At 33.7% G+C, this 63,678-nt stretch overlaps 1 protein-coding gene and 1 pseudogene across 1 annotated transcript; both read left to right on the forward strand.

The window, feature by feature from the left end:
- Positions 1 to 22,018: 22,018 nt before the first annotated feature.
- On the forward strand, positions 22,019 to 31,415 carry LOC130048794 (ryncolin-1-like). Its single transcript, XM_056145851.1, has 6 exons — positions 22,019 to 22,112; positions 22,536 to 22,667; positions 26,209 to 26,354; positions 28,836 to 29,073; positions 30,431 to 30,601; positions 31,142 to 31,415. Exons 1-6 carry the CDS (start codon positions 22,025 to 22,027, stop codon positions 31,393 to 31,395), a joined length of 1,029 nt encoding a protein of 342 aa, XP_056001826.1. The 5' UTR covers positions 22,019 to 22,024; the 3' UTR covers positions 31,396 to 31,415.
- Positions 31,416 to 56,831: 25,416 nt separating this feature from the next.
- Positions 56,832 to 60,367, forward strand: LOC130048795 (uncharacterized; annotated as a pseudogene).
- Positions 60,368 to 63,678: the final 3,311 nt, after the last annotated feature.

A 63,678-nucleotide genomic window follows, 5' to 3' on the forward strand; every position in this document is an offset into this window, starting at 1 on the left:
CGCATCGCTAAGTACAGTCTTTGTACAATATGGGGTTCCTTTACATGCATCAAACGCAGTAGAAGGAAATACGAAATGCATGATTCTTACACAAATTGCACACTCTAGAGAAGAACAAAATCCCTGGCTACGAATTGATCTGAAGCGGGATGCCAATGTGAGGAAAGTTTTATTGTACAACAGACAGGACTTAGTTGGTAAGATAATAAATATACGAGTATTACCCCAAAAAGTCGTAGACTATGTTTCAAGTTTCATAATAATATGTTTTTTTATGATAACATAGAAGGCAAACAAAAAACATATGTCCATAGCTGTCGGCGTGCAAACTTCACCTTCGTCCATTTCATGACGTTCTCTATCTTTGGGATTTCGGGGTCGTTATTTTCTTTTTAGGGATGCCTTCCCATCTTCGGTTCTGATGTCATTACCTTCACAAATCTCGGTAGCCATTTAAACACTAGTGCCCAACGAACATTCTGGTGGTATGATGTGCTTTCACATTCGTGTTTTGTTTGAGTGGGGGTTCAAACTACGATCAACACAATATTTTATGATTTCTAGTGCGCCAAGAATGCTTTTGACGTCGCCATATTGCGCAAATTTCATTACAGACACGTTTAAAAATGGTATCACTTCTCTGCTGTTGATGACGTCCTGTGTTTGTAAAACCAGTTCATTACGCGGAAAAAATCACTGACTCCATTGATTTAAATTTGAGTGCGATATATTTAATATGAAACTAATTGCTTTCATCTAACAGAGTGGTGCAAAAATATCAACTTATTTTTGTATGTACGCCAATAATGGAGATGGATACCTTTTCATTCAGTAACATCTCATTTATCTCTTGTATTACTTATTTCAAATTTGACATTATTGTTTAGAATACGGTATGTTTTTTCATGTAAAAAATCTCGTGGATTTAATGCGTATATTGAAAATCATTAACATTGTCTATGAGTTTTTGGGACAACCCTCCTAGAAACAATTACTACCTCTATCCCCATCCCTCCTCTGCCTTTTACAACATACTTTTATGATGATCAAAATTTTACATATTGTATTATAACAATCTAGTTTGCCAATACATCAAATTAGTCCCCGAGGGTATCCACAGCCCAGTAGCTAAGTACTTCGTTACTAGCTTGAAAATACGGATGTATATTTAATTGCTGTTATAAAACTTATAAATTCATTTCAAAATTAAGGATTATCTCCCTCATGCATAGCTCTTATCCTTGGACGAATTTGTCTCCACCTTTTGGCACGCTGTTTTTGGCTATATTTAGCTCTAAAACTTCATAGTTATTTCGGATTTCAAACATTTCGATTGAGCATCACTGAAGAGACATTATTTGTCGAAATGCGCATCTGGTGCATCAAAATGGGTACCGTATAAGTTTTACATCCTATATCTATTGTTTGCTTTTAAAGACAATTATATCATATGTTGAGTGAGATACCTGTATTGTCTTTAATGATAAATCAGTGGAAAGCGATTTAATGAGAATGCTGTAGGCGTAGGTATCATTGAGGAGGGTAAAACACTTTGACTTCAACTCACGTGCCAAAAGTATGTCAATCCCCTCAACATGGCCGCTTATATTTTTTGTTTACATTTTGAATGAAAAATAAACACTTAATTTATTCCATCCTATATTACCTTAATATTGTGTGATAAAAGCTTTCAATGGAATTACTTTCTGACATCCTTTTGGTAGACTGGAATAGGGGGATCTGAGGGAAGTGTTTGTCATATTATTCCAGGTACACGGTATTTCCCGGTTTCAGTAATTGGTGGTACGGATATATTCAACGTTTTATATGTGGGTTTTTTTAAAAGACAGGGCAAACATTTTCAATTTGTTTTAAGTCGGGAGATTGTGGGAAGAAATCTGATGGGACTGTGTTTCATTGTTTCAAGTCCTTCGTCAATCAGGAACGTTGATCGGGACAATTGGGTAAATTTCCAAAATATTTCACCTCAAAATCAGCCTGACTCCAATTTTGCCGCTAATCTTGCTCAAACCTAAATTTTAGTCTGGCATAAAAAGTTGGCCGGGCCTCAAAATTAGCCTTTAAAACTGTTTTGGCCTCAACCAAATCTTTTTATTCAAACTTTTGATTGATTTTATTAGCCTTTTAATGTTATGGCAGATGAAGAATATGTTCCTGTAGTTTTATAAATGAAACATCATTTGTGTTCAACAATTTTAAAAATTAAAAACCAAAAACAAATCAATAAAGTTAACTAGAATTCAGGAAAAAAAATGAAAAAGCCAATCACTTCATTAGTAGCGTATACTTTTTTTATTTGTGTACAAATACATACGGAAGGAAGGGATACGAAAATGATGTTATCAATAAACTGATTAATATATTTTCAATAGAATCAATAAAATTGGCGGTATTCTATGCTTATTTTTAGATGCTCATTTAATAAACAACCAAAACATTTTTGTATGCATTATCATTTTAAAAAACTAAAACCAATAATAAATCAATGATACCAATAAAGTTTTTAACTAGAAAATTAGTTTTTGTTGAGGTCAAAACATGTGTTGGTTTAGGTCAGATTTCAGTTCTGGCCAACTGTAGAGACAAGGGGAAAATTGGGATCAGAGCCAAATATGATGCCGAAATTGGGCTCAAGCTATGGGACCAGACTAGGTTTAATAGCATGCCCGATAAAATAAAGGCACCGTTTCGTGTATGTTGCAGGATAATTGTCAGTGTAGCAACATGGCTGCTTTGTGTGTAACACTTTTTGAACGAAGACGATTGGTTTTTTTTTGTTGAATATCAATATCCTTCAGTCATTTATAATTTTAAATAATGATTAATCTTTATGATGAAATAAGTTTTAGGTTTCATTGTTTTGTTAACAAAACACAAAGCGTAAAACCAATAAGGGAGAATTAGGCAACACTCATGATATGTTGAAAACGGGAAACCAATATGAACTTAATGAGTATTTATTTTTAAAGTTTAATATATATTACTTTTCTGATAATCTATTGACGTGCTCTGTGTATTGTAGAATAACGGCTACAATTTTCTTATTGATATTTGCAAGAAATGCAGAGGAATTTTCAATAATTGGCTCGAAACTAATCAAAATGTTGATATCTCATTGATGCCACCAATTTACAATGTGCAAAACGGTTGTCATTCATCTTCTATTAACGTGGAATAATTCAATTTTATCGACAGGCGATCGACTACATAATGTACGTGTAACGGTTACAGGACATGGAGTGGACTATTCCTGTGGAATTTTCCAGGGACCAGCTGCAACTGGAGATCTCGTCCTGTTCATGTGTGAGAACGGCGTCACTGGTGTTCATGTCACAATCCAGATCCTATCTGAAAATGGGCCCTTGAATTACCTTTCCGTCTGCGAAGTAGAGGTTTTTGATTAACTGTGATTGATATTTTCCTACAACTGGAGATATACGATAAGCTGATTATATGTATTGTTTGGTTTGGTTTCTTTGTTTGTTTTACGTTCTGTCGGGAATGTTTCACTCCTATTGAGTCGGCTATTGTATTTTGGTCTGTAGTCATTGTCAATGTCATGACGATATTCTGTGTATTACTTTCTTTAATCATATACATTCTAAAGATACCCATAATTATATTGACACCAATACGCGTACAGAATGTAAGGTGAAGATAACGAACAGTGATCAATCTCATAACTCCTACAAACAATACAAAATAAATTGTTGGACAAACACGGACCCCTGGACACACCAGAGGTCTTTTTCTAAACATTGATACGTATCTTGGTATCTTTCACGATAAATGATCATCAACGCCAATGCTTACACGTGCCCAATACCATTACCTGAAATCGAAATATACATTCATCCGATATTCCTTAAACTTAACACAATATTACATTTCCGCAATAGAGCAATCAATAATATCTTTAAAACCCCCACAAATTATGAAACTTTTATATAACATAGACGTCGCATGAATTCACAATAGCTAGATATACTTGTATATTATCCCATCATATGCTAGAAATAGAAAATCCCGTGCTGTATTTTCGCTTCTGGTGTCTTCATTTTAACCTTCATCATTCCTTGCGCATCATATGATAATGACTGCATTATCGGTGCACTAAAATGTCAAAGTCACACTAATCTAGTTGGGAAAATATACGACCGTTAATGAAGTTCATTATCATGGTCAAATTGATGCACAAAGTAGTTATTCCATTACTAATCAACTGGAAGATATTTGGAGCAACCCACAAAAAAAAAGACGAAACAGCAAAACATTTTCATTTTCAAAACATTTTCATTTGTGACTCATAAGCTGGAGGATTGACGAAATTCATAGCATTCCAACTGATAAGTTAGATTGCCTTAAAACCAGAAAAAAATACATTCCCTCTACTATAACACGTTCGCAGAAAATAGACGCAGACTTTCAGGGCGTAAATGAAGACGACCAGATAAAGGTTTAGTGGCATTCCTGAGACCTGGCATTCCACCTAGGGATAAACTAGATTTAGAAGAATATTTATTTTACTATATCACAATCAAAATATATTTAGGTAAACAGAAAATGTATTCTACACACAAATGACCTCGTGTCATGTGCTCTCTGTCGTGTTTCCTACTAATAATTTGTAGTTGTGTCGTTCTTTACAGGCTGGTTTTAAATACGGATTACTCCCTTATTTCACCTTTTCGTGTATATGGGAACTAGCACATAGGATTTGATGGCATTACCATCTTGTTATTGAATTTATATTTATGAGGATTTTATTTATTCTACTGTGTATGGTGGAATAGTTCTGGTAACACGTGTCAAATAATGAAGTGAACCTTTCAAATGAATTCGCCCACTAGTCAAATATTAAGATGAAAAACGTACAAATGCTTTTCCGCTTGACATGTTCCATCCGTTTAACAACATAATGATCTAGCAAGTCGACGTAAAGATCTGGCGGGTCTACAAAGTGTTCCGACAACTCGGCATCATGATATTCTTTTCAGCCTGTCATATAATGATGTGTTCCGACAACTCGACATAATGATATTCTTTTCAACTTGTCATATAATGATGTGTTCCGACAACTCGACATCATGACATTCTTTTCAGCCTGTCATATAATGATGTGTTCTGAGAACTCGACATCATGATATTCTTTTCTACCTGTCTTATAATGTTGTGTACCGACAATGTGACATCATGATATTCTTTTCTACCTGTCATATAATGATGTGTTCCGACAACTCGACATCATGATATTCTTTTCAACCTGTCATATAATGATGTGTTCCGACAACTCGACATCATGATATTCTTTTCAGCCTGTCATATAATGATGTGTTCTGAGAACTCGACATCATGATATTCGTTTCTACCTGTCATATAACGATGTGTTCCGACAACTCGACATTATGATATTCTTTTCAGCCTGTCATATAATGATGTGGACTTGTCGGATATAAAGAGAGAGTAGATGTCAGTACATGAAATTAGCATAATTATTAGAATTAAAAGGTTATGAGAAAATGAAAACGAGTTGGGTTTTTTTGTTGACAAATTGATATATAATCATCTGACAAATCAACAAAATCAACTGACATGTCGAGGTCATGGGATACATTGTTCACAATGAAAAGTGAACATAACAAAGAGTGGGTAATGCTTTACGAGTTATTTCCCCATGGATGCAGATAGCATGCAGTACGCAGCAGATTTCGGTCCTCAATTGAGGGTGTCATACGGAATAGATAGATGTACTAATTCTGATTGTAATTAATGCCAGGTAAGGAATTTTACTAATGACTTAAGACAGTATAACTGAACAATGATATATTAGTGACTTGCAACATTTTTAAGTGTCCCTTTTGTGATTTACTCGGCGAAAGAACAACAATGCAGTCATCGAGTTCTTAAGATCAGAATCAGATGATCCTAGCATGTCTGCAGTCTTCATGTTTCTTATTGATGTTGTCGACAACCAAAATATAAAACACAATTAGATATGCTTGAAATTACATGTGCAACTAACGCATAAATATGCATTTTTAGCCTATCATTTCTAGTTATGTTCCAATCATCGATTCTAATCGAAAATCAGTCGATTGTTGGCAAATCCAAGCGCTCAATTATGAAAATTTTATTCCAATTAATCGGTTTATAGATTTTGTTTTCTCAACAGCTGAACTTTTTCACAAATAATCCTGTCGTGACCTATTTGTTAACCTAATTTACTCGAATGGCGGCACACATGAAAGCGAAAGCATCCATGCCCGGGGACTAACGCATGGTTGCTTATCAGATAGGCGTACTTTGATTTAGGCATATAAACGAAGTGACCATCCATCAAAGAGATTCTTGATGCGAGCAAAGACATGTGTGGATTACGTAGATTAAACAGCTTTCGAAGGTTACTGTTACTCAATCCGCACGTGCGTAACGTGTTTTCGATCTGATTTTTTTTTTGGGGGGTTGTTGTTGTTTTGTTTTATAAAATATTCTTTCCCTTTTTTCTTTGCTGAATTTTAATTACTTGTATGCCGGATTACCGTAAAATAATGACATGAAACTTTGATATACAGGGATATTCATAATTTATAACCGAAGCAAACGATATGTTTGGCACGTAAACCCTTCTAAAAATCCTATTGACTTTTACATACATGTATGTAATTCAAGGATACTAAGATAGTAGAAGAATAACAAATACACAGAGAAAATATCCATTTACACTCTCTCAGCAATAGAAACAACAAATACAAATATGTAACAAATATATATTTACACTTTCTCAGTAAATACATTACTTCATGATAGATTTTCTTTCTGTCCGATTATAATCGATAATTAGTTACAGTAAACCAATCATCAATTATGAAATTCTCGCAGATTCTCATCACTAAATTAATTTCATACTGGATAAAACTATGTGTTGCTCAATGTCCATTAAACAGAACATCTTATTTGTCTCGAATTGTTATCTTTAGTGAAATATGTCTGTTGAAATATATTCAATGTTTTGAAAATCAAATATTGTATGTAGCACAATTCAGCTCTACTTACTGCAATGAGCACAGAAATAATTATCAGGGACGTAGAAACAATGGGTCTGTCCCCATTCATTATTATATGCAAAGTTTGTTTTCATGTGTGTACGTACAGCGGTCTATCTATAGAAAGGATTACTTTATTGTATTTCCAGCGGGATTATTTCAGGTTCCCCATCACCAATTTCCCATATTTATGTAGCAATATTCCATAATTACCTGCATATGGTGTTTATATCTCACTACTGATTCAATACGCAAGAGCTTGACAAATAAGTTGATGGTGTAGGGGTTTCAACAGTCTTTTATTAAGTCAGCATATCGAAAGTTCTGTAGTCGTTATAACAATCAGGTTTGACGATGCAACCTGTCGTTGGGTCGGGTGCTGTCTGGCTTGTTTCCAACCGATTGTTGGGTCGTTCTTGGCACACTGATTTCAACTTCGGATGTTTCCGTTTACCATATCACGATGTGAGCCTTACGGTGGGTGTGGTCGATCGACAGGGGATTCTTGTCCCTCGTGGGCACCTGATCCTACCTCTGGTATATCCAGAAATCCGTGTTTGTTCAACTCTCTATTTTGTGTTGCTTATAGCAGTTATGAGATTGATCACTGTTCGTTAACTTCGAATTCTATACACTGGTCACCCCTTTCGATTTCACCCATCATTAAATATTTAGAGCTTTCTATTTTTTCTAAAATTTAAGAGCCATTCTCTGTAACCACTTAAAAAAATTCGGCATGCATAGTCACCGATTTTCACGAAACTCACCTGAATGAAACATCTATATAACATATTCAAGAAAATATATTTAAAAATTAGATAGTGATCATGGTTGCTATGGAAACAGGTACAATTTTATCAAGTTTAGCCATTTTCTAGAATTTGGTAGTTGTGGCACAAACGTTGAATATAAAAGATTATGAATAGTCTTAAAATTCTAATTTTCAAATTAAATTATAAAACAGATCCCATATTTGTCATTTAAGGAAAAAATGAATAATGAACAATCCTGAGTGATTTTTATAATTGAACAAATCTGTAAAATTGTGTTTAAATTCAATGGTTTTTATGTCTTAATAACTTTTATTCGCATCCACCTCAAATAAAGTGACACAAGTTTTTAAAACAACTAATCTATGTTCTTCATAAATCTAAACTAAAACTTTTGGGAATCTGCCTATTTCACACAATTTGAAGTGAATGATTTATGGGGGGGAAATGCATTCTGTAACCAAGAGTTATTCCCCTTTGAAACTCTTCAACGTGATAAGGAAGTAAAATTACATAGAAACACATATAATATGGCGGGATAATGTCTTACTGCATGCTGACAGAAGTTTAGACGAAGACATGTGGCATTCAAAATATTCTCTCCACTCACCCACACGAAAGAAGAAGGTGTGAGAGACATATCTCCGAGTACCAGCGTTCTAGTAATACAGGTAATTATTCTATTTACTTTGAAATCCATTCACAAGCCTAGAATTAATCAACTTGATCACAATCATTTGATGTCAAATGTTTTCATAGACATTGTGTATAATTATGGATTTCTCTAGATCTGCCAATAGCATGGCACATATGATGTGCGTGCGTGCTAAATATTCACCCTTCAACTCGCCACTGCTTCAGTTGTATTGATATGACGTCAAAATGTAGACTGTGACGTCACACATTACAGTACTTAGATCTACTTAGGCCTAATGCAGCACACTTTATTATGTAGGGGATCGTATGACTAGGATGAAATTGAGATAATAAATGCAAAATCGTTATCATTATTTGTTTTATAATAGAATGAAGTAATAGAATCATTAAAAAAAATCATAGATATTTATTCATTTGAAAAATGCATGACCTTTCGTTATTATACATATTGCATAAAAGAAAAGAGACGCCCTGTTGTGATTAAGCCATTGCATACCCCCCCCCCCCCTTCATACATGCCAAAACATTGAATAAACTCTCCTTCGTGAAATGAAGTAATGGGTCATAACATTGAATTTTATCTCTAATGTTTTGTACTTGTATCAGTTCAAGGGAGGGGGGTGTTATACATGTACAGATACTCAACTAAGAAGTGAATTAAGGTGGGGACACTATCCAGTATTATTGACATCCACATATTAATTATTCTTTACTTTTGACGATACTTTATAAAATTATCAATTCTATGAATAAATTCAATTAATTAAACAGAATTGAAATATTGTAGAAATATCAATACTGATACACGTTAGACTATACATGTTATGCATGGGAATTTACTCTATTTTTTTCTGTTTTGTTCAGCTTGATTTTGTTTTCATTTTACACATGCCACTAACAAAACAAAAGTATTTATTAAGGACATAGAAGCAACATTTCTGACATTGATTTTTTCCCCATCTTCTTGATATAAAAAGCTATCATATGATTTCGGAAATAAATTCAAATTTTACCGGCCTGGGAAGCTTTGCGATTAGTTAACCTATCTTGTAATGCAGGGGTCCTGGATTTGATCCATTCTTTGCTAAAATATATTTGTACTGTCCTTATATATATACAACCTGATGTAATACATAACTTTTGATTGCAACAATATTAGAAACTATCAAAATACTGAGTACCAGTATGCTATCTTTAAAACAGACATGGTAATACGACGTACCCCCAAGATTTTTTTAGTAGAAATGAGACAGAGTGCACATTCATGAAAAATGATATATATTATTAAGAAACGTCGCAGAAGTCCTCAAGTGATAAAATACCGCAAAAGAATTCTCACTGTTTTGAATATTATAATTAACCCATGTGTTGATTAATTGAGGTCATATAATCACCTTAGAGTTTAGATGAAACTAAATCTAGATAAGAATACATGTATTTAAGTAAGTTATTACCTACCGTAAGAAAAGGGTTTGAATAAGATTTCATTCAAACATATAATTTAAGGAATACATATTACAGCTACATATTCATCTTGGTATTTCTCTTAAAATTAATATTATTTATTGATTTTGTAGGAAGTGTCATATTGTCAGTTTGGTGGGGGCCAAGTCAGAAGCATCAGTGTATGTTCGATGCTTATGTTGCCTCAAAGGATACGATAGGGTGTGGTTCATTTAACCGGAAAGAATTTCTATCAGGACAGCAGATCACATGCTATTTTAGTTGCCTCTATGCCATTGAGAAGACGATTAAACCCATGATGACTATATATGCGCAAAATTAGAAAATGAAAAAGATCGGGTGTGCTTATCTTGTCTATTCTGTAATATATGATTCTAAAATAAAGGTATACCATTTATAATAGGATACGATTATGAAATATTCATCATCGGAACCCACTGCTCAAAGGCCGTAATTAAGCACCGAGCATAGGCCTAAATTTTGTAACCCTCACTGACAATGGTGATGTCTCCATATGAGTGAAAAATTCTTCGGCGGTACGTTAAATGATAATCAATGAATCAACCCGTGGGTTCCAACGATGTCAGATATTAAAGATATTGACTTTCCCAGCATACTAAATGACTTCAATATGAACATCATTGGTATGTTACAGTTACAAGCAAGGTCTTCTTATGATCTTGAAATATAATTCACATACCTATGTTTAAAAAGATACGTTAAACGAGTGACCATGATGAACGTCCAGACTCTAGAAAACAGAGGCCCTAAATTGTTTTTAATCAAATGCCAAGGTCACGAGTCAAGGTCAAAATACTTCCCAATAAGTAACTGTAAATTGTCAAGTCATGTATTAAAAAATGTTAGTTTAATAGATTTCATACATGGTACTGGCATAGCATTTCTTGCACATACATAGTAAGCAGAGCTAATATTGAACTGCAGAGAGAGAGAGGGGGGGGGGGGAGTAATTCCTCATGAATCAATGATAAATTACAATCTTTATGTATCTTATTTAGTTTATTTAACTTGAACATATTTAAGATCAATGATTCAATTTCAATGTCACACGTAATTCGATTGGCAAGGTGAAAAAATGTACATGATAGTTTGAAATAACTGAAATATTCAAATATGCATTTTCTAGATATGGTAGTTATTTTGATGAATTTTGATGATATACATTTGCAATTTGTGATACATGTACAATACACAAATAGAAATAGACACAATACACAAATAGAAATCATGCACATTTGAAGAAAAAAAACGAAAAAAAAAACAATTATGCATTGATTTAATTATCTGTAACAAATTAAGAGTGTTTATGATTGAAGAACATGCATGATGCATAACAAAATGAGATTTACTTAAAAAGAATGTGAACATCAAGTTTGCTGTTTTATGATATTTTGTTACCATAGCAACAATGTAATATTAATTATCTATCAGTATTAATATTTTATCAACTATAACATTGACTTCAGTTGAATCTGTGTATAAAAGCATTTTTTTTTTCGGTCTAAAAATTTATTTATTTTGCATGGATTTCGAATTCGAAAAGAAATAGCAATTTTCGTTTCCATGGCAACCAACATGAATTCTCAAATTACACTTGTTAAAATTTGAAATCTAACATCAGTAGCAATCGGTTATTAAGATTATATACTTTGAATACATAGAAAATTGTATTTTGAATTACATTGAAAAATGCATCTCTATTGTCATATCATGACGAAATGCATCATTTTGTTTCCATGGCAACACAGCTTAGATGGTAGATTCCCAAACAGTTCTCATTGTTATATGATAGTACTATATCTAATGTATGTTGTACAATCATTTATAGATTTCAAGCTGAATGCGGGAATTTTTATCCATCATTCAAATTTGCCTCTAAATTAGCTTTTTCAGAATGTATAAAACAACCCTCTTTTCCAGACAGAATGAAAATTTAACAGAATTATTCAAACTTTTTACTAAATATCAAACTAAATAATAAAAATGCTATATAGCATCATTTGATAATGATGAAATAAAAACTCAAACAGGTTAATTCAGTATAGTTGAATGAAAAATGTCATTTTTCATGCGAAAATTGACTCTTTTGTGACCTGAATAGCATGCACGTGTTACCATGGCAATAGAGTTGCATAGCAACCAAATTATGATGGTTTTACATTACTTATGCCAGATTAAGTCGATGTGCCAAATTTGAAAAAAATCGGTGACAGTGCGTGCCGGACCCCTTATATAAATGTTTAAGTGGTATCAGAGAATGGCTCTTAATTGTCAAGAATTCCCAAACAATGTTGTGGTCAGCTTCTTCTATGCCCTCTTTATTAAATAATACTACATGCCTTTTTATAGCATGAAAGGTGAATACAATGAACAGTGGTTAATCTCATAACTCCTATAAGGTGTTTTTCAGCCTGTTAAACCTAAGCATAAAAACCTAAACATGATAATGAATTTACTAGCGTATGCTTTGCTAAGCACAGTTTGTTAATACCATTTATGTAAAGCGTAGGACCACAATGATAAGAACGCCCCCAATTTCCGGTGTAAGGGGGGTAACTGCAGAGAGGCAGGTCATTATCTGACAAATCTTCATGAATATCTGATAAGTGCTGCTAGAAATATACCACCAAAATTGTGCCATCTTTATTACATTGCAAAGTTTTCTTGGCTTTGTTTTAATTAAATATCCTTATTTCAATAGTAGAGGTTATGTAAGGCGCATATTTAGAGGGGTAGGGGAGTTCAGAAACCCACCTCCACCCCGAATTTGGTAGAAAATAAATATACCATGCTATTCTTATGCACCTCCACTACTATAATAAGTGTTATTCCCGAGGATAAATTGGGGGGAAAGTTTTCGCGTTGACCCAACCCCCTCGGCAAAAGAATCTGGGTTATCTTAAGTATACAAACGAACTGTTGCAACATCAACATATTCAGATTCTGTCTTATCAATTAAACTACGTCGACAGTTATTTAAAGTTTTATAACGCAAACAGAAGGAAAAGCCCTCATCCTAATCATGTACTACTATAAACGCACTATTTATGTAGTGTATATAAGAATATTTATATTGCAAATCACATTTTCCTCTATGAACCAACCAATTTCAGCACGCGACACAATCCGTTCACATTGACTATAAACGGATTATAAACTATCTTAAAGCACGCGACTGAGAGAGCGTAATGGTTTGAAAAAATAGAACATCTGTTACAAAGATCTCGCAGGTCACACCTTTGGATTAAGATTGTAAACTTAGGTGGATTATCATCCCAATCGTGCGGTCTCCTACCTCCTAAATACAGTGCACCTTGCAATGTTAATAAAAGACAGGGTGAGACGAAATGTGACGTCATGTCTGTATTGACGTACGCCACAATAACTACTGTGACAGAGGCTAGGAGTTCGTTTTACGCAACAAAAAAGAAGCAATGTAAACAAACGGTGTTTTAGTAAATATATATAAATATAAGAAATGAACATCACTTAGCGCGATTCACAGAATTTGCCTCAAATCCAAATCCGTTCATACTGACCACGAACAGCTCAAAAGTGATGTCTATTTCTTAAATATACCATAATACATTTCATTGCAAAATAGCTCACTTAAATCGTTTCATCATTTATGAATGTTACAATAACTAAAGTTAGCCATACTCCATGTGTATAAATAATATCTACTATTGTGATAAAAATGTTTGCATATAAATAATCAGTAATAGATACCATTCATGTAATACAACCCAAATAATGCTAACATCAAGAAGGTGTTTTTAGATTGCGTAGACGTATCGTCCTTGAACGTATAAACAATGTAAATAAAAACCGTTTTATCTCCTGCATCTAAAGAGTTATGAACGGAGGTAATCTGACCTTAAAACTGGCAGCATATCGTGGATATAAATCTGGTTTATAAACAATTGACTCTCGTCTGTTGTTTTTTCCCCGATAATTCTAGAGCAAATACCATTGTATAAGCAAACTGCGTTAGTAAATCTTGATATGGTTGTAGATTTTTTATACAGTCCACTGCATTTACTGCTTTTTAGACGGTGACTATTCATAGCCACTGTATTGTGCTATCGGCAACCCTAGCGGCAGAATTTTGGAGGCAAAAAATCAAGAAAGTGGAGTTATTTTTATTATCAAAATTATATGTGTATGATTGTAGACAGTTTTGAAAAGCTTTTTCAATATTGTTTGCTTCATACGCAAAGATAATCCCCAAATACTAGTATGTTATATTACTCGATTGAACCTCCCGCAAAAGAGAAACAACCGTTAAAATGGTAATTCTAAGTAATTTGCGTAGATAGTTAAAATCGAATTGGAATCAATTGGTCAACGTTTATAACGGCAATTGTAATTGAAGTGAAATTAACGGTAACTCTTCCAAACTTCCACTTGTAAATTGAATTCAGTAACTACCAAAAAAAAAATTATATCATTTAGTGTATTATAACCAAGACATTATATGCTGTGTGTGTGCGTGTGTGTATTTCACTATTATTATTATTTTAATATGCCCTGAAACTGATTCTTATCTAGCATACTAATGGTATATTGTGTTTTCATATTTTATGTGTACAATCAGAACAGGTAGAGTTACAGATTATATATATATGATGACGCCTTTTATATCATGGTCTTTTTAATGTTTTATCTATTTTCTATTTTTTATGTGTATAACATTCTGTTGTAAGATATATATGCATTGTAAAGCACCTTTGAGTGTACATAGTGTATGCAAATGCTACTATATGAATATGGTATTATTATTATTATCAACGACAATAGATAATTTTTGTGTGTGTTTTTAAGAAAATTTGTAATAAAGAAGTTCAACATAATCAGACCCATGACCAACTTCTCAAGCAGCAATCGTCAGCTGATTGTCAGATAGAGAACGTGGATCTCGTGTGTAAAAGAAATTAGGAAAACGTTAGTTGTCTTTGTTGAATAGGTAGATTTAGATTTTACGGCACCTATTGTGTAGAAGTAATCCCGCTTATTTTCTATAATCACTAATTTTCCCCATTATTTGTGCACAAACTCGAACACCTTAAATTTTAGTCAAAATTGCTCAACACAAAAATAAAGATATAGAATTCTGGAAAACGGAGAATAGGTTTTGTTCACCAAGATAAATGATATGAAAAAGCGTTGTAAATTCGTACATCGATTGTTTACCGACAGTTTGGTTTTACTATGAAATACATCTTAACATAGAATTCTCTATACGAGTTAAATAGATAAAAGTATACAATTAGAATTCGCAATGATTGTTCGTTTTTTGAGGACTCGATCTTCATTTTTTTCCACAAGTACACAGAGAACTATCGATGATGTTACAATGGAATAAATGTTTGTTTAAATTGTACCAAAATCGTGTATGATCATTTACAACAGTTGGTACAAAAGAATTTTTTTATAGATCTACGTTTAGGTAAATGCAATTTAGAGTGTGTATTATTGTGTATTTTTCAGCAGGAAATATATCTTAATGATAGGTTGGAGTAAAATTCTGGTCCACTTTATGCATTGTTTCTAGTCATGCTATTTTTGCGTCATTTGAAACTGACCCAATTCTGTTTCCAAATAAAAAGATTATATCGATGCTTTTAAAGTTTCCCCTCTAACTAACATGCTGCAATAACTTAAAATGCTTCTAGTTAGTTTTGCATATTCATTTTGAATTTTACATCCTCCTAATACTTTGTTGGTTAAATATTGTTTAATGTCCCACTCGAGACTGTTTCACTCATATGGAGACGTCACCATTGCCAGTGAAGGTCTAATGCAAGGCGCTTACGGCTTTTAAGCAGGGAAGGATCTTTGTCGTGCCACACCTGCTGTGACACGGGACCTCGGTGTTCGAAATGTCATCCGAAGTACCGCCCTATTTAGTCGCCTCTTACAACAAGCAAGCGGTATTGAACACCTATTATAACGCGGATCTCAACGGGACCCTATAATCTGATCGAGTCTACCTTATATAGCTTTTTGATAACTCCTACATTCTATTAGTTTGAGAATTAGTGACTCAGGAATTATTGAATAATGTGTCATATGAAAATACTTTAAACACATGAAAAATTGTTTAAAGATGAATATAAGTAATAATTTAGAATTTAAGATTATACATGAGAGAAAATAGGATAAAATTTTACAGAAAGTAAGAAACAAACACCACTGAAATACGATGTGCTTTGACTGAGTCAAAATGTTTTGAGAACATAAACATTCCATTGCCGTTGATTATTTACTTTTTAGTAGCTTTGAGTTTTCCATGATTGAGACTATACTTTAGAAAATAAAATATATTTTATTAACATATTAAGAATTATTGAACACTTTGAGAACTATTTGAACATGTGAGAACTACTCGTACATGTATTTGCGAATCTATGAACCTGAGAAATATTGTAATGATTGAAATAGAAGGAAATTATTTGAACATATGGGGATTTTTGTGAGGTTGATAAATCGTTATTGAGTTTACATGATTGAAATGACATATGATTGAGAAGTTGACATTTCATGTATACATGAGATAATTTGATAAATCATACACAGGAACGAATCACGACCAACACACTCTGTCTGAGTCAAGATATATTTATGAAAACTCGAGAAATGCACATGAAAAATGACTCATTTTAAATTTTAAATTTCTTTTGAAAAACAGGTAGTTAGGTCATTAAACATAAAAAATTGTTTTCTTGACCTGCGATCAGAAAAATAACTTTGTTCTGAGTTTAACATTTAAGTTTTGAGTGTCACAGTATGCAAAAATGATATGGATATTTCAAAATGGAAAGGCCATAGATTATAATGTCATTTTCCATTTTACAAGGTGATCATTTCTGAAATATTTCTTACAAGCTCGAAAGGAAAACAGTGTATGGATATGAGTTTCATGTTCCTCTATTCTCTTGAGAGAAAAAAGTGCTCATTTACAAGGCATAATTAATTACTTCAATTTTGAAAACCGCAATTTTAAACTATATGTACACTGAGTAGCCAAAAGTATTGCAACAAACATGGCTGACGTCATCACCATGTAAATAACAGCTGCATGAAAAAAAAAAACAACTTTCAATGAAATAAACATTATTTATTTACCTTTTTTTTCTAGTATTGTGTTGCAAAGTCTTTCTGAATAATAACTTGTCGTAGTCTTGAAGATATTGAAGCATGGAAGCTACGGATATATGTTTGAGGGAAGTCATTCCAAATTTTTGTCACTGCAGCCATTAGGTCATCCCGGTTTTTAATATCATCAAACTCACGGGACAGTTTGATTTTGATACAACGCCAGACATTTTCTATGACATTAAGGTCCTGGGACTGAGCAGGCCAGTTGAATTTTGGAATACCGTTTTCTTATTTCCAAGTATTGGTCTGTCTAGAGGAGTGGGGGTGGAATTATCGTCTTGGAAAATAAATTGCCGATTTCCAAAAAATTTGCTAACAACGGGCCATAAGTGATTATCCAGCAATTCAATATACCTTGCTGAGTTTAGATTTCTATCAACAGGTACATGAACACCAATACCATAATAGGTAATACACCCCTAAAACATACAACTTACTCTCACGGGCGTTTTGCGTTGGTTCAGACGGTAAGGTTTCCTCTTCTCAGACGATTTTCTCCACAAACTTACAGAGTTATTTTGTCCAATGACTACCTGTGTTTCGTCTGGGAAAATAACTTTCTACCACTGTTCAGATTTCCAATGTCTTTTCCTCGGCACCACAAAATTCGGCGTTGTTTGTTGACTTTAGCGATTGTAAGCGTTTTCTGAATTTTGCCCCTCCTGTATCCTTCCTGGTGTAACTTACGACGAACAGTTCTCATGGACAAATTTGTACCTTCATTCCTATTAAAAGTTGATGTAATGTCTTGAAGAAATTGTCTTCTGTTAGTTTTCAGAAAGCGATAAAGTTTCCGATCACCCCTCTCATATATCACTCGGGGCCTTCCTCTCCGGGGATCATTTTTAACACTTTCTTTTTGACGGAATGTTTTCAAAACTCGTCCAACAGTGCTTCGATGGATTCCCAATGATTCACTAATTTTTTTGTCATTAAATCCCTTTGAATTTAGAATTACAATCATTTCCTTTAGGTCCTTTGACAATTCTCTCTCATTCTTAGACATTGTTTTCATTCGATACCTTACCGGAAATCGTCTGCTACTTTGAATTACAAACTGTTCCCCATATAATTCGTACCCTAGTTAATTCGCATACCTGACATCACGACCCAAACTTACTTTGTTACGCGTCAGCAATAAAAATAAAATTTGAAGCGAGTAAAATTGTGATGACGTCAGCCTTTTTTGTTGCAATACTTTTGGCCACTCAGTGTACATGTTTCTGTTTTTGGATTGAATACATTATCTATGAATTCGTTTAACATGCTTTAACATTATTGAATTATTTTTACAAAATGAATAACCATTAATGATTCCTTATTCAGGCAGTTTTTTGTACTGTTTTAAGACACCACAGTTAAGCTTTTCGTACAGTACGGCCATCGCGGATGCCGTATTAGACCGCGCTCCCCACGTGGTATATTAATCCTTCCCGTGCTATCACTCTGCGGGATTTCATCGCGGGGCAGATTTACACCGCCGTGGTGTGAAGTACCGTTATTTACCTGTTAGGACAAACTAAATGTACGATAGCTATTTCATTCGTCGGCAGAAAATGAGTACGGCTTGCTTATGGACAGCTATCTCGCATTACACAGTTACATACCGGTGTATTAACTAAATCATTTTAGAAAAAATGAAAAATAAAATCAGGGACCTACTAAAACCAGATATACTTAGGATTTAGCATATTTAATACACCTCCGATTATTTTATTCTTAAAAAAAGGGAAAAAAACCCAAAAGAAACAACCAGCATTTAATTTTGTTTTTTATTAGTATTTTTATGCTATATTTAATTATACGGATTAAGAGTTGTGTTTTTTATAGTGACAAAATGTTACAAATAGATCTACAAATGACCGTATACGAGTGCAAGATTAATATGTGCTGTCTGTTTTAATGGTGTTTGTGTAGATTTCGAGAATTGGTTAAAAATTTATTAGTAACAAAATATTATTTTGTATGTTTTAAGAATAAAAAAAATGTAAATTTTATATTATGCTAAAAGAAAGATTTTTTGTTTTCTCACTTCAATCGAACATCGTTTATATGTACACCTGTTGGGTCCCTGCTGCACGTGTTCTTAAAACAACACACGGGGAGAAGACCCTGTGTGTATATGTTCAATGTGTCGAATACAGGATGTCAAAATGGTAATGTCGGTACTCCAGGACATGCGATCTGCTTATCAGCTTACAACTACCTATACCCACCAAATTTTACCAGTAATTAAACTAGGGTGTTTGTTTTTAACTCCTTCGTCAAGTGCTAGTTTCCTCGCTTACAACTTACTAATTCCTTTTATAACGGTACATATGAATGTCAGTATCATCAAAATTACTCTCTAATTGCATGTTAAATCAAAATTTAATATACGGTGTAGAGGAAGGTCACACATATACGAGAGGGGTGGCGTATACCCCAAAACTCAATCTAATTAAAATTAGAGGTTAGATCCGCTCACATACTCGCTACACAAACATCTAACAACATCCCATAGAGGGTCACGTCAGAGGTCAAATTTGAAACAGCCAATCAAATTTCCTCCTTCATATCGATAGGGTATTATCCCACAATTCCATGTATTGTTTACGCAAAGAAGAGAAAAAATGGCGGCAACCACGATCGTGACTTATTTATCGCGTGTTTTGTTTAAATTTTAAACTATGGCGACATCGAGGGATCTTTTCATGTATACTTCAGCAAAGATGACATTTAAGTAACTGTTCTTGTTCATTTTCAAAGCCTCGAGATCAAATATATTCAAAGCGGTTTTAATCGCTTCCATTTCTTCATCGGTCGCGATCTTTGATAAGTAACCAAATACAGTATATAATGAGGATTTTCATTGGATGCCGATGACATTCCACCTTTGTAGCGATTGGTTAATTTTTCATGCAAATTTGACCTCTGACGTGACCCTCTACGGGATGTTGTTAGATATTTGTGTAGCGAATATATGAGCGGATCTAACATTTAATTTTAATTAGATTGCCCAAAACTGTGTTTTACTTGTTATCTACTTTTTGGTATTATATTACCTCCTTTAAAATATGCATTGCGTTTTTTCCCCTCTCTCTCAGATGTTCAAAGCCCCCAAAATGTAATTAAAATTTGAGAATTTGGATCTAATTAATATTTTATTTTAATTAGATTGATGCTTTATTTGTATTGATTACCAAGCGGTGTTTGTGTGGCTAGTCTAATGTTGTCTTAGCAGTTTCACGGGTAGAGCGTGCGCTGATCGAGGTATGGGGCGTTGAAGCAGACAGGAAGTGTTATGTAACAGATATACACATACCCGAGACGTTCTCTACACAATGAAACCTGTTACGTTGGGACGTCTTCACAATGTCTAGAAGAGAAAATGTACTGTGTTAGGTATAGCTATAGGGACACCTATATAATACTATCTTTCGAATTGGGGAAAATGGTTTGGAGAGAATATTAATCTCTCTCTCTCTCTCTCTCTCTCTCTCTCTCTCTCTCTCTCTCTCTCTCTCTCTCTTTCTCTCTCTCTCATATTTTCTAAAGATTAAAATTTGCTGATGCAAGGTTTTCCTTTCCCAACTTTGATATAGATTTATATTATCCATGTTTTGTTTTTAAATATTTGTACAAATACATTGTATAGCATTAAATTCCTGCAAAAGAATGAATATGTGATAGATACTGACAGGGATAATCAGTTTTCGTGAAGTTACCTTTGCCGTTTTACGGATAAAGCGTATATATATATGCAATTGTATATGGTCATCTTCCGACATTGGTATATGGTAATCTACCCTTATATTGAATGTGTGGTTCAATAAGGGTAACATGAGAAGTTTTTATAAAATGTGTTTTACAAGCGATGCATGCACATGTATATGGCAATTTAATGATTTATTTATAGTATTGCTGAACAAACAATCTGTTTTTAGTTTATGATCAGTATGTATATATGTGTATTTTTTTTTTACGTTAACGAGAGATAACTCGCGTTTGTTGATGGCATTAATCATCCACAGGTGAGACCGCGGCGAGAACAGCGGGACCGCAGGGGAGCGCAGGATATGCAGGGTTACCTGATATATACCGCGGTAGCTCTATCCCGCGGGGGGAGCGAGGAAAATACGGGATCCGCGCTGACCGTACTGTAACCCACGCCACTATCTTTCGGTACTATCATTACTTTGATTAAAAGTAATATTATCCCCGGAAAACCAATATGATGAGCGAAAAACAATAATAAAACAGTTCTTTTTTTTAAAAGTTTAAGATATTTCCTACGAAACAGATTTTTCATAGCTGAACAATACATACGTAATAAAACATACATATTGTATTGTCAGAAATCAATTTACATATTAAACTATCTATATCATTATAAAATATCATCCACGCACTCAGTAGGTGCTAGGTGTTCTGTGCTAGATGTAAGTTTGTAGTATTTGTGCGATATATTTTAAATAATTCATTTTACACATTAGACAAGCTCTTAAAAAGCATTAAGGATTACCCTTATCAGCATATAGCAACAAAGGACTTACTGACTATTGATATTATGTACATGTATTATCAGCAAAATGTACCTTATTTTCATTGGTTTTATTTTATCAAAAGTACAAACTTTCTTTTACAATACTTTACATATAATTGCACATGCTGTTATTTTGAGATGGTGTTATGTCAGTGTTTAGTTTAATATGTGGTGAATGAAAATAATAATTCGAATTTTAAAACAAGAATGACATCACACGGTGGTGGGGGCTGTGTAGAGATTATATTTCATATTAATTGAATGTTTGAATGTCAGATCAATGTTGTATGATGATATCAGATATCGTGACACACACAGGAGTCATGTAGGCATACCAGACGGTGTACGTCCTCCGAGGAAGAATGTTGTGTTTGGTGTTGTGCGTTGTATTCCTGTTTCATCCATTACTAACGGATTCTTCAGGAATCAAACCCCATGCCTTTGTCAAAAGTAAGAATATAAGAATCCTATTTATAGCATTCTACATGTACATACATTACATTCACCAGGGTGCGTATTGATAACTTTTAAAGATAATATATAAGTGTATTTACATCAAACCATTTTAAATGAGTTCCATATACCACGATGTGTATGTATAACAAATTGAAATAATCGATAATATTCAGTGTGATGAAATAATTAATTTCAAATTAGTCAAACTCGTAAAACCCATATTAGATCTACCTGGAATGTATCTCGGTATGTTTTTATTCGTATACATGTGCACAATCATATTTAAAAAATCTAAATTCTTCAATGTTAAGAAACAATTCAGACGGAATAAGATTTGAAATGTTGCATTATGTGCTCTTTTCCTGAAATATTTTTTCATTACACATCTTTTCTTTCACACGTTTTCTCACTCAACAGGTGAGGTTGGCTCTTTTCTGAAGCATGCGCCATGGAAACACACCGATATGTCCGCTTCTATCAGCGGTCCCATGATTTTGACTCTACAGTCCAAGTATAAGTTAGGCGGTGGTCTCGTTTTCAGAAAGAAATGTAAGTATATAGTTGACGACATTGTCAAGAATTAGACTTGCTGTTTAAGAAGCGATGTTTTATTGTACGTACATATGTGTACTATTTTTAATAAGAATGTAATCAATGAATCAATAATTACTATTCTTTAACGATAAAATATGTATCCACGAGATTAAAAAAAAATGGATGAAACAAGTAACTGTCGCAACATACTTCTGTGATTATATATATTCAGTCAAACACTACTGTTAATGAATACCGGTGGGTTTTATTTTTGGAGTACAAATATGGTGACAGTGCCAGTTTTCATTTTTCTAAAGTCAGATTTTACTTAGAGTTTGGCACAAATCCCAACCACTCGAAATAAAGTATGCACTAAACGTGCTTATTTCTAAGAAGAATGTAATGTAAGAATTATATCTTCTCTGTGTGTATTTGTGTTGTCTTTAATCCATGGAACACGCAAACCCCTTTAAACAGTCTACATCATGTCGATTCCCAACATTGCACTGTTCAAAATGAAGACTTCAAAGGATTAGCAATTCATTTCAAGATGAAGAATTGAAAATATTAATCACACTGAAAATTGTTCTAGAACAAACATATAATACGAGAGGATTTATAACTTTCATCTGATATGGTCAATACACATTATACTGGTATTAATGAGTTCATTTCTCATTTATAATATGGACATAAAATCAAACTCAGGGCACTGTTATGAACAATAAGAAGAGAACACATATTTGTTTGGAGATGAAAAACAATGCATTGTTTGCTTATATAACTGGAATTATTGTATTGTCCCATCACATAATGCAGCATGATAATGTATCGCTAAAATATTCAAACACTTGCTAGATCCTTTAAGTAGTTATGATCAAATACGATTTTCCCAAGACAAAATACAGTAGAATATGCTTTTGATAACTTTTTACTCCAAGGAATTAATATTGATAGATGAAAAATTGAAGCATTTTGATTGAAGATCTTTATGTTCCTCTCTGTCAAATCCCTTGAAAATGGCATATACTTTCCTCTGTATCACAATTAACATCCTGCACGATTCATTTAAGCTTAATCGAGGGTGGTAGACAAGAATATCCATTATGATCTTTCATTTTACTGTTCTGTTCAGAAATATTTTCAATGAAAAAAACACCCCAAAAACATAAAACAACGAATGTTCAAGAAATTGAAATTGATAATAATTCGCACAATAAAGGGGCATGAGCACAATTTGAGCTACATACTTTAATTTTTTTCTTTTTCTAGTTTTATTGTTTAAAATGCTTGTTAATGGTCAACCAAACTTTGAATATCAGGTGTTGAGTTTCAAGTAAGATGCAGCATCCGCAATTCTTTGTTATGTAAACAAGGCTCGTGTCATGTTTTTGTTTACTTATAGATGTTTTAATAAACAAAAGCATGTTTAAAGCACAATGAGATGTACCAATTACTAGAAACTGTTCAATATGCTTTAAATGAAACTTTTACTATTATGTTTAACCTGCGTAAACAAAAGCATGGTACGAGCCTTGTTAACATTACATGGAATTGTGAGCTGAATTAAAATTACTTTACGCATACCATAGTTAGTTTCTCATTTTTTAGGCATTTGAAGTGATTGGGTAGTTTTTTTATTTGGTTAAGACCCCTTTCTATATTTATGGTATCACAGAGTTCAACGACAAATGGGCTTAGCCCTGTGGTTAAAATAGGTAGTGCCAGTTCCATCGCCAAACGCTCAGCACCAGGTGTGAACGTTAAGAGTTTTCAGAGATGACCTTAAAACGGATGTCCCGTGTCACAGTCGATGTGACACGCTAAACAACCCTCATTGCTCAATGGCCGTAAGTGTCGAGCAAAGGCCTAAATGAAGTCCTCCCCCGGTCTTGGTAACGTCTCCATATGAGTGAAAAATTCTCGAGAGAAACGTTAAAAAAGATACAGTCAATCAATATGCCTAAAGGTATCACGGTCGACAGGGGATGCTTACTCCTCCTAGGCACCTGATCCCACCTCTGGTGTGTCCAGGGGTCCGTGTTTGCCCAAGTATCTATTTTGTATTGCTTGTAGGAATTATGAGATTGATCACTATTCGTTATCTTCACCTTGCATTGAAATTATTTAACGAATCAATTTGTTAATGCTTCGTTCAAGCAAATGGCACTCTTACAGATGCGTCCCAGCTTTAGATCGTATCCCATACCTGAATGTATACCAACTGATTAGAAGCGGCATAGAAATATCATTATAGATAGACAATTTCATTAGAAACATTGTTTAACTTCGATGATTAAACCAATAATTGATTACAGCAATTTATTTAGATCTTCAGTTCTGCAAGCAATAGTAAGTTCAAACTAGCACTATGAGATACTGAAAACAATTGGTGCCTTTTGATTATGCACAATACCTTGTAAAGGGTATGGAGTATATGAAAGGTGAAGGTAACGAACGGTGATTAATCTTACACCTCCCATAAAAATTACAAATTATACTTCGTCGGGTTTGTAGCTAATTGAAGTGAAGAAAACAAACAATGATCAATATCATAACTCCTATAAGCAATACAAAATTAAAATTTGGGCAAACACGAACTTTTATGTAGCAATATTTAATTAGTGCTTGTGTATCGTACTATATCTCTCAAATGGTTTAATGTGCGAACTAATATTCTGTGTAAGTTGAAGATAACGGAGATGACCATAAAACGGATACCCCGTGTCATATTAGGTGTGACACGCTAACGAACCCTCAATGCTCAATGGTTGTTGTAACTGCCGAGCATAGGCCTATATTTAAAGCCCTTCACCGGTATTGGTGACGTCTCCATACGAGTGAAAATCATCGAGAGGGATGTTAAACAGGATAAAATCAATCAATCAATCAACAGAAAACTTTGCATGAAGAAGCAATACCACGTTCTTACTCGGTCATCCTCACTACAAATTTTGAGATGGTACACATTGTTTATTAATGTTGACGGTGGTATAACTCTTGTGAAATTTCTACTGACATAACGCATTGCTTATGAATTCCTCTATTCTTCTATGTGCAGCTACACAAGTCATTTAGGGAACACTGCTATTTTAAATGACCCTCATTGACTGCAGAAAAAATCTCGAAAAAAGGTCGAATAGTTTTTTGTGTATTTTTGCTCACCGCGAATTAACGACAGAATATATCACGTAACGTATCTAACACTACGTCCCATTACGTTCTTTGCGCCATAAGCGTCCGTGTTGTCAACAACTCCATTCATCGGACAAATCCATAATGATATATTTTCAATTTTCTATGAGCTGTTTGTGTTTCAGACTTCTTAATGCTATCGTATTTTAATTTCTGTAAATTTTATTTGTGCCTGATTCATATATTCGACGTAAAACGCCATAGGGTACGTTTGATATGCATGCTAATATAAACCCTTGCATTGCATTTTAAGGAAATAATTTAACGTTGAGCTGTCATCAACTTTGTCCATTTTAAAATGAAACACAAGAAAATGATATGCATGCATTGATTTGTGAATATTTCTATTCTTCACCAAAAGTTCCCGAAAAGTACAAAGACTGCTCAGAAATTTTGAAAATGAAGCCACACAGGAAAAACAGAGACGGTGTATATACCATTTATCCCACTGAAAGAATGAAGAAAAGGGCGTTTTGTGACATGACAACAGAAGGAGGGGGATGGACGGTAAGTCAAATATTTATAGCTTTTGATGATAACATTAATTCTTCAAAATGACACAATGAATTAGATCGCTTGAAGATAATTAACTAGCACAAGCCGGTAACGTATAATCGCTCGACATAAGTATTCGTTGCTGACCTCAAAATGGTGGTTGTTTGTATACATAAACTACTCAATAAGAACTACTCTCCTGATGTTGTCTCACCTTAATATTTAGTAAGATGACCTTTCATTTTAATAACTTCTTGTAGCCGTATCAAAATTATAGATCGTAACCGACAGATATAAACCGGTAGGTTTTCCCAAAATAGTTTGACTTCCGTAATCACCTGATCTCGTGAATTGATGTAGTTAAGTTAGGTTTAAAAAATCATCGTAACCTTACGGCAGCCTATTTTAAGTTAAGATTTTTTTTTCACAAGTTACTGTCTGTCAACTATTAAAATAAAAATAATTGCCTTCATGCTGTTTGTTGTTCCAGATTTTTTTGAAAAAACATGAAAACAAACCTCCGCGTCCTCATTACAGTTTTCAAGACGAAAGCGAAGTTGAACACTAGACGTTTTCGAAAACATGTAATCTTCAGTTGACAGACAAAACAAAGAAAGTTCATTGGGAATATTCCAAATGTCTACATCCAAGAATACCTTTTAGGATACCACAAACACATTTTGACATGGGGAAATTTTAAGTTCAATCTCCACACACAAAAATGTTGAAATATGTGACGTCATGGTCTTTCGCTTTGACATCATAATGCAAATGATAAAGTGGCGGATATAATATTAAAGAAATTGTTACAGAAAATACAAACCGCATCTAAAATTCGAGTAGCAACCGCTCTCTTGTGGTTTTCAATTTCAACCCCTCGTGCATTGAATGGTAAGAATTTATGATGAAATGAACCTGAGCAGTAACAAACGATCATCCCCCTTCTTCATTCATTATTTGAAGCCTATGGAATATTTCATTTTTGGACAGTAATTTTATACCATTGTGATGTAAATTTGTTTTTCGGCTTCCCCTCCACCACTTTAAAAAACGATCTTATATATCTAGACCTTAAATTTGAGCCATGTTGCCAAAAGCTTGAGACCAAATGCTTATGATCAACTAGATCAATTATAGGCTTTTGAATGAGTCTCAGTGTATCCTTACAAAAACCAGGGGATATATCCTAACACGCTTTAATATTTAACCTTTGCATTAGATGTCCGGATGTTGTACTATAATAATATGGTATTGTTCTAATTTATTCTTTGAAAAATACACCAACGTAACACTATGATTATTAAACATTTATAGAATTTCAGGATTATCTCAGCCTTGTTATTGACCTTTTTTCTATATGCATTCAACAGGGGATAGGCGAGGGTCAGAATGACAATCCCTGTGCTTGAAAGAAAATAAATAGTTATTTGAATCTATGCATAGATGTAGGGGTACATAAGATTTACCCCCTCCACCTGGTACAGCATATATATATTTGTCTATTCCCAATGTACTTCTACTTTTAGAATGCTAGGGCGCGCTTGCTGTCTCTTCACCGACCATAAAGAGTACACCTTTCCGTGGTGTACACTTTTTGTTGTTCACTCACTGCACCCTGTACAGCACAATTGCAATGGCAAATGCACCGAAAAGTTTAATTTGGCTGAAAAATGGCGGAACTGAAAATTTGCAGATGTCTCTCTCGAATATATGTACATATTAAGAGGGCAATTCCAATATATTATAGTTATGTCAATTCGCCTATAGATTGATGTGCATTTTCAAATTTATAATAGTTTAAAATGTATTAAAAGAATATATGAAAACTATTCATATTTCAAAGGCAATTATGAAAAACGCAAGTTCGGCGACTAAAATCAACAAATATTTTTGAAGATGACCTATTTTTCAGATGTATGTAGGCATAAATAGATGTACATTAAAACACATTTCCCTACAAAAATATTCTTAGATTCTGGTAAGGATTTATTTGGCAATTTATTTGCATTATAATCATTCATTCTCCATTACGCATCTTCTCAGCTGTTGAACGCCAATATTGAATAAACACGAATTTTTGCATCATAATGCTCCTTTGTGAACCCACATTGGTTAAATAAATATTCTAATTATGATACCGACTAAGAAATATTGAAAGCGAACGTAACAAATGTGCTTGCGCATCGTCAGATAGTATGTTAAGAATATTTCGTAAGTTTGTACTTAAGGCCAGATGATATAAACAAATTGTTCTACCTTTAGCACTGAAGAGTTCCCATGGTAAAAAAATACTTTGGTTGGTTTTGGTTTTCTCATTTATAGTTGTTTGGAACTCTTCTGTGTTTTAAGAGCAGGAAAGGGGGTCAGTAAACAATGTAAACAATTGTGATGCCAGAATCATTCAGGAAAAAATCAGGAAAAATTATTAGTAAAAAACGTCATCAAAGGTTACAGAATGCTAAAAAAGGTTATGCATTATCCCTTGGACATAAGATAGTGAATGTTGATGCCAATAACAACGTGGTGATCGAGGAGAAGTTGGATGAATCAAGAAAAAATTGTTCGTCTGGTGATAATTCACAAGAATGCCTAGGAAATGAAGAAATGTATCCATCTGATGCATCAGAGAGTGAGGAATCGGAAGAAGAGCATGAGAAGATGATTTGTTGGAGACGAGTTATGGAACTTGGAATTCTAGTGGACAATTTGGAAAAAGGTTGTACTGCGTGTGGTAGACCACTAGATTTAACAACGCATAAGACATTGTGAGGACGAAAAACGGTATGGTCTTGGATCATTGCTATATATAAGATGTCAGCAGGAAGCATGCAGTTATCTTTCTCCTGTTTCTACTGGGAAACTTGACATAATGCAGAAATTAATGTAAACTGGCACATCAAAGAGATCCTGTATTAGGCATTTCTTTATTTTTTTCAGAGATGGATAGCAAAGGAAAACCAAGAGTGACAAAAAAAAAACACCAAAAAACAAACAGTAAAATCATAAATGCCATTGTAAATTATTTTCAGAAGTTGTAAAATTTTACTCTTATATTATGGGAGATAACTCTTCTTTGTCTTGAGAAAATCAGCCAATGTGATATTTACAAATTTGTTTCTACTCAGAAAATTCACCCCGAATGGTATATGATTTTTAAGTTTATATTACACTTTAAACATTAAGTCAACATATTATGAAGTTTATTTTAATTTGTAAACCTTTACTGAGGGTGCAATGTCCATATATGTAATTTTATTGAAGCAGCAATTGATATTTTCCAAGTGTAAAATTTGTAATGCATTAATATTTTACATGTTATGTTGTAAATCTAATATCAGTACACTCTGTTCTCCCTGACAACCATTTTTTGAGGTATAAAAAAGGTAAACAGATGAAAAATAAACTAATTTACCATGATAACTATTGTTTTGTACTTTTTTTTGGAAATATGGAAAATATTTCACTCTCCAAGTCAAAGGGGAAAAGAATTCAATGAATTATCCACTTTTATAAAAGAATGACATCATATAAAGTCTCTTCGAAAGAAAAAAATTGTTTGTATCATCTGCCCTTAAGTATATAAATTACAAGTGAAAACCAATAACCGACCTTGCAATCGAATGTATGTTTTGAACGCATTTCAAACTCCGGGAAGCCTTAACATAGCTGCGTTGGAAAATACTCTCAAATCTTTGGAAATTTTATAACACATATTGAAAGAAAATATACAGTTTCAATTCGTAGCTGAAAAAGAAGAAGTGTACCACAGCATGCTTTACAAATAAAATTAGAAAATTAAAATGTTTTGTTCACAAACATGAAATAGTAAGAATCTGCAATTCATTAAGTTACTGATTTATTTCTTTATTTATATACTTTTGCAAAACATGTTAGGTAAAATGTATGTCTATATCTTCATACAGGGGATGCTTACTCCTCCTGGGCACCTGATCCCACCTCTGGTGTCTCCAGGGGTCCGTGTTTGCCCAACTGTTTATTTTGTATTGCTTGTAGGAGCTATTAGATTGATCACTGTTCGTTATCTTCCCCTTACATTAAATCTGGCATGTTTTGAAAAAAAAATTCAGGTAACAATGCCATACATGATTTAACAAAAAGCGGGAAAATGAAACTAAGAATAGATATGAAAAAGTTTAACAGGGAACAAGGATTTGTACAATACTCCACGTTTGTTGTCGGAAGTAGATCGGATAAGTACAGGCTGAAAGTAACAGGATTCCGGGGATCATTCGGAATGAGTAAGTATTTCTTGTTATTAATACGTATCACCATTTCCATAAATTAATTAATATGCTGATAGTTTATGAGATGGCGCAATAGAACAATATAACAAAATGATGTGTCTCTACAAGACACTGTCATATTTCTGAAGAGATATATAATATAAAGTATTCTGTTCATAGAGTATACAATTTGGGGGTAGATCACATTACAGAAATAAGATTAAATCATTTCAAACAAATTTATGTAATTCTGCCATGTTCTTTACATAGTGTATACAACCTGGGATTGAACACATCATAGGACTTACACAGTTAGTTTTGAAACATGCTATATAACTATACCATATTCTGTACATGTAGCAAATTATCCCAACATAAACGAATTGGTTCCCAAAATGAACTGCATCCCCGACATCATGTTTCCAAAGTCATCTACACAGAAATATTCATATCTGCCTTTCTTTTTATACCCATGATCGATATGTACTGACATAACAAAAACATATTTTGATATCACTTTGTTGATATAATATCTTTACAACATTTCTTACACAGAGGATTCCTTTGCTTATCATAATGGGATGAAATTTTCCACAAAAGACAGTGACAATGACCGTTCGAGCAGTAACTGTGCCGTATCGTATGGAAATGGATGGTGGTTTAACACTTGTCATCATAGTAATCTGAATGGTGTATACTATAGAAAACCAACGGTTAGTAATAACGGAATGACCTGGGAACGCTGGGATAACAAACGCAACTGGGATTATTTGAAATCTTCAAAGATGATGATCAAACCAAAGACATAAATGTAATTGGATATGTTCCATGCTGACTAATAAATTCTTAGAAACTCAACCACTCCATTATTGTAATTGTAACCTTTCCATTTTTTCTCACAGTTCTGCCTATTTACTCTTCGCCAATAGGAACCACGATATACCTTTCCCCAAAGAAAATATATCTTGTGTTATTTCGTGGAAATGGCCAATTAAGTAGTTCCTATTAGTTTACACCTTAACATAGAGAGCGCACCAACAGGACTGGTGTTACACGACCAGACTACGTTATCACTATATCTTTCATATTTTTGATTTACCGGTATTGGTAACAGGGAACTTCCGGGTTTCATTCACGATCCTGACACTTTGTTTAACTTGCGACATTTAACGTAGGTAGTGACATTTCCAAAACCAAGTGTTCCGCTTAACAGATAACAGAGACAGTTTTGTTAACAAAGATATTCCTGTTACATTTGGCGTCAGCACAATCAAGAACTCTCACTACTACCGTCCTGAGATTCATACAAAAGTCGACATTTTACTCTAACGCTGGCGACCTCTTTACACAATTGCAACAATTTCCAAAAGAAACAACATACAAACAAAAAGAGAAGCAAGAAGTAACTAAACATGTTAACACTTGTAAAAAATATTTGAGCATATTGAACTTAAAGAAAAAATTAGTAAAAGCAAAGTTATATGACAATGCGAAAACTACTGCAAAACTTTAAAAATGGCGATAGATCGCATTGTAGTTAAGAGTAACTTGCGCGCAAATCGATATACATTCGCAAAGCAACCCATACGCACAAAGTAATTGGCCAGTACATTAAAAGTTCATTGACATATCACTGTAGTAAATTTCGTTAAGGAGGTTTGCTCTCCTGAGTTTTGTAGAATTGACATTGTGTAGGAGTATTTTATTGGTGTGTACATGGAAGGGAAATGATCAAATGAAAAAAGAAACACAATTGGGTCATAACGCTTGTTGTAGAACTATTTTTGCACTTAGGATTAACTATCGATTGATTCACATCAACTCGATCAGTCTAAATATATTGGTATCACAACATAAGCAACAAAAACTAGTAATAACATCAAATAAATATGCACTTATCTCTCGAAGCTGAGTTAAAGCTTTCCTCATAAATACCAGTGCTGTAAAAATAGACTTTACCACACTGGCACATTACATTACGTCACAATGAAAAATACGTCATGATGAAGGTCATGACGTACATATCTACATTCCTTTTGTGTATGGAAATGTCAAACTATTTTTTTTTCGTTATTTACCAACGCTGTCAAACAATAAACAGCAATCGTGTAAAAGTTTCTGTCAAATGGATTATATTAATTCTCTTTGATATTGAAATATTTTCAATTTCTTCCTTATATAACATACATGCTAAAGTAATATCCATATTATATTGTGATCTTGATATCACCCCTAATCTGCCCGTATATAGTGACTTTCACGATGAACTCATTTCCATAAACAGAGTCTCCGTACATACAAATTTCATCATTGGCACGGGACCCCGAGGTTTTTGAATGAAAGATGTTTGATTTATCTGAAATGTGAACTTCATTGCAAAAGGAAAGTTAGGGGAGCAAGTTGTGGCTTCAATAGAAAACATGTTTGCATGCTATATTCAATTTCGTGTATGCAAAAATCGCTGCACCTTGAATATTCAATGCAAAAATTAAACATGTTACAAGTCACGATAAACTTGATCGAATCACTTTTCAAATTAAAAAATTAATATGCTTTGAAGTTATATTAACTTCAACTTGCATTGATATCTGGATATCGTGCCAATTCAACGATTTATACATACACGTTACGGTTTTATCTTGATATTTGATCACGTGATATACAGCTGATGTTGAGACTGTCGGTCTGGTGGAAAACGTATGGGAGGTCAATATTCACTTAATTATATATACACATATTTCTTTTTTGTATATAAGGGTTGTGTGTACAGATTTGTCAAAAATTGATCTGTTTATAATGCTTTTTTCCCCTGACATATTTCTATGGCCCTACTTAACACAACTGCACTTCTAACAATGACTGTTATGCTTGTAGAATGGAAATAAACAAATACTTTTTTGCACTTGATATACTGACAAAAGTCACCATATGACATTATAGAGGTCAAGAGATAGTAGGAATATTATAATTTGTTTTAATTGCGCATACAGACCTTGGACAAAAAGTATTCACACAATAATGACATAACTTGAACTGACATCGCCCGATGTATTAATGTCCCATATATTAAATGTAGCTCCTAGAGCTAGCATTTCTAGTGACATTATAGATTCTTTGGACATTTTAAAAGTAGATGACAGAGCTACTCAACTAAGATTGAACCATCTTTCTACTATATTGCATGGTAAAGCCCCACATTATCTCTATGATCAATTTGTTCTAAACCATAATAATACTAGAAGTGATACAAACAAAAAATTCATCATACCTAAGATAAAAGGCAAATAGTCTTCTTGTTTTTTGTTTACAATGCTATCAAAGATTGGAATAATTTACCTTTAAATACAAAAGAGTTTGCAACTAAGCGATGTTTTAAAAAAACTATAAAGTCCATATTAGCCAACAAGGCAAGGGACATAACCAGATAACATGTCCATATTCGTTTAATACTTACTAGTGATTTTATCACTAGTATATTTTATCTCTTTAGTATTCTAGTATAAAATGTCTGATGTTTGTCATTTTCCAATGCATTATGCAACCATTAATCAAAACCTGCCAAAATTCCTATTATTAGTCATGTAATATTTCTTCTCTTTGTCTGTTGATCATATATATTGTATAAATTTAAGGACCCCATTGGAAATAAGCTAATCTAAGCTTTTATTGGTTATCCTTAGATTAGGATATCATAATTTGTCATGTTATTCATACAGTCACTAATTCTTTAAATGTGCTATAAATTATGCCAGGGTTCAATTTGTTACTTTAACTTTACAATCATGATATTCTGCAATATTTTATACCTGAATAAAATGAAATGAAATGAAATATGATTTCTTTTTGTCAGACACTGAAAACTGTTGACTCTGATATACCCAACATTCTACCAATTTCTGCATAACTAATGCCCCTTTTGAACCAATGTGATGATGTTTTCTTTAGAACCAGTGCTCAGTCGAGACAATTTGCAACCCATCGGTAACCATCTACGAATATCTTGAAAGTTTGTTTAAAATTCATTAGGAGACGGGAAAAATATCACTATGCCTTACCTGTATTCCAACGGTACATACAGAAAACAAAGTTTAACACAACAAAAGACTGTCCGGGGAAAATATTAATTTTCGGACTGGCGTCTGCTTCCGCTGTTTGATCTACCGTGCGAATGATTTGTCCAAGGTCTGTAAATAACAAAATACTGCCTTAGAATATATAATGGATATAATTAGAATGGTGTTAAAAAAAGTGAAGGTGGTCACAAAGTAACAACATATTTGGAACTATGAGGTCAGAAACACCCATTTATTTTATTGCGAGGAATAGTGGTGTAAAGTGTAAAACTTTTAATGCTGTTGATTTTGGAAAAAAATCAAGTTCAGATTTGCAAAATGTTCTTTACAATTTTTAAGACTAATACGTTTTGCAAAATTTCATTTTGAATTACTCTTTCACGGCAGTTAATATTTTGTTAGGATTAAAAGTAGTGGCTTGGTAGAACATTACAAAAAATGAAGCCATGATCTTCTGAAATACAGTTACGTTAGGCCATTCTTTACATACTGTTTTTTGAGTACGTATAACGTCCGTTTTTAACATCTGTTGTCTTCAGAAATCTATATATACCCAATCCTTAATTTTGTTTTTTTTTATAGGACTTATGAGATTGACAAAAATTCGTTATCTTCATTTTTGGTGACGATTAATCCCACAAACAAGACAATGATTGTTAAAAGTTTCGTCAGCTAAAACCAGTGGATATTTTTCATGTAACCTATCTGATTCTTTTATGTATTATTAAACACAGAAGGATATATAAATGGAACTTTTTTTCATCAACAATTAATTTGGCGAATGCATGTCCTCTAATTTTCTCTAGCAAAACCTTCAGAGATTGTTACGCGACTAACTTCAAAATACCTTAATTCTTAGAAATACTGTGTAATATGAATGTTAGAAATAATTGCCTTGGTGTGGATATAAGAGAGTAGCAATTATCTAGACCTGGGTCTCACAGAGAATCTGATCAATTGATAGAAAAAAAGAGCATTGCATTTGTCAATCATATCAATTGTGTATATATTTGCAACATAGAGCACATGCGTAACACATATGACGCAGTTGTACATCGGGCTAAACCCGTTGATTATCGGTAACATTTTGGATTATGTTTTGAAGCATATGTTGGGTTTATCACCTAACATTTTTACACGAAATTTTGTGCGAACCATCGTCGTTCAGAGCTGACCAGTATCGCACGTGAGCGTTACATCATGGTTGGACTTCATGGTTGGATTCTACACTAATAACGATTGAAGATAATTTGTAGATGACGATGACTGTCAGTTTCCTTCAATTTGTACTACTCAATCACAATACAATGCAATTAACTGTGGGTGTGAACTCCTGAAAGCAATACAAAATAGGGAGTTGGGCAAACCCAGACCCCTGTATATATCAGAGGTGGGATCATCTGTCTAGAAGGAGTAAGTATCTTCTGTTGACCGGTTTCACCCGTCTTGAGCCCTATATCTTGATCAGGTAAACAGAGTTATCTCTAGCCAAAACCAATGCTGCAAGAACCACCTAACAATCGGCATGAAACACATCGGACAGCATTTGATTCATTGGAAAATATAAACTTTTTAGTTTCAATAGTTTACCTTTTCATCCAGTGAACAAATTCCTTTGAAATACATTTCTATCATGCGTAAAATTCAAATAAACAAAATACAAATGCAGATGGCGTGATACGAGGGTAGACATACATGTACCTTATATACGTGTCTCTATCTGTTATATTGTCCAATTGCAAGTAATTTAACCACCATGTTAGTTACTTGAGAAATGATCGAATATTTAACACCCTTCACCTTGATATGTATATCAACTGCCTTAGAAAGGCGATGTAAAATGAAAGTTTTAGTGATCTAAAGAACTTGAATTAATGTTGACATAATTGCACGTACATGAATATACTATTTTAAATTTTGGACTATGGGTGATTTCATTTAGAGCTACTACTGTAGGATTGATCTATTTATGAAAATTTGCCATTATATGATGACCATATGCTATTACACATGTAAACTGGTTTAGTAAATTTGATTCTTGTCTTATCCGTGTTTTAGAATAGTTTCCTTGCTTTACTTTATTGTAGATAGGGGTGTTAAACATATTATTACCATATTTCCGTAACACATATACGAAGGGAAAATGTAATTTCTTCACAGATACTGGAACGGGCGTAACGATTGAAAATCTAGACATTAAATCATCATATTCAAAGTCTCATGAATGTGCGATGCTGTAAAATGAATCTGAGAAATTCTTGGTGATTTAGAAATATGACATTCAAGATTGGAATAGTTTAGATTACTAACAGTAATGAATCTGAAATAAATTCTGGAAGTTTAGTCGGTCACAACTGTCCCTCTGTCCAGATAATTAAAATGTAACTGACGCCGCTTCATTAACGATGACATCATAGCCGACAAATCTGCTGTAAGTCTCATTATAGGCTATGACTAAATACTTGTTTGTGGCCTTGTAATATAAAAATTGCAATCACTTAATAGAATACAAAATCATAATACATGTAATACTAATATATTCACGTTTGTGCCCCATTCAGCAGATGTAGCAATGACCTCGTTGTGTTGCGTGTTTGAAATGCACGAAGACCAAATGAGTGCATCCAATTTCTTACATTGTTTGTAGCCGACTATGAACATAACATTTCAACATTTCAATTTCAGTTATTGTTGCAAAACTAAACATTTTGTGATTTATTGTGATACTTCCCTTTGCTTTGCGATATATTTTTGGTCATATTTGGTTCTTCAATCTATTCAAGTTCTGCACAGGTATAAAGCACATATTCAACAGATTTGCGAGTCAGTAAACCAAGGTGCATATAATTAAACACATTGTGTGATATTTATTCAGGAATATTTTAGGACAGCTTATCAAAATCAACGAAACCGCTAATATATCCCGGAAATAATCAATGCTATCTACAGTTCTTAATCTTTAAAATCTAATTATCCCGTTTGAAACCGGAGGAGAAAACACACGAGATTTATTGTGAAAACAGTAAACATGTTAAATTACAAAAGTGTCTATATTTTATACCCTGATCATCCTTAGGTGCCTATTGCAACATGTGTTATTGTTCTAAGCATACCACCATGTTTAACGTAGTATTATCATCCTGATTATTACAATCCTACGACCACGATAGCGACAAAAATGAATGTGCAATGCGTCAATCCTATCAAGATAGTTTTATGAAAGCGATGCATGGATTTAAAGTGTTTTCGTCAATATACCTCCAAAGAACAAACCACTATCACAAAAACAACGTCTATAAAACCATTGATGTGTGACAATAGATTATGTAAATGCAGAAGAAAGTCAAGATGTAAAGAGCAAGCCTACAGCAAAACAAGATATCAATAGAAACTATCATTCATAAAAACATAATCCTTCTATATAAACTCAAACACAATATATTTTCAATCTGAATACTAAATGAGGATACGTGCAACGAACTATGATCAATCTCATAACTCCTATAAGCAATGCAGAAATGAGAGTTGTGTAAACACGGATCTCTGGATATACAGAGGTGGGACTGGGTGTCTAAGAGAAGTAAATACCCCCTGTTGACCGGTCACACCCGCTGTGAGCCCTGTATCTTCATCAGGTAAACGGAGTTATCCGTAGTTGAAATCTATGTCAATAAGGTCCTAACAATCGAATAAATAAGTAGGGTAGTTTTAACACATGAAAAAGTAAAATGATCAGTGATCAATCAGTAATCAATCTCATAAATCTAATGGATGACAAAAGCGTTGCTTTCATTTGAAACACAAACACGTATGTACAACCACAGCTTCTCGGTCAAACAAAACAGAGCAACGGATGCCTAGTTATACATTCAACGGGGTTTATCTAATTAATCACGTTTCTTTTTTGTTTTCACTATATCATCAAGCTAATCCAATTTAAAGTTATTCAGATCCAGCTTTAAGATTTACAGATGTGGTGAAGTAACCATATGTAGGGTAAACTTAAGTTCGGACGCGATGAAGTCCGCATTTGTTTGCTTCCCTCAATAATAGTGATTTTTGCGATAAAAATAGTTGTCATCAAAAATGTGATCAATGTTAAAGTTACCCAAATTATATAATGTTAGTAAAAATGACATTTCACAAATATGTTATCATGTCGCCAGAATTCATGTCGCTAAGTAGACGTCCATTGTTAAGCCAGAATTAGTTTTTTATATACCAGAAATAATCTCATCTGTATTTTCGTCTGAGTATACATATGTCAGTTACGGCACCCAACATTTATTCATTTCCAAATTCCTGCAATATATATCAAACAAAATATGTCATATAATTGAAATATCAAGAAATTACAAAGGTTAAGCCTGTACAGATTACTCTACAAACACCAGGGGATGTAAAATGACTAGCATTGTTAACGATTCAACAAAACAGTCGAACATCGTTAGATTTGAGGTTTGTTCTCACACATAATGATTAATGATAACAGTATCAACATCAATTGATTCCCCCTTCCTGTAAAATTCGCAGAATCCTACTTAAGATAGGTTGTATAATTATTGAATTAAACAGAGTTCCTGCTATTTGGATACATAAAACGCAGGGAATAAGTGGATAAATGTACATATAGAAATATGCATTTACCCCTACCTTTCAATCACCACTGTCCACAAAATGAAAAAAAGGAAAGATGAAGATCAGTGAACAATCTCACAATTCCTATAAAGAATACAAATTGATAGTAGGGCAAATGTGGACCTCTGGACGTACCAGAAATGAGTCAGGTGCCTAGGAGGATCAAACATCCACTTCAGATCGGTCACATCTACTATTGGCCGTATACTTTGATCAGGTAAACGGAGTGATTCTTATACAGAAACATTATACAAAGAACGTCATAAATATTGGTATGATAGAAGTCATATATCATTGGATTTAATGATAAGATGTATTTGTAACTAGGAACGTTATAACAGCCGTGGGAATTGCAATATGTTGATTTTGTACAAGAGTGTTTAAACCCCTATATCATCCCCTTATTTTAGCCTGAATACACATAGAACATAATGCTGGCATCAAAGCAGATGAGGTTTTATAAACAATGTATGCAGGTGATAATGGAACATTCCTATGAACATGTGGGAAATTTACGTTGAAGAAACTGAAGTAATGTTGTTTGTCGTAATGATGTTTTGTTTATTTGCCATTGTCATTTATGTTCAGGAAATACCGAAATATGAAGAAAATATTTAGGTGTACTAATCAACATATCTGTCATTGAAAACGAACGTTATCCAATGTACATCACATATTGTATTACAGGATGATTATCTTGGTTATTTTTGTTTGACTACGCCGGACTTGAAAGAATGTTTTTGCCTCAATTGATATTGAATATAAATGTTTAAACAATCCATGCCTTTTTAAGAAAGTTAAGGTTTTTAACCTTCGTATTCATTGTCTTGTTATAGACAAAAATGCGTCATGGCTGTAAGGAGTGATATAAGAGCTGCAGATCAGTTGAAGTAGTTCTATTAGATAACACAAAGAAATGTGTAAGTTAGCTCTTTCTCTAACTCTTATCTACCTTATAACTACTGTCCCAGTAGTGTACCAACAGTGTCGACGTCATCTGGAGTTTCGTTTCAAATTCTTTGGAAGGTTTTCAAGCAAAGGTCATGATACGATCTTTTCAGCAGAGGGGTCAACCTATGGTGATGCATTGAAGAAATATTCTACGTTTTATAATGGTGATCAGCGGTGTATTGGTCTAGACCTCTGTAAAATCAGGGACGATATTTTTCAGTGTCGTGTTTGCTGTGAATGGAAGATAATTGGAAGTAAGCATGTTGGTGAACAAGCTGGTTGCAAGTATGTAGAGATGGTAGTGAATTTTAATGTTGACGACTGCATTGGTGCAAAAACAAAAACAAACTACACTATTAAATGTCTGGGAAAAGTCAAGAGAGAGAAAAATGCTCCAAAATCAAATTTAGCAGAAATCAAAGTTACACTTGTAATGACATACATATACGACGGTTTTTGAGAAACCCAATGAAGAAAAAGAAGATAGTTATCATTAAATGAATCTAACATTGCTCTGCAGCGAGACGCGTGCATACCAAATCCCTATTAGACACAGAAGACATTTTTATTTTTATTTTTAACAGGAATAACAAAAAAAAACACGGAGAAAACCATATGTAGCAATCTCTGAAACATGTTCACAGTAAAAAATAAGTAGAACGAGAATTCGAAAGATTGTATGAGGGCTATATTTCAAGGGGAGATGGTATGCACGATTTCCAATTCGATGTTTAAAATTCTTTCTTTCTTTATCCCCAGAAAAATCACATCCGACTCGATCAAGAAATTCTTTTTTGTTTCCATTAACATTACTCTCTCATAGAAATGATTTCAACTGTTTTCGATTTTGAACAGCATACATACTTAAAATATTGCGCTGTCTGATTGTGTTACTACTCGGAATTTGTCATGTTCACACTAAATGTTAGAATGTAACTATAAATGACTCACGTAGTTTTATGTATTATTTTAATGGGTGGAAATACTCTGACTAAAATTAAAGTAAAATATGAAAAAAAACATTTTTGTAAATGTCTGAGGGCATGAACACCAATGCTTTATGTCAGGGTACTTCATGAAGTGTGTTAATACTTCTATTTATTTCAAAGTTGGATATTCTAAGATTTAATTTGAATAATAATTTGCAAAAAGTTCCGTATTATTCAATTTACCTTTGCTAAGATTATTGCGATTAACTACTATTTTACAATTGACAAAAGACCAGAGACGAAATATCATATTTACAATTGAAAACGAAATTCGAAACATTTTATATTATATTTAAGTCACGTTTCATATATGACAACAATAATCAAAAGTGCATTTGAAAGCATATATACTGATATTAATTTAAGGAATCTTGAAATATACAATTTATTTGACTATATGCGCAACATTTAACAATTGCAGCTCTCGCATCGTTGAACACAGTATATACATCATCATCTGGAGTTCCTTTCCCTGCTTCCAGAGCAGTAGGTGGAAATACGAAATGCATAAAGATGTTCCAACATGCACATATTCTTGCAGAACAAAATCCATGGTAACGAATTGGTCTGAAACGGAATACCAATGTAAGAAAAGTTTTAGTGTACAACAGACAGGACATGGCTGGTAAGATATAAGACCTTCCATCTAACAGATTTAAAAGAATTGTTCTCTCTGTCACCGTCCTTGTTCTCCCTCTAAAACTTATACCAGTATCATAATATGACATAGTTAATGAATGCTTTAGAATACATGGGAACAAGTTGAAATAAACTGTGTGAAATAGCTCTGTTGCCTTTCATGACAAGTCAGGGGAAGGTGTTAAGTGAAACTATTGTAACCTGAAAGGTGAAGACAACGAACAGTGAACTATCTTATAACTCCTATATGCAAGGAGTGCATATTCCCTGTTGACCAGTTGCACATGCCGTGGGCCCTATATTTTGACCAAGTAAACGGTGTTATCCGTAGTTACAATCAATGTGTGTCATTGAGGATGATAAAACAGTATAACCTTGTTTATCACATTGGATTGCCCAAACAGAGATATGTTACCACCAGAATTCGAAGTATAATATAAAGTGATGAGTATTGATTTCCCATGCACATTCCAAGAACACTTAATTGGGATAGGATCAGCTTGTTATAGATCGCCATGCTTGTTAATATGTGTATCGATTGGTGAATGCAGATACATTTTTTATTGTCCAATAGCCTTCAGTCATCTATAAATCGGGAATTTTTAAAATATTGATTAATCTTTATGAGTATAGAATAAATCATTGATCTGATTGCTTTATTAACATAATACGATGAATAATTGCAAACTAGCATGATAAAGTCATGATAACAAGTACATCACGATAATTTTTGTGCTTATATCTCGAAGATGTCATATTACAATGACGACAAAAAGGTTTCATATGAAGTTTTTGTGATGTGCAGTATAGAAAGATTAATTTTCTTATGCCGAGGTATTTTGAAGGGTTGCGTAGTTTTGTTGTTTATGTGTGATGAAAGGTGAAGATAACGAACAGTGATCAATCTCATAACTTCCATAAGCAATACAAAATAGATAGTTGGGCAAACACGGACCCATGGATACACCAGAGGTGGGATCAGGTGCCTAGGAGGAGCAAACATCCCCTGTCGATCGGTCACACTAGCCGTGAGCCCTATATCCTTATCAGGTAAACGGAGTTATTCGTAGTCAAAATCAGTGCGCCAAGAACGGCCTAACAATCGGTATGAAACATGTCAGACAGCCTTTGACCCAATGCTAGGTTGTATTGACGAACTAGATCGTTATAACGACCATATAATTTGCGAAATGCTGACTTCAATCGAAATTGTTGAAACCCCTGTACCATCAACTTGTTTGTCAGTAACTTGCCTTGATTTAAAAACTTAATATACGCAGAACAAGCTCTTGTGTATCGAATCAGTTGAAAAATATAAACACCATCTGCAGGTGATTTTGGAATATTGCTACACAAATATGGGAAGTTGATGTCAATACGAAATCCTGTATAGATTAGGGATGCCGCCTTACTGGAACATTAACTACACTGCGATTTTAATCCCATTCCTCTTGTTGAACTGTGACAAGTATTTTTGTTCCGATAATCTTTTGATAACATATTCGATACATTATTGGATAACTACTACAGTTATTTTATCTCTACAATAACTGCAATAGAATCATCCGTATTTGGTTCGAAACAGATGAATCATCAACAATATGCTGATATCTTAATTGCGTCACCGGTTTAGCAAATGCAAAATAGCTTTCATTCATCATGTTATATTTACGTAGAACACTTCATTTTTCTTGATAGGTGATCGACTGCATAATGTAGGTGTAAATGTGATAGGGCTTGGAATGAATTATTATTGTGTTTTTTCCCGGGACCAGCTGGCATTGGATATATCATCCTGTTCATGTGTGAGAACGGTGTTGCTGGTCTTAACGTCACAATCCAGATCCTATCTGAAAATCAGTCCTTGAATTATTTTCATGTCTGCGAAGTAGAAGTTTTTAATTAACTTTGACAAATGTTCCCATTTAACTGGATATATACAATATGCTAGATATATATTGTATGGTGGTATGTATTCATGGCCATTTTATGACAATGCACATTGTTTTACTTTCTTTAGTCATATTGCAAGAGTATCTACAATTTTATTAAAGCAGCAATATCTACGCTAAAAAGTCTTGTATGTGTCTTTTTTAAGATTAATAAGTGTGTGGTGAAGAAAACAAACAGTGTTAAATCTCACAACTCCGAAAAAAAAATACAAAATAGAGATTTGGGCAAACATGGATATCTGAATATATCAGAGGTGAGATCAGGTACCTAAGAGGAGTACATATCCCCTGTCGACATATCGGTCGTATCCACCGTGAACCCTATAATTTAATCACGGAAACGGCGTAATCAATAAACAATCGGTATGGAATTCTTCTGACAGCAATTGAACGAATGATAGATTCTATTGGCAAACTATATCATTATAATGTCCAAAGAATTTGCAAAATGCTTACTTAAAACGAAACTGTTAAAACCCCTATAACATCGAGATATTTTTAAACACTGATCACACGCAAAACAAAGTCTTGCATATTGAATCAGTTTGAGAGATATAAACACTATGTTGATGAGACAACAAAAAGTTAAAGTTGGAGACGCTGAAATCATTCCGCCTGTCAAAACGCCTAGTTAGTTTGGCGTTAATATTCATTTTCAGTATAATATCAAAGTAAGAAGCATATGTGGACTACTCTGTGGTGTTTTATTTCGAGTTTATAGGGATATATGGAATCGACATATGAATAAAAATGATTAGTGTAAATGAATAAAACGTATGGTGAGTTGAAGGCTGCAACAAGATGTTTTCTTTCTCAAGTAGAAGGCCAACTATCAAATGAGCTCAATTAGTGTCCATGGGATTTCCAACAGAGTGTTGGAAGACCTAAGAACCAGTGACTTCGTGATATTGTCAATGAGAAGCTCCAGCATTTTCATTTGAACTTCGGAGTGCGTCGAATCAGAGTGGTATTTAGCAATGCAATTTTTAGACAACTGATCACTACATATGAATATTTTTTTCCATTTTTGTTAATAAAGCAACTGTCTATGATATCAAAACGTCTAGTCTTTACTTAATCATGCGGAATAGTCGTATAAAATTTTGAAATGCCATACGTTTTGATGTTTGTGATTTAAAATCAAAAGCTGTGTGTGTGTGGTACGGAATTTAATAGTCTTGTACTTTTCATCCATTTTGATTATTATCAAGTTCTTCCTTTTTTTCATCTTAAGTCGATTTTCTGGTGTAATATTCGAGAAAATCCATTGTAGAAGTGAAGTTCTGTCGCCAATTGAAAGACCAAGATTCTATTAATTCAAGACCTTTTAGAATTAGTGACATCAGATCCTCATTTTCAACTATATATTAACGTCATTAGTAATATCATGCCCATTATAGTTGAAAAAATAAGAGCATGTAGGTGGATGAAGTTTACGATGGTCTTTATGTAGACACTGCAAATTTTGTTAGTACAACGTTTTGGTCCAGTACCCGCAACGTTATTCTTGACATGATAAACGATAGAACACGATACATGCACGATAGGATAGGACACAAGCAATAGGATACACGCATGACACGATGGTCTACAGATATGATACGATAGGACACACGCTCAATAATATATATTACACGCACGATACAATAGGATATACGCACGATACGATAGATTACACGCACAATACGATAGCATACACACACGATACGATAGGATAAACGGTAAAACCTGATGCATGGACAACACGATAAACACAAAATCTGAAAAACGAACTTCACGTTAGACCTGATCAACGCAAACACGATAAAAGATATTCACTGTCAACGGAAAAACTTATCGAAATGTTCTAAATTTAGAACCAATTTAGACAAACGAAACTTTGATTGCAACAACAAGATTTATACATTCCATTATGAATATGTTGATAATAATATCAAGGATTTCAATATTCGTTGTATACAAGACACATATATCTGAAAGGTAATGTATGAAATGTGAAGATAACGAACAGTGTTCATTCTCATACATGTGACTCTTATAAGCAATACAAAATAGAGAGCTGGGTAAACATGGAGCCCTGGATATACCAGTGGTAAGATAAGGTGCCCGGGGGGGGGGGGGGGGGGGGTAAGCATCCACTTTCGACCGGTCACACCCACCGTGAACCCTATATCTTGATCAGGTAAACGGAGTTATCCATAGTGAAAATCAGTGTACCGAGAACGCCCTAACATGTGTGTGCATAAATAATGATCCTTTGGGTTTTTTTCTGTAATTGCTGTAATAAATAGTATATTTTTCAAAGATCATATTTTTGTCGCAACGGAGCAATTTAATTAAATATGAACGTGTCTGACTTCAACATGAAACGTTTGCCATCAGTAAAATAACAAGTTCAAACCTGAAATTTCCCATCGTGCACGTAAGCAAATGCAAGGTGAAGATAACGAACAGTGATCAATCTCATAACTCCTATAAGCTATACAAAATATATAGTTGGACAAACAGGGACATCTGGACACACCAGAGGTGGGATCAGGTGCCTAGGAGAAGTAAGCATCCCCTGTTTACCGGTCACACCCGCCGTGAGCCCTATAACATTAGAAAATAAAATTATTACCAGTGGAAATACTCTAAGTTGGAAGCGTATTCATGAATTACAAAGCAAACCGATATTTCATTTTTACGCATTTACTAGAAGAAGACCCGCGTTAGCGACGGAAATTGAATTAGGGCTAGTGAGTTTTATATATGAAGTTTTCAACGTTAAACAGAACATAAGATAATAATCATTAGTATTATAACGTGAACACTGGAACATCCATCCGTTTTAATTAAAAACAAACCCACCTTCTTTCTGAATATTGAATTATGTTGGCTGTGTAATGTAGGTGTTGGAACCGTAGTGTGTATAATTAAATTCCTACTCATTTTGTAAAATGCACATTAATCAACGACTTATATGTCCACCTTCCCCACTTTATTTACACACACCCTTTTTTATTTCATATCGTACATTAATTAGCGAAATAAGTTGGCTTCCTCCTTCTCATTGTCTTCCAATACCCGTACACATAATTGATGCATGGGTGGGGAATTACAACCCCATTCATTTGATGAGAGAGAGAGAGAGAGAGAGAGAGAGAGAGAGAGAGAGAGAGAATAATAAACTCTTTAGCATGCCAATAAGATCCAATTTACATGTTACGATAAAAGCACATTTCAACCTTGATCGCACCTATTTTTGTAGAATTTGTCTATACTTGCAATAAAGTTTAGGATCTATATGCGCAAGTGTTATTTTAAAGAACGGAAATTTAAAAATGGGATTCCATGTTTATGTTAGGGATTTCTTTTAAATGATAAAAAACGAATATCGTTAATAAGGCTATGGTGCATGTAATACAATGTGGTATTCCAAATCTCCTCACTGAAATTAAGAAACAAACACAAAACAAACAAAATTGTAGATAATTATTTTGATTTACCCCTGTAATGAGTTCCTATATTCTAGTTTTTACCAAGATATATTTAGCTAATTGTTACCGTTTAGGCAGAAAAGGGTATATGTTATTCTTTTAGTAGTGTAGGTTTATTTTGTGTTATTGATTTTGTTAAATTAATATTTTGTCATTGGTGTTTGTATTATAATATCTATTTTAAATAACTTAAATATATATTTATATAACTAACATTTTATTCCTTTTTGTCCTTACATTCCCTTTCATGAAAGTGTAGTGCTTGGTCCAATTTACATTAATAGTTGTAACGTAAAATTAATATAATATAGTGATACCGTGCTTCAGTAGCTCTCTTATTCGAATGTCTATCATCTGGTTACGTAAATTAAATGTAGTTATGAATGAAATTTAGCCAGATCTCATTATCAATTTAAACAATCAGTCTTTCTTGGAATGTGATATAAAACCAAGTAATATTTTGTGTGGCGAGAATGGGGGATATTTTATATAAATTCACCTCTCATCCAACATTTACAATTTAGATGCAATGACCACTTTTAAAAAATCCGCTGGACGACAAAATATCTTCATACTTTTTTTTATTACTACACTATGAGCGATATTGTAATTGGAATATATTTCTTTAACTTTGATATCTTAATAACAAAAAATATATATCTGAATGGATGGATATAAACAGAAATCTTCTTTCTGATTTCACACTCTTGAAACGATACAAAATGTTTGTGTATACTGTGTAAAGTATACGCATTCATCAAAATTGGCATATGACCTATCTACCTATACGACTGTCGGTACATCGTAAATGTGGAAGTAAGAAACAATGGTGATAGTACAGAGTCGAATCCAAGTGAGCAGATACAACACTCTGCACCTTTTCAAATCTTAATCCTCTAAATATGTAAAATTCAATGTCGCTAACTATAATAGCTTCTTCAACAAAACGAATAAAACTTTTGGAAAGTATATTACTTTCTCATTTGATTTAAATTACGATCCCGATAGTTTCCAAAGTTACACGATAAACGATTTTCACTATAAATAAAAAACCTGATAAACTCAAAACACGATAGAAAACGGAACACGCGTCAAACGCAAAAATGGATACGATACGACAACATACACGCAAAATACTATAGGGTACACGTACGATAGAGCACGATAGAAATATCAAAAATAACGTTGCGGGTACTGTATATCTGTAGGAAATACAGAGTGTAGATATGAACCTGAAATATGCTGGATTGCAAGACTGAACTTTTCTATGACGTAGAACGTTATTTCTATTGGCGCCATGTATTGCTTTGCTAGTAAATTTGAGTTTAAGACATGATTCGGAAAGACTATCATCCATAATCCGCAGTGGTTTAAAGGGCCAGCAATGGACAACATTCATAATCATAGAATTCAGTCTATATTCTGGTATTAAAAATATGGGCAAGATTTGGCTTCGTTAAATATTGTGTCCTAAACTCGCCTGTCTCTGTAGGAAAAGTTCCCATCACATTTACGTAATTTTCTTATGTACTGGTCAAAATTTTATCATTGCATCCTTATGGAAATACAGCACTTAGTGTCTTTATCCAGTGATATTCTCGTTGTCTCCGGAAAGGGTTACTTAAAGTTGGATTATTTGTATGTGTAGAATTCTAACACTCATGCACACGATGGTATACTGGCTGATTAATCAACCTTCTAGAATACAAGCAGTATTTCATAATAGCTTAATGAACATTCTATATTCATGTCAGTTATGTAGGTATTGGCGCAAATCGAGGGGAAAACAGACAGGGAATGAATCGATGCACTGAATCCATAAATATATTTCATTGCCATTTTAGTTTGAAATACGATTTTTAGAATCTCAATCTTGCCAATCCAAAAATAATGATGATATCCCAACGCTTGCGCCGGAGGTGTAGGTATTGACGCATATCAGTGCGAGATACAGACACGACCTCTTACAGATATGTATATGTCATTTACATTTTGTAATTTTGAAGTACATTTTTCTAGAATTCCAAGCTTATGTAAAATTATTCATCACATCCCAACATAAAGAGGCATTAAGAAATATGCCAAATGCATACTTGATGGGAGTGTCAATGATTTTCTCGCACATCCACTTAAAATGGCAAAACTTTTTTGTGTCAACATTTTCTCCCTGGTTAGCGTCTATTTCAATATCAAATTTACATTAAGGAATAAAGACGGATGTACCAATTTAAATGAAAGATAAACATAACAAATATTGATCAATCTCATAACTCGTGTAAGCAATACAAAATATAGAGTTGGCAGAGTTGGGCATAGACAGACCCCTGGATATACCAGAGGTGGGATTACGTGCCTAGCAGAAGTAAATATCCCATGTCGACCGGTAACACACGCCATGAGCCCTGTGACTTGTAAAGGTAAACGTAGTAGTCATAATAGTCCTAATCATTTCTCATATCGTATCTCGTACCGGTCGACAGGGGATGATTAATCCTCTAGACACCTAACCCCACCTCTGATGTGCCCAGGAGTCCGTGTTTACCCACCTGTCTATTTTGTATTGCTTATGGGATGTATTAGATTGATCACTGTTCGTTATCTACACCTTTCATTGACGTCATTTTCAGTAGGTCCATGTTTATCTGGGATCAGATTGTTGATGTTAAATTCAAATGGTCATTTAAACCTATAAAAGTTCCTCAATCGATGTGGTAAAACTATGAGAAAACACCTCTGCTATCGAGGAAAACTGTGTTTCATACCGATTGTTAAGCCCTTCTTGGCACACTGATTTTGACTGCAGATAACTCCGTTTACCTGATCAGGATATGGGGCTCACGGTGGGTGTGACCGGTCAACAGGGGATTCTTACTCCTCCTAGGCACCTGATCCCACCTCTGGTGTGTCCAGGGGTATGTGTTTGCCCAACTATCTATTTTGTATTGCTTGTAGGAGTTATGAGATTGATCACTGTTCGTTATCTTCACCTTGCATCCAAAACTTGTATCAATGAAGATTTTTTCAATCTTTCTTTCACAAGAAGAAAGAAACAACTGTCTTCAAAACCAATCAATTGAAGACATAAATAAAATATAGAAGAAAAAACGAGTGGCATGCATACAGAAGCATTTGTTATAAAAATTAAAAACTCCAAATGTCGCTAAACCATGCAAAGCTAGGCAGATCGACGCTACATAGTATGTAGTAAAATACAAAAATACAAAAAAAACATGATACCAGTAGATGAAGTTTAGCTACACGCTGCATAATGCAGCGTTGGGACTATAGTGCCTGTGAGCAAGACTGAATCACACTAACATATAGATAGAGGCAATACAAAACAGACCGTTACAACATTAACATGTAACATAGACATAAACGTCAATACTTAACCTTGTTAGGAAGACTGTACATTTACTACCATCTACACCATGGATAAACACGGGGAAACACGGACCCCTGGACACACCAGAGGTGGGTACACGTGCCTAGGAGTAAGCATCAATGTTGACCGGTCACACCCGCCGTGAGTCCTATATCTTGACCAGGTAAACGGAGTTATCCGTAGTAAAAATTAACTCCACCATCCAGCATAGGACTGATTCGTTCAGTTTAGTCATGACGCTCGAAGGGAACAAACTTTTCTATTGCCACATATTACACTCGATACTTTTAATATGTAGACTTATTTGTTTGTTATGAACTTTTGTAGTTTAATTGTAGTTTTAGTTTTCTCACTTTTCTTTGTAAATATTCTATCGTCCTGTAGAAGAGACACATCGTCCTGGAAATTTGACAATTCACTGTTGTTTGTGTCGTTGGTCATTTTAGTCCTTTTTATATCCTTTTTATTTGACCTCTTCTCTACTATTAAATCCGACACTTTAGATGTTGAGTGTTGTTAAAGTTTAGTATATATATATAATTAACACCGGTACTTATACTTAATGCTTAATGAAACTTAAAGGAAGGATTTGTAGTTAAATTGAAAACGGTTTTACTCATGGGTTTCTGCAAATCTAGGTGAAATTATTAAAGTTGTACATCGTGCAAAGATAGACAAATATATTCACTAACAGTTTTTTTTTTATTTGCAGGTGAACAACTGATAATGTGTGTGTAAACGTCACAGGACATAGTTTGGATCCAGTCTCAAAATAAAACTATCGATACTTTTTGGTCTGTGATGTTAAGGTCTACGGTCACCCGTAGTGTCTTAATTGAAAAAAACATATCAACTGTTCCACGCAATTATTGTATATATAATGTGCCAACACTAGAACGTATTACGATATAACGTCACCTACTTCTGAAAATTGACCTAATTTCACTCTTAATCCAATAATTTTTGGTGAATTTATCTGTTATTCATGCACCATTAGAAAGGATATTTTAAATGAGATTGTACTTGATTTCGTCGATCTTAAGTAGGTAGGCACTTCTTTTATTTTTTCTAAACGACTATGAATAAAGTATTTCAATATTATGAATTTATAAATTGCTGTAAAAAGTTAAAATGAATTGTTGCTTCTTGTTAAATTTTTACTGCTGATTTCTTATATAAAATATTTGGTTATATTTGTTTCTTTAATCTATGAAAGTTCTGCAGCGGTACATAACTCACAGTCAACAGATTTGCGAGTCAGTAAACCGAAGTTTATTTATTACACAACTGATTCAATTCTTCTTCGGGAAGATGTTTTAGTAACTCACAAAAATATATGATACTTAATACATCCCGGGGATTATCCCAAATATCCCCGATAGTGACAAACATGACAGATGTTTCTATCTTAACAGGATATGTTTTCATAAAAGCAATGCATGAGGTGGAATGAAATTGCGCCTGAATAGATATAACTGTGTATAAAAAAAAAGCAAATATTGTAAAACAGAATGTTTATAAACTACTGATCCAAGACAATAAATTACGTAATTGCAAAACAACGTTAAGATGTAAAGAGCAGGCCAATAGCAAAACAAATCACCATTATCCATTATTATTCATTAATCCTTTGATATAAAGCCAAATAAAATATGGGTTCAATTAGAATACTAAATATGAATTAATAGATAAGTACAGGGAGTTTAACACATGGAAAAACGAAGACAGCGAGCAGTGATAACTATCACCAATCTTACTCGATGATAAAATGCGTTGCTTTTAACGGAAACATAAAGAATTTTGAAAACCAAGTATTTTTGTCTCTCTCTGTTATGCATGAAGGAAAATGAAATTTGACGTACTTTAAATGTCATTAAGTTTTCGAGTGATCTTTTGTCCAATCCTTACTGCCTTTGTGTTTTTTTACTTGCAATCTACTGTATGTTTATGTTGAATTTCTTCCAATGTAAAACAATTCAGATTTAGAAGATGTAACACTTCGAACGTGGTAAAGTAAGTATGAAAAGAGTCATTTTCTATTATTCACAATTTCATATAAAAATATCAGCAAATGATCCTCATACTTCACTTGTGTCAAGTCCATGTTCACACATCAATGATAATTTTAAAGTCGACATCTCTGTTAACCTAGGTTAATTTATTTTTGCAATTTAAAATCTAACTTACTGTAGCGCATGTTATATAACAAACATAGAAAACATAAGAAACAATCATATGACAATAAAATTTGCACATATATTACCAACGTGAGAGACGTGGTGGACAAAAGAAAGAAAATATAACAGTTACCGTTACGAATTTAAATTTGTAAGAACCATTTTTCTCTCATATCTACGTAAGTAAGATACATATATTCTATGAAAGAAAGGTATGTAAGATATTTCTATCTTTCATATCACGTGACGTTTATCGTACATATCCCGTGACGTCATAATCAATACACAACTAGCTTGCAACTTACCTCGACTCGATAGACGAACACTAGCGTCTGCAAAGCTCTTGTACAAAGAATGACAGATTGTAATGTCCCTGATAATCTCCAGGTGTATGTGACCGGACACAAAAATACACATTCCTTGAACAATTACTGCACACTCAACAACAGTCACAAATTCCTCATACACCTATGTCATCCGGTGCATTATACCAGTTCACAGAAACCCAGCCCATGCGGTTTATATTAGTTCTAGGCCTACCTCCACATTCACTCTGTCAACGTCTACTGTCCGTGTCTCAGGTGAAATAAGTGACTTCAATTTCTATGAGACTCAAGTCTTTGCACGCGTGGAAAACGAAAGTCTAGCCATGCCCTTATTCACCAACAAAAACCACTTGAAATCTTTCTTCACACACTCCTCATTAAATAACTGCTCAATTAATATCAATACCAATGCTCCTCTAAGAAAAAAAACCCGTGCAGTTGTGGATTCATATTCTGATTAGGTCTGTTAAAATGTTTCGCGCTGATGGACTGTCAAGTTACGTCACGCATCACCCTGATTATTGATTTATTCAAAGAGGAATAACTCTAATACAATTCACTTATACACTCGACCGCCGATTTTTTGTCGGCAACATAGTTGCCAAAATGAAGGTCGTAGAATACGATTCTGGTGTTATTTTTAATGTACAGCGAAAAATTAATTAATTGGAAAATTTTCAGAATGGCGTCGCTAGGCACCAGGAAAAAGGAAAACTCTAGAAATATGAGAGAGAAATACGAGTTGCCATGAAATCTTAAGGTGATTCCACCCTCGGGGTTGCAAAAAAGCAAAAATCTTCAAAATGAAAGCTTTTTTGCAACCCTCAGGTGGAATCACCTTATATTTAATGGCTACTCATAAGAGAGTCTTATAATCCTGCTGGTGCTATTTTGTGAAGCATTATGATGTTTTTGGAAAGTTTTAACTAATTTCAAGACAGAATTTATCTTAAAGATAGCTAAATAATAATTACCACCATCCTAATAATAATCCTATGGTGAAAAATGTTGATAGGATGAATATTCCCATTATTTTCATTAATTTATGATACGTAAAATATTGTGTATGATTATTAGACTTAACACAGTTATTGCCATTGATATATATATATATGAAAATATACAATATTGCATACATTTACTTGTTTACCAGTTTATATGTTTGGTTTAATCTATCTACGTTCAGTTGTAAATTGCTAACACGATACATTGTTTTGTTTGAAAGAAGAAAACATTGAAGCTAAACGTTACATCACAATATATTGTTTACGTCGGCTAGAATTATATTCCCTGTGCTGAATGAGTAGACGAGTCATGTAGTTCGTCTTATATATTCGGTAGCAAGCATGTTGATCTCGTCCGTGTTTACATGAAACAACACATGAAAGTGTTAGTGTCACCGCTTCATGCGGTGTCCTTCTGTAGTCTATAGTCAAACGCTTAGAGTTCGCGGGTTTTTCTTTCAACTAGAATTTTTTAGATGAAATTTCCAAAAGTTTTGAACATATAGTGTGAATTGGCGCAAACAGTCTTCAAGATTTCAAACCACATGATGTTGTAAATAGGTGGTAGATCTCTGGACAGTGAGTTCGCTGCACAAGTGTACCCTATGACCCTCACCATGCACCGATGATACTTGTATGTTGTCTGATATTCATTAAATTTTAAATGAAAGAATTCTCAATATTATTTTTATTATTGCACTTTACAGAAGATTTTAAAAGATTTTCCCTATATTTTGATATAGATACATGCTTGTTTTCTTAAATTCCTGTAAAACAGCAATCGATTGAAAAATGCTAGTAAAAGCTCAATTTTGCTAGTTGGAAAATAATCCACTAGCTAAAATTTGCTAGTAGTGAAAAAAGTTAATTTCGATCCCTGCCTGAACAAAGCATGACCATTACAAAATATGTGCATGCATGAAGCTGCGCTCGCTCAGACAGTACTAGCACCATCAACATATTAAAATAAGACAAACAATTTTTGATTTAACAAATATATAACCTAATTAAAACTATTACCTGAAACGAAGTGATCTGAACAGACTTTAAAATGACGTTTCCCGGGTTGAAATCTGATCTGTTGATCCGTGCCAGCCAAAGTGTTCTCCTCTCAGCTGACAACTCTTCCGTCTGCTTTCCTTGATGTTTTACAATTTTAGGAATGTCATAAAAGCGTCTGTTTTCATCTCCACTCACTGACCGGTTGTTACAACCCCACACAACACAAGTATTAACCATATCCTTGCAGTAACTTAAATAACCCTCTCTTGTTTACGCTTCCACGCTTCAATCTGTTGCCCTACAATATGGCCGCCGAGTGCATTATGGGTATAATCGTGACGTCAAAGATCAACAGATCGGATTACTCCATCTCAAGGCGCGGCTAGTTTCTTTGTTTTACACAGAGTTTAAAATGGACTTGGACCCAAGGCTTTTTAACATTTGCCGATGGATTGGGATTCAGAGGCGACAGATTTAGAGGTTGAGGGCGAATCAGAGCCAGAATCTGTGTTATCAGCAACACCCAAGACAAAGGTTTGATCATGTTTACCTAGATTTCTTTTCTTAGATAGGCCTATGAATTTTTTTTTTGTAATTTTAGATCTAGGCCTATAGTTGTTTTATCTTTTACTTTAACAACATAACCCCCCCCACCTATACACTGTATCAGTCACTTTGATTAAACATTGTATTTGTGCACACATGCGCGGATCTAGAGGGGGAGGGGGGTCCAGACCCCCCCCCCCCCCTGGAATTTGCAAAGATAAATAAAATTACAATATAACGATTTATAAGAAAAAGGAGTTGACTGTTATTATATTATAAATATGTTTTTGTGAAAAGGTTCGACCCCCCCCCCCCTGGAAAAAAATTATGGATCCGCGCCTGCATATATATATATATGCTATATCTACTTCCTCGATCTCACTTTTTCTGAATTATTATAGTTACATGTATATGTTGGGAGGGGGGTCTGGCATCTTCTGATTGCAAACTTGAGTCGTAAAAGATGCTGACTTTTACCATGTTTACAGTCAGTTTAATTTGTAATATATTAGTGTGATTAGAGCAGATTATTTTTTATGATTTGGCTTCCAATTTTTACTTTCAGAATTTTTAGATTAAATTTTATGGTTTGTAAATAGATATTTGGTTTTTAAAATGGATGTATTATATTTATCAAGATCCATATGTGCAATGTGTACAACTGCAACACATTCATGAGGAAATGGCATTCATTAATACAATTTTTGATATCAGATATATTAGGCAAAAACAATGAAATTGTAATTGATATATATTGCAAGTAGTGTGTCTGACTGACTGATTGGACGTGCATGTATTTCTGAAGTTTGATATATTATCCATATAAAAATTGTGTAGGTTATTGTACTAAGACATTATCTTTAAGTAGTTTATTATAGGCATTAACTTTTAGTAGTTTTAGACAGAAATTTGGCTATTTTTCTGCATTTGTTTAATTTCCACATGTAATTTCCTTTTTGTACAGAGTAAGGAATCGGTTATGTTTTACACTATTGTTTTCTTCTCGTTTAGAAAAGAACAGCCACATCATTGCAATCTACAGGTTTAAGGAAATCTCCTAGAAAACCTGCCAAAGACAGGCTCTATGAAACCCTGCAGCTTTCTTGATGTGAGTCTGGAGATGAAGATGAACCCCAACATGATCCTCCAGCACAAAAGGTATATGTTAAGAGTCAATTTTCAATGCAGTTCCAATGTTTTAATAAATATTATAAATTGTATGCCTTTTTGACTATAGTCTATATAATTTAAATTGTGTCTGTCCTTCCATGTGTGAAATTGTTGAAAATGTGTAAAATCACCTCACGAAACATACACATAACCAATTCCAGAGGAATATGAATTTAGAAAACTCTTTTGGTTCTTTGCCAGAAAAAGAAAAGTATTGAGTGTACAACAGCAGTCCGAAGGTCTCCAAGAAAACATTTGAAGGACAAGAGTGCATCATAGATGAGGCATCTCTCCCCATCAGAATTAGATTACTCAAATGGCCTCCCTGTTTCCCAGATTCAGAAGGTGAGATTCAACATGAAGCCAAGAACATATTATAAGCAAGGAGGACTTTGTGATGAATATTATATTGCATTACTTACTGATAATAACTACAATACAATGACTATATAGAGATATGTAAATTGTTTCATTTACTGTATCATGAATCTTTGAATGGTGTTTTGCAGAGAAAAGGCACAGAAGAAAACACACCAAGAGCTGTCAAGCAAATGCTTTCCATTGCCTATCAGGAAAGACTTAGGGTAATTATTCTTAAATTAAAGGACACATCTCGTGTTTTCAAAGTATACAGAATTATATGCATTTTGTCTTCCTTATGCTTGTAGAAATTAATTGTAATAGTTCATTCGCTGAAGTATTGCGATAATTAGCCACAATACGGACTTAAATCTAAGCCCCGATTTAAAAAAAGCCTAGTTAATTAGATAGGTAGTCACGTGGCACAGTGACGTCACATGCGACCTTCGTCGATCAACTTGTTGTAAAAGTACTGTTAGATATTTTTAAAATCTCAGGTTTTTGGGGCCTAATTTATTTACCATGGATAACATTTATTTCGATGTTGACAAATTTCCCGAGTCTTATATCTTTTATAGCCACCAGTGCATACAAATAGCGTCCCAAATGTAGCGAGGAAAGCGAGTATGAAATCTGCATAAATTTGCGAGTAAATAATGTAAATAATGTTTACATGGGATCACTGTCTAAACACAATTTGGCAATGCCATTTCTGTAAACAACTGTAATTAGCGTTGTTGCTTTTCTAAAATAAACAGTGCAATTATTATTAAATTTATTTTTGGAGAAGTTAGATAGGCCTACTGTCACATGTGCATTTCGGAAAAAAATAATAATAATGATCAAACTTATTGTGAAAATCACAATACTTTTAAATTATTTTATTCAAAATTTTTTATTATTTTTTGTTATCCACACGTTGTTACTTAGGAAGTGGGAGCGCGGCGTGCTGTTGTTGTAAACACGTACACGTTCCTTAAAAAAAATGAAAGCATTATAATTCAATTCAAAGTTGGGAAATATTATATTTTATTATTTATAATTGAAAGTTTAATTATCTTTTATCTTTAAATTTCTTCTTTAAAACTACCATTTGGTAGACACTGCTAGCAAAGTTCTGTCTATATGTTGTTACAATGTGAAGGTCAGTTGGTGCGAGTGTGTATTGAATTTGAGAGCAGAACGGAAAGCATATGCCTTAGGCCTATATATGTAACAGTGGGTAGATTCGATAGAACCATTTTCTCGCAGTTTATCTACGTCTTTGTCCAAGTGCTTGTTTGAAAAAGTACAGGGACAAATTCTACTGGGTTTTTTTTATGGCAAAGTCGTTGTGCCGACAAAAAATATTAACGTCTTGTCCCTCATACCTTCCTTCGAAAAATGGGTAGTCCATATGTTTGATATGGTGACTGTAGGTGGAAAGGATAACGCTTTAGAGCCCGGAAACCATATTGCTACTTCAATGTCCAGTGCGCTTGACCTTTGACCTTTTGACCCCAAAATCGATAGGGAACATCTTCATCCCATGGGTAGTCCATATATATGATATGGTGACGGTAGGTGGAAAGGATAATGCTTTAGAGCCCGGAAACCATTGCGTCTACAGACAGACGGACAGACAGACGGACAACCCGATTCCAATATACCCCCCACAACAACAAGGGGGGGGGGTATAATTACAAAGAAATCATAGGTTGAACTAAGGCTATAATTAGTTATTTTGAAACATATTTGCACTATTTTGTGCAAGATCTTTTATTCAGCATCTTTTATTTTCTAGCTTCCATTAAAAGATATTTTACATCCAAAAAGGAGGCCAACAATAGGCACAATAAGAATAAAGAAGAGTTAAATAAAAAGAGGCAAGCAACATATGAAAGAAAGAAAGAGGTAAACTTGAAATTCAATTTAGCTCAGTAATCATACAGTTTTACTTAAAGCTCATCTTAGAACATTATTATTGATTTTGATGACACTGGATGAAAATTATCGAAATGGTTTAGGTCACTTGAGGAAAGAAAAGGAAGTTGATGAAAGGGTGTCTATATGAGTACTTGATTGTGTGCCCATGTATTTAAAAATATATTCAAAACAAATGTTTCATTGAAGTGATTTGGGTAAATATGGAAGGTAACTGGAATTATTTTTTTCCTTTAATTTAAACATATCTTTTTGGACAGAAATTGAAGAGGAGACTTGTTGCGGTAGAGAAGAAGACGGGATGGTCCGAGGAGAAGAAAAATAAAGTTAGAACATTTTTCCAGCTACCAAATGCTCACAAATATATGAGCAGTGATGAGGAGGGAGATGATGGTTTTGTGTCCCATCCATATTCCTGGGAGAGTGAGGAATTACAGAAAGTTAAAGGAAGTCTGGACAAAAAATATTTAGAGACATGTCCTCCACGTAGCAAGAGGTTATTGTCCAAAAAAGTAGGGGGTCTCTAAGAGAAGAAGAGCCTCCTAAATTGAACATTATTCATGCATGGACTTTAAACATGTGAATTGCATGTTAAAATATGTTCTTAACATGTAATATTTTTTTTTATTTTTTGACTATGTGATGCATATGCAATTTCTTTTTTGTAACACCACTTTTTCATTTGTACACATATTTAGTCTTTGAATCTGAAGTGCCACAGGGATCTGTATTGGGACCATTGTTGTTTTTATATATATGTGTTAATGATATTGCAGATATACAGATTATTTGGGGATGAAAGTTCTCTGCAGCAGTCATTCAAATCTGTTAAATTTTTCTAAGACAATTTCAATTATGATCTTTAGGTTCAGAAAATGACCTTTGTAGTTCAATTCTTTTAAAACAAAATTTGATACCATTGATACAATAAGAATTGTTCAAATTAAGCATATATTTACACAAAATTCAAGATAATGCATTCTATCATAAAATATATCAAAAATATTTTGTTATGCATCGCAGCATGTTTGAAATATCAATGATTTATTGTGTACAATTTGTTTTATATTGTTATACATGTCCATATATATTAACCACCGTTATTGTGGTATATAATCATACATTTGTGAAAAATAGAAATTAATAAATTGACTATTGATATTTAAATATGCAGCTTTTGTTATCTCAACAGATCATTTAAAACGTGATTCTACAAGAAATGTCTTGTACTAAGATATGAACTCCTCATTCACAATATATACTTTTGTATAAAGAAATTTATTGCAATTTGATAAAATCTGAAAAGGGGAGTATACAGATTTCCATATTAATGGTAAAAATTACACACCTTTAAATTTGATTAAATATGCTCTTTATTAAAAATTACTTAAATTAAAGTCATTGGTAAATACGACCTTTTACTTTTTGTAAACATAAATTTACTCTCGTAAATATTATATTTAAGTTCTTGTAAATTCATTGAAAAAGACAACCTTTAAATTTTTGTAAAGTTGCATTTACTTGAGCAAATATGGTCTTTAATTTTTTCGTAAAGGTATTGTAAATTGGGCCATTACAAAAATTTACTTCCCAGTAAAGGTAATTAAAGACCATATTTACCATCTTTTTCTTATTTAAGTAAATGTGATTAAATACACTTAAAGCTATTGTAAATAAAGTATTTACTATATCTTTACTCCCTTTGTAAAGGCAGTTTTTCAAGCAGTGCAGGCTACTGACAAAGGAGTTGATTGTGCAGGGGTTTGACCAATCTCGGTTAAAGTCAGCATTTCGCAAGTTCTTTGGTCGTTATAGCAATCTGGTTTGCCAATAAAACTTACCATTGGGTCAAATGCTATTTGACGTGTTTCATACCGATTGTTAGGCCGTTTTTGGCACACTGATTTGACTACAAATATTTCAGTTTATCTGATCAATATATGGTGATCACGACGGGTGTAACCGGTCGACAGGGGATGCTTACTCGTCTTAGACATCTAATCCCACGTCTGTTATATCCAGTGGTCCGTGTTTGTCTAACTCTGTTTATTTTCGTATTTTTTATAGGAGTTATGATATTGATCACTGTTCGTTTTCTTTATCTTTCATAGCAATTTATCACATTTCCATCGTTAATCATAATATATGCATTTCATTCTGTTTGAATGCAAGGTGAAGATAACGAACAGTGATCAATCTCATAACTCCTACAAGTAATACAAAATAGATAGTTGGGCAAACACGGACCCCAGGACACACACTGAATGTTTTACCTTTGATGTTGATAAATATAGTAACACTATTTTATCGTCTGGGAATACTCTGACAGAAAGTAAAGAAAAATATAGATATAGAAAAATATATAATTTTTGAATACACATGAAGGCATGCTCTACGACACTTTAGCTCATAAAGCACATTATTTGTTACACTAATTCCAAAGTTGCATATTTTTAAATGTAACTGGAATCATAAATTGCAAACATATTCGTATCATTCGATCCATCATTGCCTTAATAAGTGTTATTACCCCCTATTGAACAAGTGACAAAAACCGAAAAGCGAAAAACAAATGACGAAATATCATGTTTACAATGAAAAACGAAATTGAAAAAATGTTTTATATTGCATTGATATTAATGCATCGTTTCACATATGACAGGGATAGTAAAGGGGACATTTGATAGCGCAAATACTGGTAGTCGTTTTGGTAATCTTAATATTATACCATACATTTGACTAAAGCCATACTATTTAACAGTTGCAGCTATCGCATCGTTAAGTACAATCTTTGTACAATATGGGGTTCCTTTACATGCATCAAACGCAGTAGATGGAAATACGAAATGCATAAAGCTTACACAAATCGCACACTCTAGAGAAGAACAAAATCTCTGGCTACGAATTGGTCTGAAGCGGGATGCCAGTGTGAGGGAAGTTTTATTGTACAGCAGACAGGACTTACTTGGTAAGATAATAAATATACCAGTACGAGGGTTGTCCCAAAAGTCGTAGACATTGTTAATAACTCATTTAATTTTGATAGAAAAATATTAATTTTCCTTTTTTTAATTTAAAAGCATCATTTTTTTGGTTTTCTGTTCCAAATTTCATAATAATATGTTGGGTTTTTTTAAAATAAAAACATAGAACTCAAACAAAAAGCATATGTGTATAGGTGTCAGCTCACACGCTTCATCTTCGTCCATTTCATGACGTTCTTTACCTTGAGGATTTCGTGGTCTTCATTTTCTTTTTAGGGGGGAGGGGGGCTTCCACCTTTGGTTCTGATGTTATTACCTCCACAAATCTCTTGTGCCATTTAAACACTAGTGCCCAACTAATATTATTGTGGTATTATGTGCTTTCCATCTCATGTTTTGTCTGAGTGGGGGTTCAAGCTACGATCAACACAATATTTTATTATTTTTCGTGCGCCAAGAATGCCTTTGACGTAGCCATATCGCGAAAATTTCATTACAGACACGTTTAAAAATGACATCACTTTTCTGCCGTTTATGGCATCTTGTGTTTGTAAAACCAGTTAATTACGCTAAAAAAAACACTGACTCCATTGATATAAATTTGAGTGCGATATATTTAATATAAAACTATTTACTTTCATCTAACTGAGTCGTACAAAACAATATCATCTTATTTTTGTATGTAAGCCAAGAATGCAGATCGATACCTTTTTATTCAGTAACATATCATTTATCTCTTTTATTACTCATTTCAAATTTTACATTTTTGTTTAGAGTAAGTTATGTTTTCTCATATAAAAAATCTTGTGGATTTAATGCGTATATCGAAAATCATTAACATTGCCTATGACTTTTTGGGACAACCCTCTTAGAAACAATTGCTCTCTCTCTCTCTCTCTCTCTCTCTCTCTCTCTCTCTCTCTCTCTCTCCATCCCTTCTCTGCCTTTTACAATATACTACTTTTATGATTATCATAATTTGGCATATTGTATCATAACATTCTAGTTTGCCAATACATCCTATATATATTGTTTGCTTTCAAAGACAATTATATCATATTTTGAGTGAGATAACTGTATTGTCTTTAATGATAAATCAGTGGAAAGCGATTTAATAAGAATGTTGTAGGCGTAGATATCATTGAGGATGGTGGAACACTTTATCTTAAAGTCCCGTGTCACGGGTATGTCAATCCCCTCGAGATGGCCGGTTATATTTTTGTTTACATCTTGAATGAAAAATAAACACTTAATTTATTGCATCCTATTTTACCTTAATATTTTGTGATAAAAGCTTTCAATGGAATTACTTTCTGACATCGTTTTGGTAGACTGGAATAGGGGGATCTGAAGTAAGTGTTTGACATTATTCCAGTTACACAGTATTTCTCGGTTTCAGTCATCGGTGGTACAAATATATACAACTCGACGTTATATATGCTTTTTCAAAACAGGTCAAATATTTTCAATTTGATTTAAGTCGGGAGATTGTGG

This window comes from Ostrea edulis, chromosome 7 (genome assembly GCF_947568905.1).
Source record: "Ostrea edulis chromosome 7, xbOstEdul1.1, whole genome shotgun sequence".
In the NCBI taxonomy this organism is placed as follows: domain Eukaryota; kingdom Metazoa; phylum Mollusca; class Bivalvia; order Ostreida; family Ostreidae; genus Ostrea; species Ostrea edulis.

Coding starts and splice junctions, on each gene's coding strand:
- LOC130048794 (XM_056145851.1), top strand. CDS start 22,025: ATGTTGTGTTTGGTGTTGTGCGTTGTATTCCTGTTTCATCCATTACTA. Junction 22,113..22,535: donor ACCCCATGCCTTTGTCAAAA/GTAAGAATATAA, acceptor CTCACTCAACAG/GTGAGGTTGGCTCTTTTCTG. Junction 30,602..31,141: donor CCGGGGATCATTCGGAATGA/GTAAGTATTTCT, acceptor TTTCTTACACAG/AGGATTCCTTTGCTTATCAT.